A 57,860-nucleotide genomic window follows, 5' to 3' on the forward strand; every position below is an offset into this window, starting at 1 on the left:
CTGCTCTGAGGTCATACAGCAACCCTGCGATATCACAGCCTGCCCTGTGATGTCACACAGTTCCCTCTGTGATCCTTTAGCTGCTCCATGACCTCACACAACCAATTCTGGGATGTCATAGCCCAATCTGTGACTTCACAGAACACAGTCTGTGATGTCACACAGCTCCTTTCTGACATCACAGCTGCTCTGTGGCTCTCTGACACAGCCCCAGAGGTGCCCATGGCTATGACACAGGCCCCTCTGGGCCATGGCACAGCCCCTGCCAATGCTGAGCACCTGTGAGCTCTGGGTGTGCCCTGCTGGTGTCCCTGAGATGGCCTGGCAGTGCCCCAGCCCTGCTGGGCTGTGCACAGGAGCTGCTCCTGGGCAGAGCTGTCTCTCTGCAGCGCTGCCGCTTGCCAGGAGCTCCTCTGTGCCAGGAGTCCAGCCCAGCTCAGCAGCACAGCAACAGCACAGGGACTTGAATGACCCTTGTGGGGCTTTGGTGCTCAGGCCCTGAACATCAGTCCCTGAGAGGGAGTTGCAGAAACCTCTCAAGTATTCAAAGGCAGAATTGAACTCCAAAGTTCCTAATACCATAAATGGGTCCCACTGAGGGACACAACTGAGAAAGTGTCCCCATGTCCCAGTTGGAGGAGGAAAGTGGAGGCAGGGATGACACGTGGGGACAAAGAGAAGCCAAGTCTTTGTGCCCTTGGGAACAGCACTGTCTCTGCTACCTAAGGGCTGTGAGGAAACACCTTGTCCTGAGGCACTGGGCCCTCCTGGCACAGCCCCAGCAAGGCTGGGCACTGTCACCCCCTTGTCCTGCCCTCAACATCCCCACCCCACATCCCAGTGGCCTCGAGGATCTGCTGGAAGGAGTCCTGGGGAGCCTTTGGCAGGAATGGCCCTGGGGGGCTTCTTAATGCTCCCAGGGACTGCAGGTTTTTCAAAGGGCTTTGGGTTTTCCTTTCCCTGAGTCTCTGAGAGCTTTGTGCAATCATGGCCTTCAATTATGTGCTCTAATGAGTCCCTTGAGATTCTTTGTCAGTAACAAGACTCAGTGGGGCTCATTAATGCTTCAAGGTGTTCTAGGTTTATTGAAGTACTTGTTTTGATTTGGAGTCTCTGGGAGGTCTGTACATCCATGGCCTCCAATTCTCCTTCAAGGAGTCCATAAGGAACTTGTGTTGAGGATGGACCTCAGTGGAACCTATTAAAGCTTTGAGACACTTTGGGTTTTCCCTCTGACTGGCTCATGGAAAGGTTTGTGCAATCAGCTCTCAGGCCCTGAGGTTCAAGGTCTCAGCACCAAATGCACCACAGGGCTCATTAGGATCAAGCAATTCCTAACAAAACATGGCTCTGCCTTGATTTCCCTCTGGACTAATGCAGTTCATTAGGAAGTTTCTTTTCTATACTTATGGAGCAATATTTCAAAGAAATAAGATTCTAAGAAATATGGATTCCTATTTTAAACTGAGTATTTTATTGCTATTCTCTTTAGAGAAGAGGTAATTGCAGCATTGTGAGATTGATATTGATCCAGGGTGTCTCCTAAGGAGGTCTGGCCTGGTCAGAGAAGCTGTGCTTTGAGGTCTGACACAGTGTGGACAACCTTGCTCCACATTCCCAACCCTGTCATGTCTCTCCTCACTCACCTGGTACCTGCTTTGCTTGCACAAGTGGCTGCACTCAAGCAAAGAGGGGTTTTCTTCTTTTATTTCTTGAAGCAATCTCAAGATCCTAAGTTTCACCACTGAAAAAAGACAACCTCCTTAAGTGTGTGTCAAGCCCAAGCTGCCACCAAGGAGGTTCCCCTTCCCCAAGGCAGAACCCTGCAAGGAATGTTTTAGACAAATAAGAAGTTCTGCAATAAAAACAAATCCAGAGTTGCCTGAAGGCAGAATTAGAGCAAGTGCTGAAGGGCAGACAAGCTTTGAACTCCTTGCAGCTCAAAGCACCCAGGGGATTGTTGAGAGGTGTGTGAGTGAGCCAAGAGTGAGGGGAAGGGAAATGCAGAGAGGCCTGGAAGTGCTTGTGTGCAGACAGGCTGCTGGGAAGGGCACTGCAGCCCTGCCCTGGGCCAGCTGTGATGCTGGATTCTCATGCCAACCTGCACTGGGCCATTGAAAGGGGCTGTTGCCATGGCCACTTCACTGAGCCCACGGCAGCAGCCCATTGCTCAGGGCTGGTGTCACTGCCCAGAGGCACAGGGGATCCATGGCTGGGGTTTGTGCCATGGCCACCTGCCCTGTGCCGCGCTGGCTGGGCAGGCGCCGCGGAACCAGCAGCAAAGCCCAGTGCCAGGGCCAAAGGCCAGGTCAGCCTGACAGAAAGGGTCAGTGCTGGGGACTGTTTCCATGGCAACCATCGCTGGGACACCACACCTGGGTCACCTGTCGTGGCATTGCCATGGAAACCCCTTGGAGGGACTGATGCCAGGGACATTTGCACTGAGACACTGCTGGGCTCGGGTGCCATGGCAACCACCATAGGGCATCATTGGTACAGAGGTTGCCAAGGCCATGCCTCACCTGGGAGGGACCCTGAGGCTCTCTCCTCCTCAGTGCTCCAGCTCAGGTGTGTGATCTCTGCCCACTCTGTGGACAGCCCTGGCAAACTGCACACAGACCTGAGCTCCTCAGAGCTGGATCCCTCTGTGGTTGGTGCCTCTGACAGGGATGGCTCTGCCCCTGCCCCCTGCCCCCTGCCCACCGAGATCTTCCAGCTGGCTGGGCAAGGGGCTTGGGGGCACTGGTGCATAACTGGGTATGGAGTTGAGGCCTTTTCCCCGCTGTGAGGGGCTCTGATGGGCAGAGCTGGGACTTGGCCTGTGGCTGGCCATGGATGAAGTTTCCTGTGCTCTGCCCAGGCCTGGCAGGGCCTCACAGGAGGCCTCTCTTCTCCACTTCTTCAGCTTGGGTGTCATTCATGTTCCCCTTGACAGTCTTCCTCCAGGATGACACAGGCGTTTTCCTCAGTCTCTGGTTCTGTCAGCACAGTCCCTGTTGCTGCCCCTGCCCCTGCCCCCTGCCCACCCAGAGCTTCCAGCTGGCCGGGCTCCGGGCTGGGGGGGCAGCAGGGGCTGTGCGGGGCAGCTGCCCGGCTCTGCGGCCCCAGTGCGGGGGCTGCTGCTGCCGTCCCTGTCCCCGTGCCCTGATGCGGGGGCCGCCGTGTCCCCGGCTGCTGGCCGCGTCGCCGGATCACAGCCGCCATCCCGCTCAGGATGGCACGGGAGCCGCGCCGCAGCGAGCGCAGCAGAGCCTGGCCGCGGCCCCTGGGGCTGTGCGGGGCTGCCCGGCTCTCTGCTGCTGCCGCCCGCACCACAGAGGCAGCAGAAGCTGCTGTCTTTGCCACCTCTTGTGCCTTGGCAGTGGGATGCACGTGGTGCTCCTCATCCTCAGGAGCTCTGCCCAGAGCAGCAGCTTCTGGCTGGGTGTCCCCATGAGCTGCCTGGGCACGAGGTGAGCTGGGCAGGTCAGCGTTTGCCTCTTCTGCCAGCAGCTCAAAGGGGTCAAACATGAGCGCTGGGTAGAAGGGCTTGACCCATATATGGTAGACACTGATTTTGTTCCTGTTCTCCTGTGACGACTCCTGGTCACTGCTCTCTTCCCCACTGGACACTGACTGATCTGCATTTAGGGAAGAAAGCTCTAGGAGTCGTCCTGAGCCACTGCAATGTTCCAGTGGTTTGGGGTCATGTGAACAGGTCACTGGGATGCCTTCCTCCACACTACCTTCCTCCTTCTTCCCCCCACTGCATATCCTGAGCATGAAGTGACATGGTCTGGGATATCCCTGGGGTCACAATGATGCCTTAATAATTTTGGGGTTTTTTTCTCTTCATGTGTCTGTAACTTGGTGTAGTTCTGTGCTCTTACAGAATGCTGAAAACCTCTGTTCCAACACATTTAACCAAAACAAAGCTCTTGGGACAGAGATTCAAGGACATATTCATTACCCTAGGGCCAGAAAATATCTAAACAACAGTGGAAAGGGGAGAGCAGGGCCTGGGGTAGTCAATATCATCACCTGAAGGTGTGATTAGAGAATTAGGAACCAATATGCTAATAAGACAAAACTTATAAAATGTAAAGAGCTCGTGACCTGGTGTCCATTTTGGGTATAGTCCCCAAGGGAGACATTGCTTGCCTGAATGTACCTTGAAGGCCTTGAATAAATTTGTCTGCTTTTTATACACCCAATTGTTTTGGCCTCTGTTTCAGGTAGCCTGTTCCAGGCATCAGAGTCACCCAGAGATAAAGGACTGAATGTCTGCTGTGACCCATGAGAGCTCTGCAGCCCCTGGGGACACAACAGGGACAGGGAAAGGAGTGTGGGCAGTGCCTCCTCTGAGCCTCAGGGAACTTCCAGAGGAGGATCCAGGGCAGCCCCAAGGCCATCTGGCAGGCCTGGAACAAGGCAGGCAGCTCTGAGCAGCCTCCATGGCCCCAGCAGAGCTTGTGTGGGAGGGCTGAGTGCAGGGAGCACCATCAGCTGCCTGTGTGTCCCAGCTGGAGCAGCAGAGCCCAGCAGAGGCAGCCCATGGCCCCGGGCAGCACAGCCCCCGTGCTCTGCAGAGCAGCACCCCCAGCTCTGTGGGGCTGTGGAGAGCAGGGCAGGGGCTGCAGCAATGGCTGCTCAGGCCAGCACAGCTGTGATCCCCTGGGAAAGGCTCTGTGGGCAGCTGGGATGTGCCAGGAGAAGAGCAGGAGCCCTTGTGTGTGTGCACAGGAGTCCTGGCAAGAGCTGGGGCAGCAGGAGCTGCCTGAGGAGCCCTGGGGCAAACTTTCTGCTGCTGTCCTGGGCAGTGGGGCTGTCCTGGGGCTGCAGGAGATGCCAGAGCTGAGGATCTCCTGAGCATTCCAGACACAGAGTCACTGTCCCTGACCTCCATTGCTTCCCATTCTTGCTGCAGGGCCAGATAGGACTGGGCTGCTCTGCTGGGCTGGGACAGAGGTAGGGAGAGGCTGGACTGGGCAGTGCCAGGAAGAAGAAAACAATGGACCCTTGGTTATTCAAGTCCCTGCAGTGTCAGAATGGTTCCATGGAGCCCCAGAGTGTCACAATGATCTCCCTTATTCCATGGGCCCCCAGAGTGTCACAGTGTCCCTTGGTTGGTTAGGGCCCCATGATGTCACAATGGCCCCTTGGCTCCATGAGGCCTTGCAATGTCACAATGGTCTCCTTATCTTCATGGGGCCCCACAGTGTCACAATGGCACCTTGGTTCCTTTAAGCCCCACAGTGTCACCATGGTCCCCTGGGTTACACGAGGCCCTGCAGTGTCACAATGCCCCTTTGGTTCTATGGGGCCCTCAGTGTCTGTTTTGCTGGTGGGCAGTGTCAGTACCAAAGACAGAGGCACCAACTGAGGGAACAGTGTAATTTATTATAACACACAACTGCAAAGAAGAACAAAAGGATATGCTCCGCCCTACAGAATCATTTGCAAAGAATCATTAGCAAAGGATTACAAAAGGATAAGATCAACAATGCACTCAGTCATCTCTACCAAAGATTGCCTATAATGATTTAGAAGGATCCATCACCAGTTAGCCTCAGACTTTACCATCACCCAGCCCCACACATCAGCTGGGGAAGCTGTCACAGCCAAGGACTGCAGAGCCACTCTGGACACTGGGAATTCCTGCAGCTGTGTCCAGCCACAGGTGAGGCTTCCAACCTCGCTGGGAGAGAGCCCAGCTTGGATAGTGCTGAACAAACAAACTGACAGCACTTCCAGTGCAGGAACATCTGGATTCATTCTCCTCTTGGATTCCCCAAAGCCTGGCCAGGGCTCAAGGGGGAACCAAGGGAGTTGACTTTGATCCTACACTGTCAAACAAGGCAAGATGTGGCCTTGTCCAGTTTCTAAATACAGAAAGGTAAAACCAAGTTTCACCAGTGAACAGATACATAGATCATATTACTAATAATGTTTCATTAATGACCAGATACAAATACAACTTGTGGTTGGAAGGTTCATCTAGAGATAGCTTTGGCTCAGGGCCTGTTGCTCAGGCCTTAGTTCTTCAATCAGTCCCTTGACCTACAGATGAACGTCAATCTTCATAATAATTGTTTTAATAACAGAACCTTAGATTTAAGTATTTGGCATAATGGCATTGTCTCTTGATCTTCAATTCAGTGCTGTTCAAGTTCATTACTCAGAGCTATGATTAACATTCCTTTAAAAACATGCCTAATTAGTTGCTATTCTCTATGTTATTTATGAATTCTCCTTTTTTTCTTGAGACTGTGTCTCTTTTCAGACAAGTCTCAGTGCTCCATTTTTCAGCACAAAGTGTCACAACAACTCTAACATGGAATCATAACACACCAAGTGCACACACTGCAATGATCACAGTCACTGCCACAAATGCATTTCACAGCAGCCTCCAATTTGGCAGCCATCAAGCCAATCCTACCAGGGAGAATTTTCCTCTTTCTGCCACTCTTCTACTGCTCTTTCTATCAAGGTCATTCCTGACTGTTGGACTCAAACCCATCACTGATACAAGTGCAACATTCCTGTCCTAGAATAGCACAGGTTCCTCCCTGGACAGAAAGCAGATAATCCAAGGCCATGTAGTTCTGTAGAGCTCCAATTCGTGTTTGTTGGAGCTCATAGGATGTGCTATTCAATATTTTACCATTACAATTTGCTACTTCTTCTAATAATCATATTAGCTCATTAATATAAACTCCATAGGACAAGGCAATGTACATGGGACACAGGGTGAACCAGAATCTTTGGCCTTCTGAAATCAAAGGCACTCTTTGGGTGGAAAATGTTCCCTTGGCCCCAGCTCTTCCCTGTGGTTGTTGCCAAAGTAGCCAGAAGGGTGGCACTGCAGCTGAGAGTGGTGTAACACTGACCCTGAGCAGCTCCAGCACCCCAAGCTCTATTGACATTGTGAGTGATGTTCAAGCACAGAAATCCTTTCATAGGGTTTGGCTTCTCCAGAAGGGAAACCTTACTAAATCCTGTGAAATTGGTAATTTTATTCCTTTGTACCACAGTACAGTTTTCTTTAATTATCCCTTCACTGGCTCTGTTACAAGTCAGAGCCCATTGAGAGAGTTCTGCCACCCTGTAGTGTGGGCCCTCCAAGGGAATCCTGTTCCTCCAAGCATTAGTTGAGAACATACCCAGCAATTAGTTGAATTTAATATTTTGCCTACTTTGATCTTTATATTTTCATAAGAATTTTCATGACTAATCCCTTGGTGAAACTCTAGAGGAGTTTCTGGCAAACAAAGATTCTGGTTGACTATCAAGATACAACTTACAGCCATAAGCAGTACTTTAGTGACAAGGTTATTCATTCTTTTTCCTCAATCTCATTCAGGTGAGGAACAGTAATTCCATTGTCAAGCAGTACAGATTTGAGGTGAATCTCTTTTTTTCACAACTGTTTTTAAAACTGTATTATCAGTTATTGCCCTATCCTGTCATGGGGTTGCATAATCAAATCTTGTTCACTATTGTTAACCAGAATTTAATTTCTTCTTGATTATTTGTATCGATTTCTCCTCCCATGACATGAACACTTTGCAAGGCCAAGCTGCAGTGAGCAGTTATCAAACCAAAGTGTCCTGGAGGAATCTGAATTCCTGTTTCGGTATTGGTAACTCTCATTTGCTTCTGATTTATCCTCATTAAATCTAATGCATAAAGGTCCAGCCATGCAGCTTCTGGGGTGGACCTGTAAGGGGTTCTCCATCAGGACAGGTTCCCATCTCCTCATATTTTCATCTGCTCTTTTAACAAACCCTCCATCCATTCCACAAATCCTACAGCTTGTGGATAGTGTGGTATATGATAAACCCAGCAGCCTTAATCACTTTATTTCTTGCAGTAACAGACAAAGCATTCCATATCACAGTATCAGCAAACCCTATAAAAATAGCCAATTTCATCCCATCCTCCTTTACTCATCATACACAAACTCACCAATTTTCCCACTGATGTTCAGGTCCTGGCCAAACATTTTCTGTAGGGTATTTAGTATTACATCCCTGAGCATCAAAAGCTAACAAATTAATATTGTCAGCATTATTTCACATTATTATTAATTTGTGTGTATATATATATATATATACACACATACATACATATTTTAATTATATATTTACATATAATTATATATATTTATTTATTATATTATTATATAATTTCACTTGCACAAAGAAATCTGAGCTCGAGATTAAAAACTTCTGTTGCTCCATGTGGGAGCATTCCAAACACAATTGTTCCCTCTGTTGGTGCTTTATACAATATACTGTTAACAAAATTTATCCTCATCTTCCCAAACCCACAAGTTCTTTTCCTTTTTCCATATGCAATTTTGGATGCATTTTAATACATCCAGCAGATCAGCTTCTTTTAGCTGACTTCCCCATTGCTCACACAGTGCTCTGATCTCAGCCCACTCCAGAGCCAGCCAACTATAGGGAAGGTCTTCCCAACCAGGAATCTTGGATGGGACCAATTCCTTACATTTATATTTAAAAAGTGACATTTTGCTGTGATCTGGACAGACTATGCCAATTTTGTTTTGCCAGTGGGCAGGGCCAGCACCAAAGACACAGACACCAACTGAAGGAATCAGTGCAATTTCCTATAGTTCAGAGCAGCAAAGAACCACAACAGGAGAAGCTCAGCAATGCACCCAATCATTCCAACCAAAGATTGCCTGTAGTGACTAAGAAAGATCCATCACCAGTTACCCTCAGACTTCACCATCACCCAGCCCCACACATCAGCTGGGGAAGCTGTCACAGCCAAGGACTGCAGAGCCACTCTGGACACTGGCAATTCCTGCAGCTGTGTCCAGCCACAGGTGAGGCTTCCAACCTCACTGGGAGAGGGCCCAGCTTGGAGAGTGCTGAACAAACAAACTGACAGCACTTCCAGTGCAGGAACATCTGGATTCATTCTCCTCTTGGATTCTCCCAAAGCCTGGCCAGGGCTCAAGGAGGAACCAAGGGAGTTGACTTTGACCATACAGCCCCAAACCAGGCCAGATGTTGGATTTCATGGCCTTGTTTAGCTTCTAAATACAGAAAAATCAATACATGATTCACTAATGAGTGAATACATCTACCACAATGCTAATGATCATGCATATTTTGTTCATGAGAGGATACAAAGATAACATTTTGTTGGAAGGTTCATCGAGAGGTCACTTTGGCTCAGGCCTGTTGTTCAGGCCTCAGTCAGGCCTCTTGTTCAGGCCTTGGCACTTCAGGGATGTGGTTTAGTGCTGGGCTGACAGTGCTGGGTGAGCGGTTGGGCTTGATAAGCGCAGATGTCTTTTCCAACAGAAAAGTGTCTAGAATTCCAGGATTTCATCTGCTCCATTCAGCCTGGTACAAGTTAGCAGCATCATTTTGCTCAGAAAGTTCCCTCTTGGTCAGCTCTTGAGGCCTAAGGCTTCAGGCCCTCTAGCTCCTGGTTATAAGCTGCTCATGATGAACAAGATGACTATGAGAGAAGAATACAGTTCATCCAGTTCCTTCTGGGACACTGAGAGGGGAGGGTGTGAAAACAGGAGCATTGTTTGGTGTTGCCTCCTCTGTGCCCTTCAGGCCTTTCAGTGCTCTGAAACAGCCAAGAGCTTTCTTCAAGAGTGCAAGGAAGCAGCTGTTCCTTCTGCCAGGTCTGGCTCTCTCCAGTCTCTGCACTTGACTGCTTTTGTCCCTCTTGCTGTGCCCTCTGTTCCCCCTCTGCTCGCTGGCTGCTGCCCAGGACTGTGGAACTGGCCCAGATCAAGTGCTCGAGAGCCTCATTTCTCTGCCCTTGGAGCTGCCTGGGCACAGCAGCCTTTTCCATCTGCAAGCTCCATATGGACAGGGAGTGCCCAGCTCCGTTCCTTGCACAACCTCCAGGAGCCCAGGGCCTGCCATCTCAAGTCCCTGCTGGCACTGAGGGCTCCCAGGTGCCTCAGGCTGCTGTGACACCACTGCAAACAGGAGGCAAGAGTGGCAGGGGCTGTGCTCAAAGTCAGCTCCATTTGCTGCTGCTGCTGCTGCTGCTGGGGTCATTTGTCCAGCCCTGCCCCAGACTCAGGGATCAGCTCCAGGCCCTGCTGCTGCTCCCTCAGGATCAGTCACAGTTTGGTTGTTGCTCTCAATGCCAGCAGAAGCAGTGGCTGAAGCAGCAGGTGCTGACAGTGCCCCAAGCCCTGGGGCCAGAGGGAAGGGAGCTGCTTCACATCAGGACCAGGAGCAAAGGACATTTCTTTTTTAGGACATGTTTTCTGTTTTAAGAAAAGAAAAAAGAGAAAAGAAAAAAGCCTAGATGAAATACGAAAGATAAAAACAAAACTCAGGTGTGTAGTGTAAAATCTTCTGTAACTTTGGATTAAGAGGTAACTGATCTTTTGTAAAAGTGAGCTCAGTTATTTACTTTGTCAATGTGCTGATAGCATGGATCTATCTTACTGACCTCAGTAGCCTTTTTTTAATAGATTCTGGGCTTTGTTTCCAATATTAAGTTATTTTAAATTGTGGTAGAAGCAGTAAGAAATTGATTGTGCTCTGCCAGCTCCGAGCAGGACTGGGAATCTAGATTCTGTTGATCCCCATCTCATTAGCAAGATGCCCTTCCTTCTCACCCTGTGAATGAGCTGTGCATTCCCTTTGAAATTGTCAGAGGTTTCTTAAAGGTGCAGAGTCCCACTTACCGCTTTTTGCTCTGGTTTGGAAGTGGAGAAGGGCAATTCTTCATTCACCAAATCCAGACTGCGCTGCCTTAGGAACAACAGCCCACTCACCAGGTTTGGCTCACTCGTGGCACTTCTAGAGGAGGAAGAAAGTGCAATTGCACAATTCCAACCCAAAAGGAATGAAGAGTGGGACAGACAAAACATCCTGTGGACATCCACAGAGCTCAGCTGGAAGGACAGAAACCAGAAACTGCCCATCAGCTGAAGGCTCCTGTCCCCTTGTCCCAACTGCCCGCAGTGCCCAGGCCATGCTGGCTGAGCTCAGAGCTGTGCCCAAACCTCCCCATCACTGCTGCCTCTGGGAGGAGAGCAGGAGGGCAGGACATGTGCCCAGCCTCCAGCCAGCCATGGCAGATCCACCTCCTCAGCAGCTGCCCAGAGCAGGATGCTCCTGTGCTCGCTGCCATCTCCCCAGAGCCCTCATCCCACCCCTGCCGAGAAGATGGGGATCCACCTCATGGCATCTGCTGCTGGAAGAAAAGCTGCTCCCAAACGATGTCCTCACCTTTCTCCAAGGCCACATCTGAGCCATTCTGCAGCTGGTCCCAGCACTGCTCCATCCAGACCAGACACCAGTGAGAGCTCTTCCTTTAAAAACCAAAGAGCAAAATAATGAGATTACAAACCAAAGGTGGAAACAAGAAAAAAGTTACAACATTATCACTGTCAGGAGCTCAAGGAAGGACTGACCCCTCCATGCCACGGAAAAACCCACTCACAGCTGGGGTAAACCAGGGCTTTCTTCCTTCCCCCTTCATAGCTCCCCCAAAATAATGGTAATCCAGGGCAAACAAGGGCAGTGGAGCAGCCCAAGCCCTTCCTCCCCTGCCTAACAAACCTGCTGCTGCACAGCTTATGGAGTCCCACCTCTGCTCCCCCCATGGGGGTTTGTTTTGGTCAGGGTGGCTGCCCCCAGCCCCAGCCCAGGGCACAGTGGGTGCTGGGGACTGTTGGCAGGGCCAGGAGCCAACTCCCATTTCATTACCACCCCAGACCATCCCCACAAGCCCTACCAAAGAGAAGAAGGTGCCAGAATTTAAGTCAATCATCTTCAGCTTTCATGTCACCAGGACAAGGAAGAGGTTGTCATCCTTGAAGTCCTCTTTGGTGTCTCCAGGTGCAGCTCCACCTGGTGCAGCATCTCCAGGGGCTCCTGCTTCTTCCCTGGGGGCCACACCAGGCTGTCAGTGTTCTGCCCAGGGCCCCAGACAACAATGAACCAGGACAAGCAAAACCAGGGTGGATGGTGGCCACCAGTGCTTGCCAGACCAGATCTCCAACTCAGCTCCAGCACAAGAGCTGTGAGTTCCCTGATGATCCCTGCTCAGAGCTACAGGCAGGTCAAAAAAACACCTGGTTTGCTTTACTTCTGGTTGCCAAAAGATGTGTGGAGCTGTTACCTGCCAGGCCCCTGGACCAAACTGTGCACATGCATCTCTTCCATCTTCTAGGGCAGACGAACACCCTGCATCCAAGGGTCGTTGAAGAGGTCCTCCAGCGATGGCCTGTCCATGGGTTGCATGGACAGACACCTCTTAATAACATCTTGGCACTCTGAGGAGAGAAACCAGAAACTGCCAGTCAGTTGGAGAAGGCTCCTGTCCACTTTTCCCTCCCAGTTCCCATGCCCAGGCCATCCTGGGTGTGCTAGAACTGTGCCTAAACTTCCCCAGGCATTCTCTGTTTTGGAAACAGGAGAGCAGGAGAGCAGGACATGTGCCACCTCCTCAGCAGCTGCCAGAGCAGGATGCTCATGAGCCTGCTGCTCTCTCCCAGCACTGGTATTCCCCCTGTGCCACAGAGATGAGGATCCACCTTGAGAGAGCCGTCGTGGGAACAAGATCCGCCCCCAGATGATCTCCTGGCCCCTCCTGAATGGGTGCTTCCCGACGACCAGCTGGTACAGCAGGAGGCCCAGGGTCCAGATCGTTGCTGCCCCACCGTTGTAGAATTTGAGGTGGATCCACTCTGGTGGGCTGTAGGACAGGGTTCCTGTGGAATACAGATAGAGTTCATCAGGGGATGCTGCTGCTCCCAGAGCCTCACCCCACATCCCTGGGCATGTAGGGGCTGCACCAGTGGCACACAGGGTGACCTGCTGCCCTCTCACCAGCACCTGTGACTCGTGTACAAACTTGGGGTTGCAAAAGAAGCCACTGGTGTTGGAATAAGGCAGCAGAAGCCCTGGGGAGGTCCAACCACGACACGCAAAATAAAACCATTCCCAGAGGTGGGAAAACCACTCTCATCCCTCTCTGCATTGCCCCCAAAAAACAATTACAAGCCAAGGCAAACAAGGGGAGTGGAGCAGTCCAAGACCTTCCTCACCTGCCTACCAAACTGTCTGGGGCATGGGGTCTGACACCCCTCACTGCTACACTCATTGGGGTTTTGTCAGACTGACTGCCCCAGCCCCAGCCCAGCCAAGGGCAGAGTGGGTGGTGAAGGTGGTCAACAGGGCTGCAAGCTGCCCCCTTCGACCCCCACCCAAAAGTAACTTGCCTGAAGAGTTAATCCCATGCCTGGCAACTATAGGAGAAGCCCCAGTGCTACACCCAGGCTGGACCATGAGATGCCCAGGAGCATCCCCTGGGAAGGCTCACCTGCAAATTGGGTGTAGGCTGTGTCTTGGAGGAAGGTGCCACAGCCAAAGTCGATGAGTTTCAGCTGCCCAGTGGCCAGGTCGAGCAGGATGTTCTCGGGCTTGATGTCCCTGTGCAGCACCCCGCAGCTGGTGCAGTGCCGCACGGCCTCCAGCACCTGCCGGAACATCCCCCGTGCCTCCTCCTCCGGCAGGAACCTCCGCTCCGCCAGGAAATCCCAGAGGTCCTGACAGCGCTCCGGACGCTCCAGCACCAACAGGTAGTCGCTGGGGAGCTCAACCCACTCCAGGAGCTGGATGACACCAGCACAGCCAGTGGACACCTTGTGCAGCAGCACGATCTCCAGGGGCGCACGGGTGCCATCGGGCTGCGGGAGGAACACGATGCCATCAGTGGGGCTGAGGCCATGCCATGGCTCTGGGACCCCTCACCCAGCCCGGGATGCTCTGCGCCCCCCGCTCACCCCACGCCCGCTCTACCTCCCTCGAGGCGTCCTGGCAGCTCCCACCCTGCCGGGCCCCGGCTTATCCCCGCCCGGCACGGCCCGGGTTCTGCCGCTGGCCCCGCTCACTCACCAACTCGCCCCAATGATGGATGCGGTCCCTCGAGACACATTTGATGGCCACCTGCGAGCAAGAGAGAGCAGCGGGCTCAGCTCGCCGCCCCCCTGCCGAGCCCCACCCTCCTCCTCCTTCTCCTCCTCCTCCTCCTCCTCCTCCAGCCCCGCCACTCACCGGGGCGCCGTCCGCTAGCCGCGTCCCCGCGTAGACGCTGCCGAACCCGCCTGTGCCCAGCAGCGCACCCAGCCGGTACCGCTCCTGCAGGGCCTCCTGCGCCTTCCCTGCGGGCGACACGCGGCCGTCACCGCTCGGCCCGGGGCCACACACGGCCCCCGACCGCCTCTGCACCACCCCGGGCCGGGCATCCCCCTCTGAACGGGGCACGGGCGGCTCGGGGCCGGCGGCCGGACTGCCGAGCGGCGGAGCTCGGGCCGGGGAAGGCGCAGCGCGGGCGGCAGGAGCGGCCGCGCCGTGTGTGTCGTCCTCGGGCCCCGGGAGGAGCCGGTAACGGGGCCGGAGCTGGGGCCGGGGCCGGGGCCGGGGCCGAAGCTGGGGCCAGGGTCGGGGCTGGGGCCGAAGCTGGGGCCAGGGTCGAGGCCGGGGCCGCGGTCGGGGTCGGCACTGGACCCTGCGTCGGGGCCGGGGCCAGGCTCGGGACAGACGAAGCCAAAGGGTGGCGATGCCGCCCCAGACCCAGCCACTGATGCCCGCCCAGCAGCGCCACAGCCAGGACCGGCAGAGCCGGGCAGAGGCGAGAGCGCGGCGGGACGCCCAGGGGCGGGGAGGGGGCAGCCCCGCCCGGGGCCGGGGGCGAGCCTGGGGCATGGCCCGGGCTGGAAGGGGGAGAGGGAGGGCGAGAAAGGAGGGGACACAGGGAAAGGGACACTGGGAGAGGCTGTGGGACAGGGGGAGAGGGAGAGGAGGAGCAGGACAAAGGGAAGGAGAGGGTCCTCAAAACTCTTCAGTCGCTGCTGCCGCCGCTGCCGCCGCTGCCGCCGCTGCCGCTGCTGCAACTGAAGCTCCGGGGCCGTTAGTCCGAGTCTCCGTTAGTCCGAGTGGCCGTTTGTCCGAGTGGCCGTTTGTCCGTTCCCCGCTCACCCCCGCGCGCCCCACGGCCGAGCCCCGCGCGCCCCCGGGGGCAGCCCCTGAGTCTGTCCAAACACGGGAACTTTGCCGTGTTCAGCCCACATCCAGAGGCTTGACTGCTGCACAGTGGCACAGCAATCCCCTTGGCTGCTCTGTGCATTGTCCCTGCTGAGGGTCAAACACTAGCAGAGCACATTCCCTGTCTCTAGAATTCATACCTGACCCAAGCACTGCACTTGTGTCTCCAGCATTGCTTTCCAAGCAGAACGGGGAAAGACAAACTGTGTGTAACTCATGGTATTTCAGAGAGTCTAAAACATGCTAAGTCATAGATCTTCGAGGTGAGATCCATTTGCACTTAATGGGATGGAGAAGTAGTGCAACATGGAAAAGGGGAGCATAGAAATAAATAGAGGAAAACATCTTGAATTGTTTCTTTACCTTTTCTTTTCACTTCTTGAAAGCTGTTTCAGTTTTCCAGGAATCTTCTCCACAGTCCTGTTTGCTCTTTTCAAGAACCTTTCCTGGAGGGAATGAATTGCAGGGATTATTGGGCTGCACTGGCCCTGGCCGGGTGCCTGGTGCCACCAAAGCCGCTCTGTCACTCTCCTCACAGGTGCAGGACACAGAACCCAGGAGGAAAGGCTTGTGGGCTGGGATAAGGGCAGGGAGAGGTCACTCACTGGTCACTGTTAGGGGCACAACAGACACAAGTTAGGGAAATTAATGGAATTGATTTCTAAGCAAATCACAGTATGAGGAGAATTAAAACAAGCCCTAACAAAACAGCTTCCCCACCCCTTCCTCCTTCCCAGGCTCCCAGCCTCCACCTGCAGTCCCTCCTCTGCTTTCTCTGCAATTGGAAATTTGTCACCAGCCACAAACTTTGCTTTAGCCTCATCTCAGGATCCCTTCCTGGAGAGGAAGAACTTTCTCCAACAGAGATTTAGAGTGCAGCAGCCTTTAAAGCTCAGGGTGTTTCTCCTGCAGCTCCTTGTAGATCTCCTCTTCCTGTGCTGGGTCTCCTGTGCCACAGAACTCTGCCAGCTGCAGCTTTGCAAACATCAGCTCAAGGTCTGGATGTTCCTGAACAATTTGCTCGAGGTCCTTGGGGGCTGCATCCAATGCATTCTTCTTGTCTTCCCCCTTTGCATGGAGCCAGTGGATCTGCTGGCCCCTGGCCAGGGCCTGGCAGAGCAGGTGGAACCTGGGTCCTGCTGCAGGAGCTGGGGGAGCTCCAGGACTCGCTCTGGCCGCTGGGGCAGCCACAACACAAGCCGTTCCCAGCCAGGAGCCGAGGGCTCCGTGTGGCTCTGCAGGACCTTGTCCCTGGGGCTCGTCTGGATCAGCGCGGGCAGCTGGGCTGCACTTGGCTTCGTTTGTGTCCCTGCTTCCCCTGGGACAGCAGCTGCCCAGCGCCGAGGGGACAGCAATGGCACCGGGGCAGTTTGGGGTGAGGTTCAGTGTCTGTGCCTGGCAGAAATCCCAAATCCTTGCCGAAGGAGCAGAGAGTGCTGACAGAGCACAGGATGCTCTGCTGAGCACGGGATGGACCCAGGGTGGACAGCTCCGGACTGGTGCTGCCAGTGCCGCGCGGGGCGGGGCCGCTTTGGGGACCCCCCAGGGCAGAGCGCTTTGGGCTGCTTTGGGGCTCTGGGCACCTGCAAAACCGGCGCTGGGCACGGCAAGAGCGTGTGGGTGCAGCTGGGGCCCTACTGGTGGCACTGGTGGCGCTGGGAGTCCCCCGGCCACAGGTGAGGAGCTCTGGGGTGAGCTGGGGGAGGATCAGGGGGATGGGGCTGGTAGATGGGAGAAGGGGTGCTAAAAGGTGAGGTGAGACCCCCCTAACCGAGTGGGAGGGGAGTGGAACCCTGTAAAAATCCTTGTTTACCAAATATGTTAAAAGCCACTAAGAATGAAGAGGGATGGATGAATTAGCTTTTGTAATGAGGGAAATAAAGGAAAAAACCCGCAACAAAACCCACTGGGGGACTGAGTCCAGGATATCTAATCTCTGAATTTCTCTGCTTGGTGTGGGATAGAATGAAATTGCAAAATCGGTAACAGTGAATTGTTCAATTTATTTAAAAACAATCCCATAAACAGGAAAAGGCCACCTCCTGGAACAGTTAAACTGGGAAATTCACCTGGAAGTTACTGGAAATCGATTTCTCCAAATTACCCAGACAAATTTGGAATCAGTGTCTTTTGGTATTGGTGAACAAATTTTCTGGATGGCCAGAGGTCTTTCCCTGTGGCACCAATAAATCCAGGGAAGTGGTAAATATTATGCTTAATCAATCATACCAAGATTTGGTGGCAACTTGGGTTGTCTTCAGAGAGAAGCCTCCATTTTATAGCAGATGTGGTGCAACAGCTGAGCAAAACCCTGGGTATAAAAAGGGACTGACACAGCCCTTGATGACCACAGGTGAGTGGGAAAAGGGAAAGGATAAATCAGAATTTGAAACAACAAATTAGGAAAATATGCCAGGAAACCTCTTCAAAACAGCCACAGACCCTTCCTCTGGCTCTTCTGTGAGTCAGAATTCAGCCAGGGACAAAACCAGTGAATTGCTGTTGGGGCAGCTGTACCAAACACCATCAGTTCCTGGAGAAATCCATCCAAAGGGAGAAACAGATTTAAATCTATACCTGGTTTCTTTAGGAAAGGTGGTTTATAACCCTGTCAGGACCAGTTGCTGTGGATGTCCCTGTTGATCCATTCCAGTCTGGGGATTTTGTGTATGTAAAGAGTTGGAGCTCTGAACCCTTGAAGGAAGAGTGCAAAGGAGCTTTCCAAGTTCTCCTGGTAACCTACACTGCCCTCAGGGTGGAAGGAATTGAACCCTGGGTTCATCACACGCAGGTAAAACCAGCAACCACACATTAAATACAGCAGAGAGAAAACTGACTGATACCCTGGACCCTGCAGGTTACATATATATATATATATACACTACTGTTTTAGGTATCAAATATGAGTTTCTAAGAGGATACTGTTTATTGGATCTAGATGAAGATGATGACTAATTGCATATTTATAATAACAATAGAAATTATGTTGTTAACCTCTGGGGAGGGGAATGTGATCTTAAAGTTAGTGCAAGATTTTTGCAGATTATAGAATGTAACACCTATAACAGCTTGTTTGCCAACACATTTTCTCTGCAGAAAATCCAATTCCGTGGGGAGCTTTAGTCAGCACTTTGACAAAAATCTGGGAACAGGTGTGGGAAAGAAATAGCACCCAGGGCAAATGGAAAGGGATGGAAGGAGAATATTCCTTACAAAGGAATTCTTACAGATCAGAACGATACTGTTGAGAATTGTAATATCTCAAAACTGGACCTGGAAATCACCTCAGGAAATATCTATTGGCTGACAGATTGCACTGATACCCCTTGGGGATGTCAAATTCCAGAAGTATGGAATAGCCCTCAGACAGGACAGTGGGAATATATCCAGCCAGTTCAGTGGTGTCTGGACTGGGAAGGGAGCCCAGGCCTCCCAGAGGACCCCTTCCAGGTGGGTATAAAATACCCTGATTTAATAAGGCCAAGGCCAAAGGATCCCAGGGCAAAGGAAAAGTGGAATTGCATTTGGATAGACACTTGAACTGTTTGGAATCCTGAGGTACAGTGGCTCATGGCTGTGGCCCAGGCTCTGAGGCTGGGATGTGTCTGTAGAAATTATTCTGCCTTTCTTAATGACACCTGTTAGGTCTCACCTAACAAACAGTTCAGCTTGGCAAGACACAGACTGTCAGCAGGACATGGTAAAATCATTAGTTCACTCAGGATGGGTGGGAAGTGATGGAATTTGGGGCACACATTTGCCCTTGGGGGAATCAAGAGCACAATGGACACTTGGGCTATTAAGATTATGTCCCTTGTGGAAGGAATCACCCCTGGGAACCCAGCTGTGAGGAAAGGTTAAAGGGGATGAAACTTGGAAACATCCCAGCATGGGAACTGCAGTGGGATGGATTTTAGAATCCATCTTTACTCCTCAAAGATCTGCCTTTAGGAACAGACCAAACACACAGCATTGGACTGCAAATGGGAACTTTAGTGAATGCAACTCATTTGGGGTTTACTGAAATAAATGAACAATTGCAAGCCACAACTAAAATGACCTTACAGAACAAACTGTCATTAGATCTTTTGCTGTTACATGGAGTATGAGGATACTTGAATTGAAACAACAAACTTGTGTGCACCTTCTAAATGTGATGCTGAATTGGATGATCAGGCAGAGAGGATAAAATTGGTTGCTGCATCCAGCAGGGAATTAAGGGGAGGATTAGAAAGTAACTGGTTAAATAAAATATTTAAAGGACTTGGATTTTCTCTGACTGCTTGGTTGGCCTTACTTTTGTAAAATATGATTGGGATCACAGTAATAATTGTGATTATGACACTTGTTTTAAGCTGTGTGAAGAACACAGCTGTGAATGCAACTGAGGAACTCACGGGAGGTGAGTAAAAGAGCAGAGTGAGGCTTATGAAGGCTTGAAGGGAAGAGGAGCTTCCCAAGCCTCAAAGAGGGGGAATGTTGCCAGATGAAAAATCATTTGCACCTGCTGGGTTCATACAATGCTTATTCTCCAGAACCCCCTGGCCCCTGGAACCACACAGTGCTTATTCTGTAGGAAGCAATCAGCCCAGGTGTGCCAACTTCTACCAGCTCACCAGGTGGTCAGGTAGGACTTTGGGGTCACCAACCACCAGGGACCACCAAAGAGAGCCCCAGGACAGAAGAACAGATGTGCAAAGAGTGGGGGGAAGTATGGTAATGATTTTGGGGGAAAGATGATCATATGTAAGTTTATTCTGGGACAATCACTGAATAGGTCTGTAAAATACAGGATAGAAAAAGGAACTTTCCCGTGCTCAGCATGCACAGCTTTGGAAGGAGCTCTTCCCTGTGCATCTGGCCAAATAAAGAATGCTGCTGCTTAATGCTGCACTGGTGTTAAGAAGGTTTTTATTTTACTGAATTTTTGGGAACACCTCTGTGGCTGTCATAGAACCACAGAGCAGCTGTGATGTCAGAAAGGTGCTGTGTGACATCACAGAATGCATTGTGTGAGGTCATCAAGCAGCTATGACATCATAGAGGGAATGAGTGACATCACAGAGCAGGCTGTGACACAGAGGAGGCTGTGTGACATCACAGAGAGGTGTGACATCACAGGATGGTGATGGGATATGGTAGAGTGGGCTGTGATATCACAGAGCTGCCTGTGGGACATCACAGAGTGGGCTGTGACACTACGGGGTGGTGGTGTGACATCACAGAGCAGGGTTGTGACATCACATATAGGGCTGTGACATCACAGGGCAGTTCTGTGACATCACAGAAAGGCTGTGGGACATCACAGAATGGGTAGTGACACGCAGAGTGGGTTGTGACATCAAAGGGGGGACTGTGTGACATCACAGGGCAGCTGTTAAATCACAGACTTACTCTGTGACATCATAGCGGAGGCAGTGACATCACAGAGTGAGCTGTGACATCACAGCGCAGGTGTATGAAATTACAGGGAGGTGTGACATCATAGAGTTGCCTGTGACATCACAGGGTGGCTGTGTGATGCAACAGGGGACTGGGTGAGGTCACTGTGAGGTCACTCCACCCCACCCACCTTCACAGTTCCCCCAGAGAAGTCCAACACTGCTGATCTGACCCCAAGCACTGTCCCACCTGCAGGATCTGCTTCCCATCAGCCTCTTCCTCCTGCAGCCCCAAGCCCAGGTTGGTGCTAAACAAAGGGCACTGGCTCAGGGTCATCCCCCAGTGGGGGCTGTGCACCCCCTCTGCCCCCTCCCCAAATTCCCTCCTGGGGGAGCAGGAGCTGGGTCAGGAGCCCTGTGGGGAGGGAAAAGGGGGTGACACTGGGATGGGGAGGGGTCACCCACGCTCTGGGGGACACACATGATCCCTGGGGACACCCCTCACCTTCTCCCACAGCACCAGGAGGATGAACCCCAGCATGGAGCCCCTGAACCCTGGCAGCATCTTGGGGAGCAGCGTCTGGGGGCAGCTTTGGGGGTCTGGGGGATCACAATGGCCTCAAAGCCCCTCCCAGCTCCATAGTCACTCACAGGCCTCTTAAACCACCCCACAGCTCCTTCTAGGATCCTCCCAAACCACTCCCTGCAATATAAATGGTCCCAAGAGACACCATAACCCCTTTCCTATCTCCACCTAAACCCACCCAAATTCTCTCCAAGCCACAGAGCCAGGCCAGGACCCCAAAACTCCCTCACAGACTCCACCAAGACCCTTCCAAGCACCACAAATGCCCCCAAGAGCCACAAAAGCCCCTCCCAATCCCCTCAGGAGCCCCTAAACCCCCTCCCAGCCCCCATGACACTGACCAGGAGAGGTTGGTGGACAGGAACAACCACAGCTGGGGGCAGCTTGGGCACTTCAGCAGCAATTTGAGCACCTTGGGGAGCACACCCCAAATGGGGACACCCAGGCCAGGCACTGGGACAAAAAACCGGAATTAATGGAGAACAGATGGGCTCAGGTGGACACGTTTTGCTGGCACAACTATGAGATCATGGCCATGTACCCCAGCCTGGGCAGCCCCAGAACACCCAAATCCTCATTAATTTTCCCCTGAATCTCAAAGTCACCCACAAATCCCAGTAAAATGGTGCAGCTTTAGATTACTTTGTTTCATTTATTTAATTTTACCCCAATTTTGGGTTGTTTTTACAGGATGAAGAAGGAAATGATTCAGGTTGGAAAAGATCTCTAAGATCATCCAGTGTTGCTTGATGCCACCAGAAGAAACAACTGGACACAGCAGGTGACATTTTTTAGGGGATATAAAGTTAATAAATCAGCCCTTCCCAAAGAATTTCCGATATCAATGTGAGTCCCGATGGATGTTCCAGCCTGTGTTTGTCCAGGTGGCTACAGGGAATCAGGAGGATGTGGAAGCCACCAGCCAGGTGTCTTCCCAGTGTGGGTCCCTGCAAGTGAGGGTCATCAGGGCTCTTCCCAACGTAGGTGCTCCAATGGGGAATGAAGTTGGAGCAGCACATGAAGCTCTTTCTGCAGTCAGGGCACTTGCAGGGCTTCCCTAACCAGTGGCTCTGTTGGTGTTTGGTCAAGTGAGAACTCCTGGAGAAACTCTTCCCACACTCAGGACACTCATAGGGTCTCTCCCCAGTGTGGATGCGCCGGTGGGTGATGAGGGTGGAGTTGTGCCTGAAGCCCTTCCTGCACTCAGGGCAGCAGAAGGGTCTCTCCCCTGTGTGAATCCGCCCGTGTAGAAGGAGGTTGGAGCTGGTCAGAAACCTCTTCCCACATTTGGAACACTCATAGGGCCTCTCCCCAGTGTGGACCATCTGGTGCTTGATCATGTGAGAGCTCCAGTTGAAGCTCTTCCCACATTCCCCACACTCATAAGGCCATTCCCCAATGTGGATTCTCTCATGGACGATCAGCTCAGACCTCCTGCCGAAACTCTTCCTACATTGCCCACACTCAAAAGGCCTCTCGCCAGTGTGGATCCTCTGGTGGTGAATCAGGCTGTAGCTTTTGCTGAAGCTCTTTCCACATTCCCCACACTCAGAGGGTCTCTCCCCGGTGTGGATGTGCTGGTGGCTGACAAGGTGGGAGTTGAGCTTGAAGCCCATCCTGCAGTCAGGGCAGTGGAAGGGTCTCTCCTCTGTGTAAATCACCTGGTGCTTGAGGAGGTTGGAGCTGGTGTGAAGCCTCTTCCCACACTCGGAACAATTCTAGGGCCTCTCCCCAGTGTGGATCCTCTTGTGACCCTGCTGCTTGCTTTTCTTCCAGGACTGATGGAGATGATGGACATCCTGTATATATGTTTTATTAGTTGTTGTTATGGCCTTTTGTAAATATGTTTCTTAGATTTTAGTTTTTAGTTAGAACCTTCCACTGTAAATACGTTCTATAGATTGTTGTTATAAAGATTCTTCTATTGTAAATATGTTCTGCAGCATGTTGTTGTTGCTGCTCTTCTGTAAATAAATTGCCATTTGTTTTCCACACCCCAGCTTTCTTTGCAAGTCCTTTGGGCACAGGTAGTGTTTGCGGGGTTGTGATTTGGGGTTGCTCCATGTTCCTGGGGCTGGAGGTCTCTGGGGCTGCTGGCACGGCCACCCCAGGGCTGGGGGTCTCTGCGCACGGGGAGCTTTCACTCACGCTGCTCCCGGCAGAGGGCACTGCTCGTGTTCCTGGGCTGAGGCAGAGCAGTGTCCCCATGAGCATGTCTGTCACCATCAGGGAGGCGACTCTGACAGGAGCAGCCTCTGCAGCGATGCCACCAAACAGGTAAAAAACCTTCTGCCAGCCTTCCTCCTTGAGCCTTCGGGAATCCTGGGCTGAGAGCTGGCATCAGGCGGCAGGGATGCAAAATCCCTGTCATGCTCTGAAGGCCACGACAGCCTTGGGAATTGCTGGAGCCAGGCTGTGGGGAGCAGCTTTTGGAGCTGCAGGGGCTGATGGTTAAGGCTTGGAGCCTCCAAGGGCTCTGGGTTTTGCTCCTCCCGTGCATTACATTTCTGTGCCATTGTTCAAGAGACGAAAGCCACGCCAGGTGATCCTGGCGCTGCCCGATTTCCTGCTGCAGCCACTGGAGCCTGAGCCCGACTCGGGTGAGCCCTGGATGGGGCAGTGCAGGCCGTGCTGGGCAGGGGCCGTGGGTGCCCGGAGGTGGCTGTACGGTTGGCACTGGCTGCCGGCACAGAGTCCCGGCGGGGTGCGATGCTGGCAGCGGCTGCGGGGCTGGGGCTGCGGGGCTGGGGCTGCGGGGCTGGGGCTCCCACAGGAGCCCGAGGGCCAACAGGTGCCCGAGCTCAGCCCCTGCCCGGGCAGCGTCCCCTCCAAGCCCGGCGCTCCCCGAGCACGGCCGGGGCAGGCACGGAGCTGCCCGGACACCCGCTGCCCACGGCAGCCGCAGCAGGGCCGGCAGCACCTTGGGGCAAAGGGGGCTCGGCCGGCGCTGGAGGCTCCGGGAGCCGAGCTGCTCCGGCTGCCGGCAACTGCAGAGCTGCCAGGCTTTGGCAATCGCCAAGGCCAGTGCCTTGCCCGGCTGGTGGAGCAGAGCCATGCCTGATGTGCCCTGCTCTTCCCAGGAGCTGCTGAGTCTCCAGGCCAGGAGGAGAAAAGGGTGTGAATGCCTTTAGAAAGGATGAGAGAAGTGGAAAGAAGCAGTCAGGTTGTGGAGAGAAATGAGAGGGGTCTGTAGGAACATCAAACCGTGCAGGTTTGTTACCGAACCAAGCTCGGCCTGCACTTGTGAACTCTAGGAAAAAAGGTGCAGGCTTGAGAGATTGACGGGGATTAATTTCTGGGCCCAGGGTGGGCTCAGAGCTAATTTTAGTGATCAGACAGCACATGATGCGGGGTGGGGGACACACATCAAAGGGGGGATATGGAGTAGGTGGTTTGGGAAGTCTGTCCCTTCCTAGTACCTCAGCCAATGGGGAAAGGCAGAGGGCAACATATGATCGGCACTTTCAGATTAAAAAGAGGCGGCACCCTCCAGACACTTGAGAGAGACCCCGCAGGGGAATGGCCGAGCAAACTCTTTCCCTTGATTCTAATCAAGGGGATTTTTGCAGGACTCTTTCTGCTCCCTCGCAGGCGCTGGCCTTTGGCGGTGTGATTTCCCACACACAGGTGTCCCCAGGGGAGGTCGCTGGTCAGTGCCAGGGCAGGGAGATGCTCCAGGGTGCTCAGCAGGGTCTGGGCTGCTCCGGGCTACAGCGAAAACGGAGATGTTTTCCTCCCCCTGTCGCCGTGGATTTGCGCTCCCCCTGCCGCAGTCGATCGGGGGACACGGCTGCTCTCTGCCCTCGAGTCCCATAGAGCCAAGGCTGTGGCTCTGCTGGGCCTCCTCACTTGGGGACACCCGGGGAATAGATTTCAGAACACTTCCGTGTAGTTGCAGGTAGTACTTTTCCCAGCAAAAGGACTTGAAATGGCAGTGTGGGTAATTGAGAGGCTGATTTCTGTATTAGGAAGAGGCAAATTTGGATGGAAGTAAATCCACACCTCACCCGATCATTGCTACGTTTTTGTGTCTACATACAAAGCAAGTCCTAACTCACTCTGCCCTCTCAACAAGTGGAAGGAATCGAAAGAACTCTGTGTCAGTACCACCAATGCAACAGTGTAACTAGAAAAACGATTTGCAGTCAGCACAAGGAAACATTTGTGTATCCATTGGAGTAACAGAATGACACTGAGCAGTTTCCCAGCACGTTGAAGATTGAACTGTGAGGCTGCGGCAAAAGCAGTGGGACGGGAGCTGGCGCGTGACCTGTGTTACGAACCTTTGAAGCCTCGGATGGCTGGTGAGGAGACAGGGCTGTGATGTTTGTGTGCAGCCAAGAGAACGAGAGCTGGACACCAGCCTCACATGTGCATCCCAGCAGGAGCCAGCCCTGGGCAGTGGCAGCCCAGAACCCCCTGTGTGCCAGGGTCATCCCACAGCGTGGGCAGCAGGGCGGCGAGGACATCCTGCCTGTCTCCTCCCCTCTCAGGACAGCCCAGCTGCAGGGCTGCCTCCAGCTCTGGGCTCCCCAACAGCAGGAGGACAGGCAACTGATGGAGCAAGTGCAGAATAGCCCACGAAGTTGCTGAGGGCACTGGAGCACCTGCCGTGTGAAGACAGGCTGGGAAAGTTGGAGCTGTTGAGCCTGGACAAGAGAAGGTTGTGTGGAGACTTCCCAGCACCTTTGCAGGGTGTGAACGGACTGCAGGGAAGCGGGAGAGCAACTCTTTGTTGGGAGCTGTAGTGACACGACAAGGGCATGGCTTCAAACTGAGAGTAGGAATGGATTGGATGTTAGGAAAATATTATTTCTTGTGAGTGTAGTGGGCAATGACACAGGCTGTACAGGCAGAGAGGCTGTGGATGCCCCAGCCCTGGAAACATGCAAGGCCAGCTTAGACGTGGTCCTGAGCATCCCTGTCCGGTGGGAGGTTGCTCAGGTTGGAGAGAGATCATGTGGAGAGTTCTGTCAAAGCCAAATCGTTCGAGGATTTGGACATTTTACGATCCTGAGCCCCCAGTGCAGAGTGGCCTTGGAGATCATGTGACATGCCAGCTCCCAGAATTGTGATGTCACAGCCCATGTTGCAGGTGGAGCCTCCAGCTCCTGCTGTTGAGCACAGCACAACCATTGTCCCTGGAGCCAGCGAGGAGGCCAGCGTGCACCCTGCTCCCTGCGCCCTACAGCCTGCACCCTATTCAGCTGCTCCCAATGGATCCATCGGTCCTGAGTTCATCCTGCTGCCTGGGCCTCACCACCGATCCCAGCAAGATGTGCTCTCCTGTCCCAATGGGGGTACAGTGGCATTCCATGGAGCTGGGCACCCCCAGCTGCCCGGGCGGGCTGGGGCCCTGTGGGGATGCAGTGGGACAGGGACCCCACCGTGAGCTTGTGCTACCTGATGCAGCCTGCCAGAGACGCTGAGGAGGATATGGAGGTGGACAACGTTATTGGTGTGGAGGAGATGATGGACATTGATGTGTTGGAGGTTGAGGAAGAAATGGAAGAAGAGATGGAGGAGATGGAAGTGGATGGGACGGAGGAAGAAGAGGCCATGGAAGTAGATGAGATGGAGGAAGAAGAGGCCATGGAGGTGGATGAGGTGGATGAGGAGGAGCCCATGGTCCTGGGATGAGGATGGAGCCCCAGCAGCAGGACAGGCAGGTGCTCCCCATGCCCTGCCCACAGGCACGGCGGGTCCCTTGCCGCCAGGCTGGGGCTGGGCTGGGTGGCCCTGCTCAGGGACACGGGGACCCGGGGCATCCCTGCATTCTGGTGGCACAAGCACCACCCCCGGCCTGCCCTGCGCTTGCTTTGGGCCACGCCAGCCCCGTGCCAGTGCCTGAGGCACGGCTCCCAGCCCCAGCCAGGCTCAGTGCTGGCGGCACAGTCCTGCCCTGCCAGCGTGTGCCAGCCTGGGGGCACAGGGAGCAGCCCTCAGGGCCGGGCTGGAGTGACCCTGCTGCTTCCTTTTCTTCCAGGACTGATGGAGATGATGGACACAGCTACCTGTATATATGTTCTGTTTGTTCCCGTTGTTCCCTTTTGTAAATATGTTTGTTAGATTTTACTTTTTACTTAGAGTGTTCCACTGTAAATACGTTCTATAGATTGTTGTTGTTATAAAGATTCTTCTGTTGTAAATACCTTCTGCAGCTTGTCGTTTTTGCTGCTCTTCTGTAAATAAATTGTCATTTGTTTTCCACACCCTAGCTTTCTTTGTAATTCTTCTGGGCACTGTCGGGTCTCTGGGACCTGTTGACTCAGTTCGGAATCGGGGTGACCGGACTGCGAGGCCTTCCCCAGGCAGCAGCAGCTCGCCCTTGGGGTGGCGGGTGGAAGGATAGAAAAAGCTGTGCTCTTACGGGAGCTGCGGAGGTCGGAGATCAGACACTGAAAGCAAGAAACTTAGGAAATTCTGAGCTGGATCGAAGAAGGGTTTATTGAGGGTCGGGCAGAGAGGTCAGGACGGCAGGTAGGGAGGAGCTCAAAATGGCGCTGCTCTGTGCTGTGCAGCAGCTTTTAAGGTAATGGAAAAGGGGAGGGGAAACGAGAGATAGCCAATGGGGTACAGAGAACTCATGACTGACACAGAGTTGGTCCAATGGGGGTGCAGAGGGGGAGGGTACAAAATCCAAAAGAACCAATGTCTAACAACTTAGCTGGAGAACAAAGGAGAAACTTCTAGAACAAAACCTTATATAGAATAGGGGAAGGGAGAGAAGCGGGGCCAATTGTCAAGCGTGCTGGTGCATATTAACTAATCTGGTGGCAAAGGTCCATGGGAGTATTTTCTCAGGTCGCCGTGACCACGAAGCTTACTCAAATCCATGACTCCTCAGGGGCTTTGCAATGGCACCTTAACCCGAGGTGCTCAACTGCGCCAGGGCCACTGCAACAGGGCACAAGCTGCATATGCAGGGTTGTGATTTGGGGTTGCTCCAGGTTCCTGGGGCTGGAGGTCTCTGGGGGTTCTGGCACGGCCACCCCAGGGCTGGGGGTCCCTGTGCATGGGGATGTTCCACTGATGCCACTGCTGGCACTGGGCACTGCTCGTGTTCCTGGGCTGAGGCAGAGCAGTGTCCCCAAGAGCAAAGCTGTCACCAGCAGAGACTGGGCCCTGGCAGGAGCAGCCTCTGCAGCGATGCCACCAAACAGCGATGCCAGCCTTCCTCCTTGAGCCTTCAGGAGTCCTGGGCTGAGAGCTGGCATCAGGCTGCAGGCATGCAAAATCCCTGTCATGCCCTGAAGGCCACGACAGCCTTGGGAATTGCTGGAGCCAGGCTGCGGGGAGCAGCTTTTGGAGCTGCAGGGACTGATGGTTAAGGCTTGGAGCCTCCAAGGGCTCTGGGCTTTGCTCCTCCCGTGCATTACATTTCTGTGCCATTGTTCAAGAGACGAAAGCCACGCCAGGTGATCCTGGCGCTGCCCGATTTCCTGCTGCTGGCAGCAGCCACTGGAGCCTGAGCCCGACTCGGGTGAGCCCTGGATGGGGCAGTGCAGGCCGTGCTGGGCAGGGGCCGTGGGTGCCCGGAGGTGGCTGTACGGTCGGCGCTGGCTGCCGGCACAGAGTCCCGGCGGGGAGCGATGCTGGCAGCGGCAGGGCTGCGGGGCTGGGGCTGCGGGGCTGGGGCTCCCACAGGAGCCCGAGGGCCAACAGGTGCCCGAGCTCAGCCCCTGCCCAGGCAGCGTCCCCTCCAAGCCCGGCGCTCCCCGAGCACGGCCGGGGCAGGCACGGAGCTGCCCGGACACCCGCTGCCCACGGCAGCCGCAGCAGGGCCGGCAGCACCTTGGGGCAAAGGGGGCTCGGCCGGCGCTGGAGGCTCCGGGAGCCGAGCTGCTCCAGCTGCGAGCTACTGCAGAGCTGCCAGGCTTTGGCAATCCCCAAGGCCAGTGCCTCGCCTGGCTGGTGGAGCAGAGCCATGCCTGATGTGCCCTGCTCTTCCCAGGAGCTGCTGAGTCTCCTGGCTGGGAGGAGAAAAAGGTGTGAATGTCTTTAGAAACGATGAGAGAAGAAGAGAGAACCAGTATTTACCTTGTAAATACATGATGGAGTCCATTTTTGTTGCTTCAGCAGAATAAGTCCAATCACATTTGAAAAAGATTTGGAGCCTGGCTCCCACTTCTTTCCACAGGGCTAGAGCAGACGAGAGGCAGCCTGCATTAAGGCACTAGTTATTATTGCTCTGAGTACAGAACACTCAAAACCCCAACATCTTCCATCGACGGTTACAAGTGGGTGGGCAGTTTCAGCTACCAAAGTGCAGCTAGCGGGACTGTCTGCAACACTGGTCATAGCAGAGGTAAAAATAGCTATGCTAGAGGCTCATCAATAAATATAACAGTGAACAGCCACCACCTTTAGAAAGGAGCCAGGCTTTAGAGGACTCTGGTTTCCCATGAACAGGCAGGCTGGAAAAGGTTCTCCACATTCCTGAGCAGCTCCAGCCTCGTCCTACAGAGCTGTTGCACACAGAATCTGCCTCTCCCTGGGAGCCCAGCATGGGCACTCTCCACTGATCAGATAAAGGGGACTTCATCACTAGCATGAGGAGGAAATTCAAGAGCCTCTATCCAAGCAACTCTGGCACTTTACAGCAGAGGAACATATTTTTCTATCAGCTCAGCGTTGTAGCTCATGGAGCCTTCCACAGCAGCCAGCCTTTGGCTCCCACACATTGCCTGTCACCCTCACCAGGCTGTCCCTGCTCTTGTGCAACACACTTCCCTCCCTGATGCCCCCAAGTGCATAAAGGAGAAGCTCTGTACTCCAAGCAGCACAAAGCAGCAGCAGCAGCTCCCAGCAGAGATGCACGTGGCCACCTTTTCTCCCCCAACAAAAACTGCCTGAGCTGCCTGAAACATGCTTCCAGGCTGGGGAGGACCACAGGGACCTCGGAGTCCACTTGGCCACATCATGCTCCCCTGATGCACTAGGAACTCCTTCCCCTGCCAGAGGAGCATGAACCATCAGCTGGGGGGGCATGGAGAGGACACCTGGCCCCACAGCACTTGCCCAGCCCTGCCACATGCTCACAGCACCAGACTCTGCTCTCGCTGCTCTGGGCTTTGCTGATCTGGAGCTGCTCTCCAGCTACTGACATGCTTCTCCAGCTGAGAAACGAGCTCAAGCTGCCATTGGGCATTCTGCAAAACCTGCTCTTAGACATCAAAACCTCTTTTTCTTCTCCAGCCCAAGGAAGGAGTATCAAGCCAACCCTCAGTACTTTGGGATGGGCCAGGGGAGTCCTCACTGCGCAGGTAAGGGGGAGCATCCTGCCTAAGCCCCCTTTCCATCCCCTCCCACCAGGGAGAAAAGCAAAGAGAAAAGCAAGCCAAGGGCCAGGTTCCCTATGCCCTGGCCAGGGTTGCCTGAGAGTGGCTGACCAGGAAGAGCTTCCCCAGAAAAGAGGGAGCCAGGACTGCCCATAACAAAACTAGGACAAGGAAGAAGTCTGACCTTCTGGAAAATGGTGCTATGTTGGACTATTTCTGACTAGTCACTTGAAGCTACGGACGGTTTTTTATTTCAGCTCTCAGCTCTTCATGTTTAAAAAGTGAAAGGAACTTGGTAGAAAACTGGGCATTTTCTTAAGTTGCTTGCAGAGTAAGGAAATGGTGCCCACGGGGTTGTCCTTGCATGGGCAGCTTTCTGAGGCAGTTGATAAGCGATCCTGTTAAAAGACTGTGTCCTATTGTTTTTAAAACCTTGTTGATTTGTTCAGATTTTAAAAGCTGAAAAAGTGTTTGTACTGGAAAGGAAAAAAATAAAGTATGTCTTGCTGAGGTTTCCAGCATCAAAATGACTCGTGTGGCTTCCAGAAGTGGCAGACTAGGAGATGACTTACACTCACACCTAGGGCTCAGGGAAGGAGAAGGTAGTGGCCAGAGTGGAAAAGAAGGAGCCCAGCAGTGCTTCTGCCTGTTTTGCTTGACTTTCTAAGCTCCCGTGGAGACAGAACTGGGGATGCTCAGGCTGCAGAAGAGAAGGCCAAGGGAAAGCCTCACTGCAGCCATGCAGGACTTTCAACTGCAAGGGAGTCAATTTAGCTTGTCTCTAAGGAAACTGGTATTTTACACGGGGGGTGCTGAGGCACTGGCCCAGGCTGTGCATGGAGGCTGTGCATGCCTCATCCCTGGGAACATCCAAGGCCAGCTGGGACAGCACTCTGAGCAACCTGCTCTGGTGGGAGCTTGCTCAGGTCGGAACAAGATGATCTTCAGGGTCCATCCCAAGGAAAACCGTTCAGGGATTCAATCATTCTGTGGTTGCCATGGTCCACAGGGGTGTGGTCCTGGATCTGCTGTCATGTCACAGTTGGTGTTCCAGCTGGGACTGCCATCGCCCAGCCAAGGGCACAACACAACCAGTCACCCTTGTGTGACCCACGTCCTTCGCCCTGCTCTGAGAGCACCCCTGTCACCCTGCTTCTCACCCGTTCCCAAATACTGCCGTCAGTCCTGAACGCTCCCTGCTGCCTGGATTTTGCCATCCATCCCTGCAGGATGCTCCCATTTGTCCCAATGGAGGTACAGTACTATTCCATGGAGGTGGACAACCCCTGAGAGCCCGGGCAGGCTGGAGCTCTGTGGGGATGCTGTGGGACAGGGACCCCACTCTGAGGATTTGCTCCCTGTGCAGGCTGTCAGAGACACCGAAGAAGAGATGGAAGTGGATAGAAAGATGGATGAAGAGGAGAGCATGGATATAGATGAGGAAGATAACAGAGTGGAAGAGATGGAGGTTGACGAGGAGGAGATAGAGGAAGCGATGGAGGTGGACGAGGAGGAGACGGAAGAACAAATGGAGGTGGAAATGGAAGACAGTGTTGAAGAGATGGAAGTTGACGAGAAAGATGAGGAGGAGGACATGGTCTTGGGATGAAGACCGACACCGGCAGCAGGACAGGCACGTGCTCCCCATGCCCTGCCCACAGGCACAGTGGCTCCCCTGCCGCCAGGCTGGGGCTGGGCTGGGTGGCCCTGCTCAGGGACACGGGGACCCGGGGCCTCCCTGCATTCTGGTGGCACAAGCACCACCCCCGGCCTGCCCTGCGCTTGCTTTGGGCCACGCCAGCCCCGTCCCAGCAGCTGGGCCCAGCTCCCAGCCCCAGCCGGGCTCAGTGCTGGCAGCACAGTCCTGCTCTGCCAGCGTGTGCCAGCCTGGGGGCACAGGGAACAAACCCTCAGGGCCTGACTGCAGTGACCGTGCCGCTTGCTTTTCTTCCAGGACTGACGGCGATCTGAGGCGTGGATGACACCCACCTGTACATACGTTTTTAAAAGAGTTCTTCTGTTGTTTTATCTACGAAGATTTTAGCTAGTGTTTTCTTCTGTAAATACGTTTTCTACATTGTGTTAGATAGGTTTGATGTAAATACGTTCTATAGATTGTTGTTGTTATAAAGATTCTTACCTTGTAAATACATGATGTGGCCCATTTTTGTTGCTTCAGCAGAATAAGTCCAATCACTTTTAAAAAGACTTGGAGCCTGGCTCCCACTTCTATCCACAGGGCTAGAGCAGACGAGAGTCAGCCTGCATTAAGGCATTAGTTATTATTACTCTGAGTACAGAACACTCAAAACCCCAACATCTTCCATTGACGTCTACAAGTGGGTGGGCAGTTTCAGCTGCCAAAGTGCAGCTAGCGGGACTGTCTGCAACACTGGTCATAGCAGAGGTAAAAATAGCTATGCTAGAGGCTCATCAATAAACATAACAGCGAACTTCCACCACCTTTAGAAAGGAGCCAGGCTTTAGAAGACTCTGGTTTGCCATGAACGTGCAGGCTGGAAAAGGTTCTCCACATTGCTGAGCAGCTCCAGCCTTGTCTTACAGAGCTATTGCACACAGAATCTGCCTCTCCCTGTTCATGTCTAAAAAGTGAAAGGATGTTCCATGAGATAGACCGCCAGAGTCTGAGACAGGGACAGGGGGGACAGGGCCCTGGGGGCTGGGAGAGGGGGACAGGGACCTCCCAGCAGTGTCCCCGTGTCCCCCAGGGTGAGAGCCTGGCCCAGGGCTCCTTCATCCTCTTACGAATGAGGGCTTGAGAGCACTTAAAAAATCCCCAGCAAGGGATCAGCAAAAATCAGGTTTAATATTAAGTGACAACATGAGAAAGTTCCTTGGCAAGAGTCACTCTGCTCTTGGCTGGACAGTTCAGGCCCACCAGGGGAAAAAAGCAACAATGAAACCAAGGAAATTCAGGCAATCAAACCAGAAATGACCTGAGAACCGGCACTGTGTGTGTGTGTGGGTGCCTCTGAAAAAAGACAGTGAGGGAAGAGATGAATATGGCCTAAAAGCTTGAGAGCCCTCAAACTCAACAGAACTTCACTTATACTGCAACCTAAACTTATATCTTAAAATTAATAACTTATTAGAAGAACAGCTCTTAACTGTATTTAACCTAACTTATAACCAATGATGTAACAATTTAACAGAGGAAGAGTATTTCACTTAGCTGATAGCTTATATTAAAGATGGAATTACAGTAATGCAATTCACAAAGCACTGTCACAGCAAACTCTAACCCATCCAACTTCAAGTTATCCAGATTTTGAGAAGCGGAAGTCAAGAGAAACTCGAGAGAGGGAGAGATTGAGATCCACAGTCAGGGCCTTGGATCCAGCTCCATCTCAGCTGCTGTGAGCTCCGGGGCCGTGGGACGTGTCAGTGTCACAACTGTGTCACAGCCTTTACCTGCTCTGCTCCCTCTCACAGGTGGGGGTTTTGGGGTGCCAGGGGCTTGGCATCCACTTTGGGGCTGGACCAGAGGCTGCAGTGGCTGGGCTGGGGCAGTGACCAAATGCCCCACCAGTGCAGAACTTCCCCTGCAACCCCAAACACACACTCCAGATGTTTGGGGCCATCCAGCATTTCTCTGCTCTCCAGCACCGAGGCAATGGACTCTGGCTACAGCTCTGAGCTCGTGCCCATGGCAAGCACCCCTGGCATTGGGGCTCCATGGAGCTGCTCACAGGAACACCCCAAGAATTCAGGAGTACAAAACTGCCTCCAAAATGTGGGATACCCCAAAAGCCCTTCAGGAAGGTGGAATACTCAAACATCCACTGAGGAACGGGTTCTCCCTCCCTTCATCACCCCCAACCTTCCTTCAGCTGTCTCATTCCAGACCCTGCCCCACTCTCCCAATCCCCACAAAAACACATCCCACCCCTCTTGGAAATCAATATGCTCTTCTCAAGCCCTATTTTTCCTATTCCACCCCTCCCAATCCCCATCCCACCCATCCTGCCCCACTCAATGCCAAACTCACCCCTCCTGATTTGCATCCCACTTCACCCAATCCCCTTCCAACCCCATTCCACCCTGAGGGGCTGAGGAATCAAGTAATTTTGGGCTGGCACTGAGTGGTTTTCAGGGGCATTGAGTGGTTTTGAGGTGACAGATCGATCCCTCATATATTTTGGAGTGCAAAGCAATGGAGAAAACTACACCAAATACCACTAAAACCCCCAGATCCTCCCAAATATCCAAAAGATCCAAAAACTCTTTCTGCTTCTCTGTTCTTAACCTCAAACTGTAATTATTGTGTTAGGAAATTGCATAACCTTTGAGAGTGTTTTATGTATAGTCACAGCTTAAACATTAGAAGCAAAATCCCTGCTTCAATTCTGTATTGCACTGAAATGTCTTGCTCAGGTTTGGTATTTAATTTCCTGCTCCCAAGCCAATGCTGAACACAATAACCTAAGTGTTGGATGTGAAGCCTACTGAGAGTACTGTGTAGATTGGCAGAACCTGGAATTGGATTTTAACCATTTCTAGTTTTTCTAGGAGACTAAAGAACTAAGCTGCCTTACCTACTCTTGCCTTTCCCTGTCTCTATAGAACTCTGTATTTTACTCCTCTGAGTGTTTAGAGAGTTGAACAAAACCAGAAAAAGCCCAACAAAAATTGGAGAGCTCCTGTCTCTTGGCCCATCCTGATCATCCATACAGTTGGATGGAAGAGTTCCAGCTTCTGCTGACACTGTACAAAATTCTGAGACAGAAAAGCTGCCAAGAAGGGACATTGTGCCCAACTGTGTGTATCTTCTGTAAACAAAACACAGATCCCTCCCAAAAAAGCACAGAGGTGCATGGAGGTGCATGGAGGGAAGGCTTCAGCAGTGGGAGGGCTGAGGGTCAGCTGTACCCAAGGGCTCAGCAACACAGGCACTTTCCCATGTTTACTCTATCATATAAAGGGAAGGCAAGGTCAGGCAAGGGAAGGCTTGAGGCAAAGCTCTGCCAGCTCATGGTTTCTTCACCTCTGCCACCTTCGTACTCAACTCCTCAATTTCCTTCTGTGATATTTCCTTCTGGATGTCAAACTCACTGTCTTTAGCTTCATCAAGGAACTTGTTCCTGTTCCACCATGACAAGATATCTGGAAGCCCAGAGAGACACAAGTCACAAGGGTTTCTTGATAAAAGTTGGAATTCATGAGGGTTATTATTTTTCCATCAGCTCTCAAGTAAGGTTCACACAGTTGACACTTTCTTCCCTTTCCCTCTCCCCTAAAAAGCAGTTTCAAGTACTGACCCTCCTCTCCAAGTTCACCATTCTATTAAACAAGATTAATAAAAGGAAAATGAGGGGGTTTCATTCCTTTTTGGACTCATATACCTATCAGACCAACCCATTTTCAGTCTCCACCCTGCCATGACAGCCTGCTTGTTGCACTGTTACTAACGCTTCAGTACGCATGGGATGGAGAAAGTTTCTGCAGTAGGGAACCCACTGCACATGGATTCTCCAGAATGGCCAGTAATGAAGTCTGACAAATAGTCACAAAGAGATATTGCCTGCAACAGGAAGAGCAAACCTGGCTTACCCTCCCAGACCTGTAGTTCCCCCTCGGACACGGAGGGCCAGATGACACAGCTGCTGGCCTCAAAAAGTGGATTGTGGAATTTGCTTAGCTCTTTGGATGTGTTCACCCAAGTCCATGGGGAGAGTCTTTTGATGCAGCTCCAGGTTAGCCCTAAGAAAGCCACAGGAGCAAGTTAGTTGTCTACACTTTGATCTGCAAAGACTCCTGTTATCAGGACCACACACACTAGGCAGCCACAAGTTTTTCCCCTTCAGTAGCTCTCAGCATCATGACACAGGGTGTAAACCTAAAGCAGTTTACTCAACCTGGCTGATCCCAATCAGTGTTGAATAAAAGATGGGGAACACCTGTAAGTTGGTGGAAGTTGGCTGCCTGCTGTCCAGGTGAAGAGTGGGTCACCTCCTCACAGTGCTTTGAGTGCCAGGTTTGGAAAGGGATCAAGCTCCTGTGTTAAGGGAGAGCTGAGAGGTCAGGGAAGGATGGAAATGGAATTTGTGAGCACATAAAAGCAGTGTTATTGCTGGAATGGTCACGTCTGACAGGTCCCTCTGGTGGCAGGAAGGAACTGAGAACACAGAACAAGTAGTTCTGTTTCCCTGGGGGAATCCCATCTCTGTGGCAACCACAGACCTTTCCCGAGAAAAATTTCTCTCTTCTTCTTCCTGTGTTTTATAAACAAAGATAAAGTTTGCATGTTTGTTTAAACAGTCTCTCAAGATATGGACAGTTCAAGCCGGCCAATTGCCCTGGGGGGGAGGTTTTCAACCGACCAATCTGAGTGACCTTTGAAAGTCTATATAAGTTGAAATTGATTAATAAAAATAGACATTTTCTGCCACACTGAAGACCGGTCTCCTTCTCTCTGCTAGCGGTTCAACAGCGAGACACCTCCAGGAGTTCCACATTACAATCTGTTCCTTAGATTCCACCAAATTTCATTTGCCTGCACTAGCAGATTGAACTGCCAGCCTGGCAGGAGATTCACCACTTCTGTGAATGCTTCAGACAGCACCAGCTTAACATGACTTCAAACCCTCTCTGTGCTCCCAGGCGCTCAGATGAGACAGGCAGGTTATCACACGTAACATTCAATACTCCTCCAAATTTTATCTTACTGGTTTCAAGTCTAACTTGGTTTTGCAGAGGACTAATTGAGCAGCCCTGCAGAAGGCGACAGAGTCTCTTCTAAGCCCTGTTTACTTAAGAGAGGTTTACAGGAAGCTTTAACTTGCCTTCCTCCTCTGGAGCATCACTTCTCTTTTCCCCTGCTTGTTCAGTGGCCTTCAGTTAAGCAGGAGACCATCAGACATGGCCTTAATGGAGTCAGGAGTCCTGAGGGCAGAACTCATGTGCCATGGTTTAGCTGAGGTGGTGTTAGGCCATGGGTTGGACTCGGTGATCTTGAAGGTCTCTTCCAACCCCGTGATTCTGTGATTCTGTAACTGCCAAGCTCAAAACAGGAATCCAAACCTCTCTGGCAGCTGTGGGAGGCTCCAGTCCTAATCCTGTTTGCTATTCCCAGCAGCCTCATTCAGGGCTGTACCTGGGGCTGTCAGAGCCACCGGGCTACAGAGTCACATTCCTCCCGGACAGATGAGGCCCAGACTTGCCAACTGTGTGCTCTGCTCGCCTTGACCTTCTCCTCCAGGCTTCCCACAGCTAGGACTCATGTCAAACTCCAGCTGTTGATCCCTTTATGGAAGAGTTTCTGTATAAGAGACTAAAACCGGTGGTGGGTGGAGATTTTTGGCCAGGTTGGACAGAGCTTGAGGCAACCTGATCTAGTGGAAGGTGTCCCTGCCCATGGCAGGGACTTTGGAACTAGATCATCTTCAAGGATCCTTCCAACACAAACCATTCCATGACTCCATGACCTTTTTGTCACATTCAGCCCAACATTTAAAGGATTCAAATCAACCATCCTTACCAACCTTTCATTTTCATGGTTTCCTATGAATGTACCAAGCTGGGATGCATAAGTGTGTTCAAACAGTGTGATGAGCAGATTCTCGTTGAATTCAAAAGCACTTGGGAACTGATAAAAGATTTGCTGGATGCAATCCAAAAAGAGGAGAAGCACTAGTGTCGCTGTTGAGCCGCTAGCAGAGAAAAAGACCCGGATTCTCAGCATGGCAAGAAAAGAGAGCTTTATTATTTTGATTCCAACTTATATAGACTTTTCAGAGGTCACCCAGATTGGTCAGTCAGAAACCTCCCCCTAGGCCTGATTGGCCAGGCCTGAACTGTCCAAATCTCGAGACACTGTTTTAATAACATCCAAACTTTATCTTTGTTTATAAAACACAGGAGAAAATTCTCATGGGAAAGACCTGTGCTAGCCACACACCAGGGCTCCCCATTTCTCCATGCTGCTTGAATAGGCTGATCAGGCACAACACTGCTGGAAAGAGTGACCAGGCTGTGTGAGAATCAGAGAAAGCATCACATCACAAAGCAATGGGACATGAGTGCATGTGGCAGAAAAGACTTCAGAGCTAGTTGTGTCCCTGCAGCCATGCTAGTACTGCTCAGGCATCCAGGAGGAAGCTGTTAGAAACCATTATCCCTCTGTACTGGGCACTGCCATTATCCCTCTGTTTAAGGCACCACAAACCCAGGATTGTTTTGGGCCCATCCTGACAAGAAGGACTCTGAGGGGCTGGAGCAGGTGCAGAGAAGGGAAGGGAGCTGGGGAAGGGCCTGGGGCACCAGGAGCTGCTGAGGGAGCTGGGGGAGCTCAGCCTGGAGAAGAGGAGGCTCAGGCAGGACCTTCTGGCTCTGCACAGCTCCCTGAAAGGAGGGTGCAGCCAAGTGGGGCTCAGGCTCTGCTCTCTGGGAACAAGGGACAGGACAAGAGGAAACGGCCTCAAGTTGTGCCAGGACTTCTTTAGACTTAGTATTAGGGAAAAATTTCTCCACTGCAAGGGTTGTCAAGCACGGGCACTGGCTGCCCATGGACTTGGTGGAATTGCCATGCTTGGAGGCATTCAAAGAATGTGTGGATGTGGCACATGGGGACATGGTTGCGAGGTGGACTTGTCAGTGTCAGGTTTGTGGCCTCCGACTTGATGGCAGCATGAATGTGGGGCAGGACACAGCCCAGATGCTGGCAGCTGGGAGCTGACTCAAGCCATACAGATGAGCCTTCCACACAGGCTAGCACTGGTGCTGGCAGCTGAGCCAGCAGCAACATGCCCTGTTCCCCTATTGCAGAACCCTGCCAGGTTCAAGCTGGGGCAGGGCAGGAGGAGTCTGTGGTTCTCCCAGCTGCTGAGCACAAGGTGAAAAAACAGAAAGGGTGTTTCCCATCAATCCCTCCAAAGACACTTCGTAACAGAGGAGAGAGAGGGGCAAAGGCACATTTTTGGCACTGATCTAGGCAGCACCAAGAGTGGACCTCTCAAACCCAGGTGTGCAACATGGAAAATGCCTCAAGTCTTCCAGTGGGAGAAAAAGCTACAAACAAAACACAACACAATCGCCAAACCCAAGCATTAACGTTTGAATTTTCTGCTCCAGAGATACAAGGGCAGAAAGCTGGAGCCTAAGCTGCGTTGCATTAGCACCTTCTTGAGCTTGTCTTGTCCTCTGTCATCCTTCAGGCCACTGTGAACCTGACCTGCTTTAACAGGGAATTCAGGGTTTGCCCAACCTGGGGCCTTGCTGAAGGCAAAGGCCAAGGAAGGGCTCTCACTTGTGCTGCCAGTGCCATGGAAGGCCCCAGAGCAAGAGGGCATTTCTTGGGTGCAGGGATCCCATCTTCACAGTCTGGCCTTGCAGGTTAGTAAAATCCACACCAACATCCTGGGACATTCCTGCACTGACTTCCATTCCAAAGCTTTCAATTTTGTACCAGGAAAATTCACATTTTTCCTTCTGCTTTGAAAGACATGGATTCCCTTGGTTGATGCATGTGGCAGAAAGCTTCTCCTCACATGGAAATGCTTCCTGGCAGCCTGAATCTCTGCTACCCACTGACAACCCATTTCTCTCCTCTGAGAGGAGCTGCCTTTGCAGCCCAAGCCTCCCAACACCATGCAGATGATCCCCTGATCTCATACCGCAGGAAAAAGAGGGGAGGATGTGGGACTCAGCAAGGAAAGGGAATCCCTGCACAGCAGCCCTCTGACAAAAGCAGCAGCTTCCTCCTCTCAGTGGTCTCCCTGGCACAGCAGGTGCTAAAGACCACGGTGGCTACAAAGATAATTTTCACCCTATGTCTCCCTGGCCTGGCTGTGGTGTGCTGTGGCACCTTGAAATCACAGAGAAAGTGTCACCATGAGGGCAGCTGTAAAAAGCCACAGCAGGTAATGCTGCCCCAGGACAGCCTGGGCAAGCAGCGAGTGCATGTGTGGAGGCGAGGCTGGGCTGGATGAGGGCCTGGACAGAAACACTGCCTCGAATGCTCGTGCCTTTCTATTAGGGATGTTTCCATAGGAGCACAGGAGTAGGCAATTTCAAAGTGTTGCAAGCCAAGCAAAAGAGGTGGAAGGATGGCTTGGCTGCCAGGGAATCTCCTTCAGCAACTTAGGTGGCAAACAGAAGTGTATGTGCTCTGGAAAGGGATCTGGGCCTTTTGCTGGACGGTAAGGTCAGTAGGAGTCAACAAAGTGGCCTGGCAGCCAGAAGGGCCAGGCCTGTCCCAGGCTGCATCAGGCCCAGTGGAGCTCGCCAGTGCAAAGAAGGGATTGGGCCAAGTGCCCTCAGGACTGCTGTGGCCTCACCTTGAGCACTGTGTGCAGCTTTGGCAGCCACACTGCAAGAAGCATAGAGCAATGTTAGCCGCTGTCCAAAGGGGGCAAGAAAGATGAGGAAAGGACTGGCAGGCTGCTCTTATGAGGCACAGCTGAGCATGCTGGGCTTGTTCAGCTGAGAGGAGAGCAGCCTGAGGGGTCACCTCACTGCTGTCTACAGCTGCCCCACGAGGGGAAGCACACCGGGAGGTGTTGATTTTCCTCTGGGATCTGGGGAAAGGATGCAAAGCAATGGCTTAAAGCTGCACCGAGGAAAGCTCAGGTTGGTGATTAGGGAAAGGTGCTTTCTTCACTGTGGGGATGGCCCAGCAGTGGAACAAACTCCTCCCAGAAAAGGCTACTGGTCCCAAGCCTGTTAGTCCTAAAGGAGCAATTGGACACTGCTCTTAGATCTGAGATAGCATGGTGGTGAAGGGAGTTCAATGTAAATGACAGTGAGTAAGGCAGGAGTGTTGATCTGCCTGAGGGTAGGAAGGCTCTACTCAGGGCTATGGAAAGGTGTCATGAGTGGGTCAAGTCCACCTGTATGAGACAGAAGAAGGCAAAATGCTGAGTCCTGCCCTTTGGTCACACCCACCCCGTGCAGTGTTACAGGCTGGGGCAAGAGGGGCTGGAAAGCTGAGAAAGAAATGGCCCTGGGGGTACTGGTTGATGGACGGCAGTGTGCCCGAGTGGCCAAGAATCCAATGGCATTGTGACTTGTGTGAGAACCAGTGGGGCCAGTGGGACTAGAGCAGTGATCGTCCCCTGCCATGGGGCACTGGTGAGGCTGTTCCTCCAATCCTGCCTTCAGTTTTGGGCTCCTCACAACAAGAAAATCATGGATGTGCTTGAGTGTGTGCACAGAAGGGCAACTGAGCTGGGGAATGGTGTGGAGCACAAGTCTGATGAAGAAGGGCTTAGGCATGTGGGGGTGTTTAGCACAGAGAAAAAGTGCCTCAGGGAGGGCCTTATGGTTCTCTCCAGCTCCCTGAAAGGAGGTTGTAGCCATGCGGGGGTCAGTGTATTCTCCCAGGAAACCAACCATACGACCAGAGGAAATTACCTCAAGTTACTCCACGGGAGGTTTAGATTGGATCTCTATTCCTTCACCAAAAATGATATCAAGGTTGTGAACAGACTGCCCTATGAAATAGCACAGTTACCACCCTCAGAAAGATTTAAAAGAAGGAAGTTCTTTGAAGAACATTTACTCAAAGGCAGCCTTAAGCAATGAACAAGAGCCACTCTGAGTGGCTGAGCTGGGCTGGGGACAAAGAGTGGGGCTGGCCTGGCTGTGATGCGCTGTGGCACCTGTGACATCACAGGGGATGTGTCACAATGGGGGCAGATATAAAAGGCCCCAGCAGACAATGCTGCCCCGGCTGAGCCTGGGCAAGTGGTGAGTGCACACTGGAGGTGGAGGGGAGGCAGGGCTGGGGCAGAAACACTGCACCTGGGGGTGGCTTCTCCCCATGCATGCAGGGACAGCCCCTCACAGGGGAGCCTTGGGCAGGGCACGGTGCTGCTGCTGCTGCTGTTGCTGCTGGGGCAGCAGGACAGGCCTTGCTTCCTGCCAGCTCTCTGGGGCCCTTTCCTTCCTGCCCCCACATCCCTGTGATTCCTGCCCCTGCTGCCCCCTCTGCCAGCTGCCTCCCTCCCAGCCCCACTCAAGGCCTTCTCTCCATCCTCCTGCAGACCATGGAGTCCTGGATATTCCTGGTCCTTGCTTTGCATAGCCTTCTTCAGTACCCACAGCCCATGGATGGTAGTATGGATGTGAAGACACTGCGACTGCACGTGGAGTTGCGTGCAAAGCGCCTGGAAGAGGAGAGGATTCGGCTGGAGCAAGAGTTGGAGCAGCTCAGACTCCTGGAGCAGAGTGGCTGGGCCTGGGGAGACCTGCTGGGGTCTGCCTTGCAGTACTGGCAGCTCTGGCCATTTCCTGTCATCTTGGTCTCTCTCTTGGTCTTGTGGTTTACCTGGAGGGAAAGGAGCCTGAGGAGACAGGAGCATGAAGAACAAAATGATGGTACAAATGCATTCAGAATTGCAGATGCAAATGTAGTACACGATGTTATTCACGTGTTCATAGGATGGAGGCTAATGTGGCGCATCCAGTGGCCTGTACAGGACCTGGAGACAGGCTGCATGTGGACAACTGACCTGATGGACAGATTCATCAATTTCTCTGGACGCGTCTTGTCAAACAGTTTCTACCCGGTGCTGCAACGAGCCATCCAGGTGGGCAATGCCTTTGAAGGCTGGACTGCCCGAGAGGAGGATGTTGTGTATCGCTTTCTTGTACCCATGACTCCTCCCCAAGGGCACTCCTTCCACCTGGAGTTGGCCAATGCAATGTGGAGGCCCGGCAGGAGCTTCCATGTCCGCGTGGAGCTGGAGTGCACCTGCACAAGGGAGCAGCAGGCTGACAACATGCTGTGCTTCCTGCACCACCCCGAGGAGGAGCTGAGGAGGAATCAGGATCCCAGCCTCCTTCGCACCCTGTGCACCGGCTCCTACCTTGATGTGCAGAAAACAGGCCTCTGGTTCTACCAACTGCTGAGAGACATCTGGCCAGCTTTGCCTCAGTCACACAACTGGCGTCTAGTGCTGCTGCCCTCCAGACGCTCCTGCCAATTCAAGGTGACCAACGGCAGAAAAAGCTTCAGGATTGAGATGGTCTTTGGGGTGCAGCGAGGCGACTCAGACGTCTTTGTTAGCAGCGAGTCTAGAAAGCCCCTCACCCCAAGAACAAGGTGGCTCGAGACCTTCGCCGTGGCAGAGATGAAGTTCTTCAGGCACATTGCCAGGCAGGCTCCCCCTTACAGCTTGCACCTCAAGTACCTGCAGTTCTTCACCTGTCTTCGGCAGGGCCTAGGCTTTTCCAGCTACACCATGAAGACCATTGTCATGCACCTCCTGAACGCTGTACCGGTGTCACAGTGGCAAATGAGACATTTCCTGAGGCGAATTGTGGATATCAGCAACAGCCTGCGCTTAAGCCTGGAAGACAAACATCTGGACCACTTTATTGTGGGCAACCAGAGGCTTCCTGAGGAGATCACTTTGCCCCCAGATGTCCAAATGGCTGAGACACTCAATCTCTTCCATCGTATGGCCGTGGATCCTGTTGCTCATTCCCAGGTGATAAGTCAGTACCTGGATCTGCAACATCGTCTCCTGGAAATCCTTAAGCCTTGACACCTTGGAAGAGGTTCTGCTGCACAGAGATGTGCTTGAGATGCTCACAGCTGGCGGCAGAGAAGCAGCTCATTGTACAAATCTCCTCCTTAAAGGAGAGGAGGATGCATGCAAAGACTCTGGCAAAGGTCCCACAGCCTCTCCTGCTGCCTCAGCAGCTAGGGGACCACGGGAGTGTTTATTCTACCTCCTGGTATCAATTCATTTCCCAAAACGAGTCACCCAGATCCGCATTAAGCCCCACTTGCATACAAACTTTCCCACTCCTAAGCATGCAGATGAAGAGAGCACATGCCTTACACGCATGGCCAAAGCCACCAAACCCCACCTGTAACATGCAATTGTTCTAGCCCTGTGGGAAGGACCTAAAGTTAGAGTATGAAGGAAGTGGGAAAGTGGGGCAGAAAAAGACAAAAAACCAGGGAAGAAATGACCAAGAGGAAAAACTAGCTCTGCTGGCCTGGGATCAGACAATGGACTGTGTCTCTTCCTGTCCCCAGAAGGGACACCTTTAGGTCAGCATTGTACCAACTGTGTTGGAGCTGACCTGAAATCTTGTATATAGAAGTATCTTGACTTTTATTTCCATGATAAATCTATCTAATTAATACATATTATATATTACATGGTTCATTAGTTGTCATATATAATATTAAAAGACAAGAAAACAAAACCATACACTAGATAATATCAAAAGTAAGAAATCTGTCATTAGTATATAATGAGAAAAAATAATTATAAATATTTGAAGATTTTTTATTATGAATATATATTAATTCTGTATTGCTATGACGGTTTTAAATTATGATTAAACAATAACAATAGAGCACATATTTAGTGTTGTCACTATCTGTTGTGACACTTAGTAACACTCTTAGTGCATTTAGGTCTGGAAAGATCTTCATAAAGTAGATCTATTTATTACATAGATAATATATATATTATATAATCCCTCTATAATACTATTTTTATATACAAGTAAAACCATATATAGTGTCACTATCTGTTGGGAGGCATTGCTTCAATAAACTACAATAATAAAAAATCTGGATAGTTCAAGCTTTTATTAATCTCAGCCAGACCTCTAGCATTGGTAAATCTCACGAGTTGTCAATCTGGGCTCATCAACAGTCTCCTTGAACTCAATCAAACTTGCAGTGCTGAACTGGTTCTAATCACAATCTGAGCCCAGCTGCCCCAAGCCCTGTGATCACAGAATCACAGAACGCCTTGGCTTGGAAGGGTCCTTAAAAATCCTCTTGTTCCAAGGCTGCTGCCGTGGGCAGGGACACCTTCCACTCTGCCAGGCTGCTCCAAGGCCCATGCAGCCTGGCCTGGAGCACTGCCAGGAATCCAGGGGCAGCCACAGCTTCTGTGGGCAGCGTGGGCCAGGGCCTCAGCAGCCTCAGAGCCCACAGTTTGTGCCACACCTGCGGCCTCAGCCCGCCCTGTGTCAGTGGGAGGCCACTGGCCCTGCTGCTGTCCCTGCAGGCCCTTGCAAACAGCCCCTGCTCCTGCAGGTCTCTGGTGGTGCAGGGACTGACAGGCCACAGGAAGGTGCCCCGGAGAAGCCCTTGGAGAGCACTGGGGGCCAGCAGTGCCACCATCAGGGCAGCAAGCAGGGCCTGGCGCGGCCATCGGGGCGGGAGGGCACAGGGCGGGCGCTGAGGCCCTGCCAGCTGGAGCAGGGAGCTCTGCTGGGCGGCCTTCCTCCTTGTTCCCCCACTTTATACACTGAGCCTGATGTCCTGGGCTCTGGAATATCCCTGGGGTCACTTTTGGTCACCTGTGTCTCCTCCCAAGCTCCCATGCAATGCTGGGCTTACAGGTGGACAAAGGGCACCTCCAGGAAGGAGGGTTCAGGGAGTCCCTGGGGCTGAGGAAAGGAGGCTTTGGGGACTGGGAGAGGCAGCAATGGGGCTCCAGGGGCTGCCAGGGTCAGGAAACAGGGAGGGTCTGGGGGCTGTGAGAAGGGGCAGATCCTGGAGCTGCAGGTTGGGAGACACGACAGTGCCTGAGGGAGCACAGGGGGAAAAGGGAATCCCTGGGAATTCCCAGGATCCCCTTTGGGACCACGCTGGGACCCCCTGGCACCCTCTGGGAATGGAATGGGATCCCCCTGGACCTTAGTAGGAGCCAAGATGAGCTCAGGTACTCCCAGTATGACCCTGGTCACTTCCCCTCACTCCTTCTAGGATCTCTGTTGCTCCCAGTATGAACCCAGTTATTCCCAGTCATTCCCTATTATGATGCAATTTGTCCCCAGTACAATCCCAGTTGCTCCCAGTTGCTCCCAGCTCCTCCCACTTCTGCCCAGTGTGTTCCCAGTTCTCCCAGTTGCCCCTAGTATAGTCCCAGTCATTCTCAGTTACTCCTAGTATGATCCCAGCGTGTCTCCAGTTGCTCCCAGTTGACCCAGCTGCGGTTCTAGTTGCTCCCGTTCACTGGCACTATGGTTCCAGTCAATCCCAGTATGATCCCAGTCACCCTCAGTGTGATCCCAGTCTCCCCCAGCATGGGTCCAGCTGCTCCCACTCTGATACAGGATCCCAGTTGCCCCCAGCATAGTTCCAGTTGTTCCCTGTTCCTCCCAGTCTGATCCCAGTTACACCCAGTGTCCCCTAGTATCATCCCAGTCCCACCCAGCATGGTCCCAGTCATGCCCAGTTATCCCCAGTGTAGACACAGTCACTCCCATTCGCTCCCAGTTGCTCCCAGTGTGGTCCCAGTTCCGCCCAGCATGGTCCTGGTTGTTCCCAATGTGGTTCCAGTCAGCTCAGTAGGGTTACAGACACTCCCAGTATATCCCAGTTGCCCTCAGCATGCTCCTTGTCATGCCCAGTCACTCCCAGCAACCCCAGTAAGGTTCCAGGTGCCCCAGTACAGCCCAGTCATTGCCAGTATAATCCCAGTATGATCCCAGTACAGCCCAGTCATTGCCAGTACGATCCCAGTATGATCCCAGTACGATCCCAGTACAGCCCAGTCATTGCCAGTACGATCCCAGTATGATCCCAGTACGATCCCAGTACAGCCCAGTCACTCCAGTGCTGCACTGCTGGGATCCCCCACCCCTCTCTGCGTTCCCCCCTCCCGCATCTCCAGGCTCCCCACAGGAGCCCCAAGGGCTGCAACTCCCTGCCCAGACTCCCCAGCAAGGCCACTTTGGATCTGCAGCCCCCAGTTTTCCCTGTTTCCCTCTCCTTTTCCCCAGGCCGGGCTCCCCCTGTCCCCAGCGCTGGGCTGGGAGCAGCCGAGAGCCCCGCGCTGCCCATGCCGAGCTGTCCCGGCTGCATCCCCGCTCCTCCCGCGGCCTGCGAGCGACTCGGGAACGGCGGAGGAGGAGCAGGGAGGAGGAGGAGCGGGAGAAGGGATTGGGGGAAGGAGGAGAAGGAGGTGGAATTAGGGCGGAGAAGGAGGAGGAGAGACAGAGCGGGAGGAGAGGGGGGAAGAGGAAGAGGAGGGCCAAAGGAGGATCGGTCAGGAGCCACGCGGTTTGGGTCTCCCTGAATTCGCAGCCCCCCTGGACCATCGCCGCCCCCATCCCGCAGGTGAGCGGGGAGGGGGAGCTCGCCCCAAATATCCGGGGGGTCCCTGCGTTTGGGGTTTTTTGGGGATGTTTGGAGTTTTCGGGACTCCAAAGCCGAGCCGCAGATGCCCCTCGGGGGGACATGGGGGGTTCCCCGGGAGGTGTTTTTGGGGGTCCCGGTGGCGGTGCGGGCAGAGCCCCGATGGGGGGCAGGGGGATGCGGGTCCCCCCGCGGTGGGGGTTGGGCTCTGCCCGGGCCCTCCAAGCTCTGCCCGGGGCCACCGGGTGACCGGCGGGGGAGTGGGGGACAGCGGCTTTTGGGGAGCTCCGGGAGCCGCGGCTTGTCTAAGCAGAAGCGCAGGGAGAGGAGAGCGCCAGCAGCCCGGAGGGGGGAATCCGCGAGGGGCAATGCCTGGGATTGCTGGGAGCCCTGGTGAGGGAGTCTGGTGGCTTGGGAGCAGGATGGCAGGGAAAGGGGCTCAGGGCTCCCGGGTCCTGCAAGTGGCTACTCCCACTATGAGCCCAGTTGCCCCCCCCAGCCCCCCCCAGCCCCCGCCCCATGTGGTTCCAGTTTCCTCCTCACTCCCAGTATGAGCCCAGTCTTTCCCAGTCTGACCCTTGTCACTTCCCCTCACTCCCTCTAGGATCCCTGTTGCTCCCAGTATGAACCCAGTCACTCCCAGTCATTCCCTATTATGAGATGCAATTTGTGCCCAGTACAATCCCAGTTGCTCCCAGTTCCTCCCTCTTCTGCCCAGTGTGTTCCCAGTTCTCCCAGTTGCTGCTAGCATAGTCACAGTCACTCCCAGTACAATCCCAGTATGAGTCCAGGATGATGCCAGTCTCTCCCAGCAGGGCCCCAGTCACTCCCACTTGCCCCCAGTATGGTCCGAATTCCCCCCAGCATATTCCCAGTCTTTCCCAGCATGGCCCCAGTCACCACTGGCATGGACTCAGTATATCCCAGTATATCCCAGTTGCCCTGTACATTCTCGTAGTCATTCCCAGGCACTCCCAGTTACCTCAGCATGGTTCAGTTGCCCCCAGGATTATCCCAGTCACTGCCAGTAGATCCCAGTTGTCACCAGCATGCACTCTGTCATTCCCAGTTGCTCCCAGTGTATCCCCAGTTGGCTCCCAGCATGGGCCTAGTAGCTCCCAGTAAGCCCCAGTCAGAATCCATTGACACTGACTGTAATCCCAGTATGATCCCAGTTCCTCCCAGTATGATGCCAGTGGCCCCCAGTGTGATCCCAGTTGCTCCCTGTCAATGCCAGCATGAGCCCAGTAGCTTCCAGTATGATCCCCGTGTCTCCCTGTCTCTCCCAGTATATCCCAGTTGCCCTCAGCATGCTGCCAGTCATTCCCACTTCCTGCCAGTTGCTTTCAGCATCATTCCAGTTGCCCACAGCCACTCCCAGTCAATCCCAGTATAATTCCAGTCTCTCCCAGCATGAGCAAAGCTGCCCCACTGTGATCCCAGTATGATCCCAGTTGCCCCCAGCATAGTTCCAATTGTTCCCATTTCCTCCCAGGATGATCCCACTTGCCCCCATTGGCTCCTACTATAGTCCCAGTCCTGCCCAGGGTGGCCCCAGACACTCTCAATTGCTCCCAGTTGCCCCCAGCATGGTCCCAACTGTTCCCAGTGTGGTTCCAGTCAGCCCAGTATGGTTACAGACATTGCCAGTATATCCCAGTTGCCCTCAGCATGCTCCTAGTCATTGCCAGGCACTCCCAGCTGCCCCAGTAAGGTTCTAGTTCTCTCAGAATGATCCCAGTCTCTCTCAGTTACTCCCAGTTGCCTCCAGCATGACCCCAGTTTCAGTCAGTTGCCCAAAGTGTGGTCCCAATTGCTCCCAGTATGATCCCAGTTACTCCCAATGTGTCCCCAGTTTCCTCCCCACATGGTCCCAGTAAGCCCCAGTCAGGTTATGCAAATGCCCCTTGGGGGCACATTGGGGAGTCCCCAGGAGGTGTTTTTGGGGGTTCCCATGGTGGTGATGGCAGAGCCCCGGTGGGGGGTGGGGGATGTGGATCCCCAGCGTGGTGCCTGGGGTCACGTGGGGACCATGTGGGACCCAGTGGGGGGTGGGGGACACTGGTTTTGGGGACTCCTGGGAGAGCCATGGGAGGGGAGAATGGAGAGGGGCAATGGCAGAGCTGGGGAACCCCTGGCAGCGTGGTGAGAGAACAGGGGAGAGGGGATCCCTGGGACCTCCAAACCCATTGACTCCCCTAAGCAGGACCCCAGAGAGAGGAGACCCCCAGAAGCCCAAAGTGGGGAAGTTGGAGAGGAGGAACCCCTGGGATTGCTGGGACCTCAATCAGTCTGGGGAGAGTGGGGATGCTGGAGAGGGGAACCCCCAGTAGACATGGGACCCCTGCAGCCCTGACAGGGGGAAACCCAGAACCCCAGAGTGGAGAGGCCAGAGAGGGAGAACTGCTGGGAGAGTCTGTTTTGAGGCTGAATCCTGGTGGTCTGGAGGTTTTTATGAAGCCCAAAGCCCTGGTGACTTCTAGAGATGAATTGGACAGGGTGACCTTCAAAGCCAAGGTAGTCACTCGTTGTTTTTCCCTAAACCAGGATTTCCCATTCCCAAACCTCGGCTGGATGGAGGAGGAAGCTGCGAGGAAGAGGAAGATGCCCCAGGACCCCCAGGCAGGTGAGGAGGAAGTCACTGCCCCTTTCCCCCTCTCTTCTCCTCCATCTCCCAGCCCAGCATCACCCCTGGCTGCAGGACAGCCCTGCTGCTGTTGGGGGATGGACTGGGGGGATCTCCTTCCAGTTCCCTCTGGCATGGAGGCAAATCCCAAATCCTCTCCTTGTCCTTCCTCCCCCAGGCAGTGGGCTAAGGGTGGAGACCAGGGAGGACAAATTCTTGCAGCAGAACCTCGTGGAAGAGGCTGTTTTGAGCAGCTCCATGAGCCAGGAATTGAAGAGGGAGGAAAAGGCCCAGAGATGCTGCATGAGGAGGGGCTGCAAACCCAGCCCAGGGTGCTCTGAGGAGCAAAGACCCACCCTGTGCCAGGAAGGCAATCAGAGCCTTAATCAGAGTTCAGAACTGCAGGTTCCTGAGCAGCTTCATGATGGGGAGAAGTCCCACAAGTGCTTGGAGTGTGGGAAGAGCTTCAGGTGGAGATCCAACCTGATCATCCACCAGAGGATCCACACTGGGGAGAGACCCTATGAGTGTGAGGAATGTGGGAAGAGCTTCAGCCAGCGCTCCCACCTGATCTGCCACCAGAGGATCCACACTGGGGAGTTGCCCTACGAGTGTTCTAAGTGTGGGAAGAGGTTTCCAACCAGCTCAGAACTCCTCCAGCACCAGGTGATTCACACAGACGAGAGGCCTTTCCGCTGCCCTGAGTGCAGGAAGGGCTTCAAGCACAACTCCCACCTCATCAGGCACCAGCGCATCCACACCGGGGAGAGACCCTATGAGTGTCCCAAGTGTCGGAAGATGTTTCTGACCAGCAGCAATCTCCTTCAGCACCAGATGATTCACACAGACGAGAGGCCCTTCCGCTGCCCTGAGTGCAGGAAGGGCTACAAACAGAACTCCACCCTCATCGGGCACCAGCGCATCCACACCGGGGAGAGACCCTATGAGTGTCCCAAATGTGGGAAGAGCTTCTCCAGGAGTTCTCACTTGACCAAACATCAACGGAGCCACCGGTAAGGAAAGCCATGCAAGTGCCCCGAGTGCAGGAAGAGCTTCATGTGCTGCTCCAACTTCATCCCCCATCAGAGGACCCACACTGGGAAGAGCCCAGGTGACCCTCACTCCCAGTGACCAACACTGCGAAGACACCTGGCTGGTGGCTTCCACGTTGTCCTGATTCCCTGTGGCCACCTGAACAAATGCCGGGGCAGGAACATCCATCGGGATTCAGATTGAGATTGGAAATTCATTGGGAAGAGCTGATTTATTAAATTTACACCCTAAAAAATCTCACCTGCTGTGTAATAAACTGTGTAAGAAACTGTGACACCAGTTTCTTCTGGTGTCATCAAGCAATGCTGGGTGATCTTGGAGGTCTTTTCCAATCTAAATAATTTCCTACTTCATCCTTCATCCTTTCAGAAGAACCAAAATTGAGGTAAAATAAAGGAAATTAAACAAAGAGGCCTTATTAAAAGGCCCTTCAGTCCCTCCTTTACACTACCAGGGGGGCAGCACAGGGCTAATTAGGGGTTAATTAATTAATTGGGATTTAATTAGGTCTGGCTGAGCAGCACAGCATGGTCCTGCAGTCCCTCCTTTACACCACCAGGGGGCAGCATGGGGTCAGTTAGGGGCACAGTCAATTCAGGGCAGGGTAACTAGGAGTGGTTAATTAATTAGGGATTTATTAATGAATGAGGGGTTAATTTGGTCTGGCTGAGCAGCACGCTGTGGCCCTGCAGTCCCTCCTTCACATCAACAGAGGGCAGCACGGGGTTAATTAGGGGTGGCTGAGCAGCTCTGCACAGCCCTACCGTCCCTCCTTTACACCACCAGGGGGCAGCACAGGGTTAATTAATTATTTAGGGATTAATTAGGTCTGGCTGAGCAGCACGGCGCAGCCCTGCAGTCCCTCCTTTACACCACCAGAGGGCAGCACGAATCCCCCCGCTCTCCTCCGCGGCTCCAGGCGGAGCAGCTGAGCGTTGCTGAGGCTCAGCGAGCGCAGAGACCAAAGCTGCGGCCGAGGACTCCTGCCCTGCAGAGCCAGCACCAAACAGCGGCGGGAATTCCCGGAAAAGGGCTGGGAATCATCGGGGGGGAGTCAGGAATCTCCGCATTACCTGGAAAAAGGGCGGGAATTTCCAGAAAAGGGTTGGGAATCATCGGGAACGGGTCGAGAATCTCCGGATTGCCTGGAAAAGGGTTGGGAATCATTGGAGGTGATTCGGAAGTCCCCAGAGGTGATTTGGGAATCTTTAGATAGTCGGGAATTGCCGGAAAAGAGTCAGGAGTCATCGGAGACGATTCGGGAATCCTCGGAGGAGATTCAGGAATCATCGGTGCTGATTCGGGAATTTCCGGATTGCCCGGAATCCCCTGAGCAGATTCGGCAATCTCCAGAAGAGAGTCGGGAATCCCCGGAGGTCATTCAGGAATCGCAGGAAAAGAGTCAGGAATCTCCGGAGCCGAGTCGTGAATCATCGGCGCTGATTCGGGAATCTCCAGATTGCCCTGAATCCCCAACTCGGAAGCCCCCAGACCCAAAATTGGATTATCCCTCCCCAAATTTATCCCCAAATTGGGATTTTTCCTCCCCAAATTGGGATTCTTCCTCCCCAAAAACGATCTCCCCCTCCCCCAAAATCTCTCCTCCCTCCTCCTGAGGGACTTGGAAGAGATTTGGGATTTCCGGATCCCTCTGGAATTTTGGTCCAATTGAGACTTCTGGAGAAATACCCAAAATCAGCCCTGAAAATGGGGAGAGGGCATCAGGAGAAACCCCAAAATCTGCCCAAAGTTACCCCAAAATCTGCCTGAAAATCTGCCTGAAATTCAACCCCAAAATTCCCCCAAATTCAACCCCAAATTCCCCTGAATTTCCCCAAAATTCCCCAGAAATTTCTCCCTGAATTCCCCCCAAATTCAATCCCCCCCCAAATCCCCCCGGAATTCCTGCAAATTTGCCCCGAAGTTCCCCCGGAATTCCCCTAAGTCCTCCTGAAATTACCCAAAAATCTGCCCCAAATTGCCCCCAAAACTACCCCAAATTTCTCCCCAAATTCCCCTGAATTTCCCCAAAATCCACCCTGAATTCCCCCTGAAATTCCCCCGAATTCTCCCTGAAACTTTCTCCAAAATCTGTCTGAAATTGACCCCAAATTCCATCCCAAATCCACCCCAAATGCCCCAAAATCCCCCAAATCCACTACAAATCCACCCAAAATTCCCCTAAATTACCCCAAAATTCTCCCCAAATTACCCCAAATCCATCCAAAATCCACCAAAATCCACCCCAAATCCCCAAATTCCTTCCAAAATCCACCCCAAATTCCTACTAAATCCCCCAAAATCCTTCCCAAATTACCCCCAAAATTCACCCCAAATCCATTCACAATAATTCCCCCAAATTACACCCAAAATTCCCCCAAATTCCCCAATAGCTTTAAGAGGTGTGGTTGGAAGAGAATTTGGGGATTTTTGGGGGGGAGTTTGAGATTTTGGGGATTTTTAAGAGGGAATTTTGGGGGTTTTGGGCGGAGGATTTTCAGGAAGATTTTTGGGGAAATTTGGGGAGAATTTGGGAGTTTTTTGGGGAGGATTTCTGGGGTATTTTTGGGAGGATTTGTGGGCTTTTCTGGTGGATTTTAGGGTGGATTTTGGGGGAATTTGTGGGTTTTTGGAGGAGGATTTTTGGGGTAATTTGGAGGGTTTTGGGGCATTTCAGATTGGATTTGAGGTTTATTTGTGGGGGATTTTTGGGGGCTTTTTTGGGAGTTTTTTCTTTGGTTTTTTTGGTTTTTGGGGGGGTTTTCAGAGTGGATTTTTTGGGGGGTTTTGAGAGTTTTTTTGGTTTGGGTTTCATTTTGTTTGTTTATTGGGGATTTTTTTTGTTGATTTTTTATGGGGATTTTTGTTTGTCTTTTGGGAGCGTTTTAGGGTTTTCCAGCTCAGGTGTTTTTGGGATTTTTGAAGGTATTTTGGGGGATTTCAGGACTTTTATTCACCATTCATCAGAGCCCAATGAGCTTTGTGTCCCTGGAGGAGCCCAGGGCTCTGATTTCTGTCACCATCATAGCTGGGTGGAGTTAAGAGAAAAACAACGAAATCTAAAAAAAAAAAAAAAAAAGAGTGGCGAAAAAACCCCAAAAATTGAGAGTTTGATCCCGAAATTGGAGAGAGAAAACCCAAAAATGGAGAGTTTGATTCCAAAAATGGAGAAAAAACACAAAAATTGGGAATTTAAGCCCAAAAATGGAGAGAAACTGAAAAAAATTGAGAGAAAAACCCCAAAATATGAGATTTTGAGATCAAAATTGGAGAAAACCACAAGAATTAAGAGTTTGAGCCCAAAAATAGAAAGAAAAAAAATGGAGAGAAAAACCCCCAAAAATGAGAATTTGAGATCAAAAATGGAGAGAAAAACCCCAACATGAAGAGAAAACCCCCAAAATGGAGAGTTTGACCTCAAAAATGGAGAGTTTGAGTCCAAAAATGTGGAGGATTTCCTCAGGAAAAATGGCCATGAGGAGTTGAACCTAATGCACAACCAAGAGCTGATAGACTTGCTGGAAAATATATCAGGTTAAAAATTTTGTATAACTTTAGTCAAAGGTTTTGTTCGTCTTTGTCCCAAAAAAAAAAGAATTTTAGGTTTCTTTCCAAGGCATTGTTCTACCAGGTGAGGTCTGATGGACTCAGCATATCAACAGACTGGGAGGAACCCAAAGATAAAGGTAAAAGATAAAGATGATAAAGATAAGGTAAAGATAAAGATAAGATAAAGATAAAGATAAAGTAACCCAAAGATAAAGGCAATCAGCAGAGCATCAGCAGGACATCAGTGGATATCTACAACCCCAGACCACCTCCAGCAGGGGTGAAGACATCCTGGCCCGGAAAGGAAACTGAGGAATGAAGAATCTAATTAACATCAGAGGCAGGGAGATTCAGATCCAATGAGAAAACTGAATACTGGGCGTTTGCTCAACTACAGACCAATCAACACTGACCCAATGCTTTTCTATGTATTTTTACTGTATAAAATATCTGAAAATCAGGTAAAAGCCATGTATCATGGAATGATTCTCTCTGCACAGCTGGGCTATGTGTGGATGAGATGATTTCTGTGGAACGTCCTGGCCAGAACAACATCCTGGTCAGATAATAAAGTAACGTCTTGACTCTCTAACATTAAAAATGTTTTGGAGGGTTTTTGTTTTTCCCGCAGATTGGGTGACAATATGAAAACTTCTACATGTGGCGCCCAAGGTGGGGCAGCAGTGATGGCTTAGATGTGTGAGACTCCACAGCAGCAGAGTGTCTGACAGCGGGAGCAGGAGAGGCGACAGGGACGAGAAAATCTCGGAGCCTGGAAGGTTGAGTCGGCCGCTCAACCCTCTGTGTGGTAAATGAGTGGATAGCGAATGTTGGCTTTTGCAGATATGAATTTAGCATTTAGAAGTGATAAGGTACTGTGTAAAGTAGCACTAGGATAAAATATAGTATAAAATAGAATATCTCTGTTCCCAAGAGTGACTTTGGAGGGAGAGCAGAGCCTTCCTGCAGTGCCCTCAGGAGATGCCCTTTGCTGCTGGAACTGCTGTGGTGGAGGCCAGCTGTGTCCCAGCAGTGCCCATGGCCTGTCCCTGCCTGTGCTCACAGCACAGCCATGCAGCAGGACTGTGACCAAGCTGCCAGAGCACTCAGGCCTTACACCCACAGAAGGGCTGGGAAGGGCAGTGTGGAGTTGGGAAGAGCAGAATTGGAAAGAGCAAGCATACTGCTCCCTGGCTGTGCTGCTGTGCTGGGACTCTTTTCTCTCTGTCTCTGCACGTTGGCCCTGCCATCTGCTTTCCTATGGCATCAGATGAAGGATATTGGACAAACAAGTCAATGCAAGGCCCTTTATTTTCTTTAAATACATAGCACAGTCCCTCATTTGCACAGTCTCTGAGTACAATTTAATAGGTAAACAATCAATTAAAAAACAGGATTGAATAATAAAATTTAGTTGCACACCCATTTTGAAGAATAAGAAAATAAAACAGTTATGGTAATAAAAATTACCATAACTACTGCCAATAACCTGTGAAGGCAGGCTGGGCCTGTAATAACTTGCATTAAGAGTGATGTGCAGAAGGATAAAGGAAGTTTTTCACTTGTAATAAGCATCAAGTTTTCGGTTTCCACAGGGTATTCCTGAGCTCCTGGTTCCTCAGGCTGTAAATGAGAGGGTTCAATACTGGAGGCACCACTGAGTACAGAACTGACAGTGCCAGATCCAGGGATGGGGAGGAGAGGGAGGGAGGCTTCAGGTAGGCAAATGTGCCAGTGCTGAGAAACAGGGAGACCACAGCCAGGTGAGGGAGGCATGTGGAAAAGGCTTTGTGCTGTCCCTGCTCAGAGGGGATCCTCAGCACAGCTCTGAAGATCTGCACATAGGAGAAAACAATGAACACAAAACAACCAAGTGCTAAGGAGGTAGTGAAAACCTACCTCCTAGTGAAAGACCTCCAATTCCCTGAGTTTAGAGTGTGTACAGGAGAGCTTGAGGATGTGTGGGATTTCACAGAAGAACTGGCCCAGTGCATTGCCCTGGCACAGGGGCAGGGAAAATGTATTGGCTGTGTGCAGCAGAGCAATGAGAAAGCCACTGGCCCAGGCAGCTGCTGCCATGTGGGCACAAGTTCTGCTGCCCAGGAGGGTCCCATAGTGCAGGGGTTTGCAGATGGACACAGAGCAGTCATAGCTCATGATGGTGAGGAGACAATACTCTGCTGTGATGAAGAAAAGAAAGAAGAAAACCTGTGCAGCACATCCTGTGTAGGAGATGTCCCTGGTGTCCCAGAGGGAATTGTGCATGGCTTTGGGGACAGTGGAGCAGATGGAGCCCAGGTCAGTGAGGGCCAGGTTGAGCAGGAAGAAGAACATGGGGTGTGCAGGTGGTGGCCACAGGCTACGGCGCTGATGATGAGGCTGTTGGCCAGGAGGGCAGCCAGGGAGATGCCCAGCAAGAGGCAGAAGTGCAGGAGCTGCAGCTGCTGCATGTCTGTGAATGCCAGGAGGAGGAAGTGGCTGATGGAGCTGCTGTTGGACATTTTCTGCCTCTGGCCATGGGGACCTGTTGATGGAGAAAAGGACAGTGACAAGTCAGGAGAGGCTGCTTTGAGCCAAAGCTGTGCCATTCCCTGCAGACTGTCCTGCTGGGACTCATCCACCCTCGTTCCTTCTCTGGGAAAACCTTCATCCAGGTCCCTGCCTGAGCTCTACTGGTGCTGTCTGAGTGTGCCATGAGCAGCCAGGCCTGTGTGTGGGGCTCTCCAGGAGCCATCCCTGCCCTGCTGCCCTGGGTTTGTGGCCATTGGCAGAGGGACAAGGCTGGGTATTCAGGATTTGTCAGTGGAATCACTCCTAAAGGAGAAATATTTGGTAGCATTTTTACTCCCAGTTTTACAGGATATGGAAGGCAGGAAAGAGATGAAGGAATTGGTTTCCTCCCCCTACGCCATTCCTGGACCTCTGAGGTCAGAAATCCCCAGCACTTCTGCTGCACTCAGAGTTTGCCACTGAGAGATGTGAGAGGCAAAGGGATTCCCTGTGGCTCAGGGCAAGGTGAGGGGCTGGATGGGCTTGTTCCCAACTGCCCTGAGTTTGCACCTTTGGCTGCAATCAGAGCACAATCCCATTCCTGTGTCACCTTGATAAGAAACCAGACCCTGCAGACAGCAGAGGGATCAATGTATGTCTCACCCTCTCCAAAGGTCTCTCAGCAAGGTCTCAGCACTCCCTTCTGTCCAGGACACTCAGGGTGCCCTTGGCAAACCCAACAGCATTATACTTTGGTGTTGGGCCAG

General features: G+C 52.5%; 2 protein-coding genes, 1 long non-coding RNA gene and 1 pseudogene across 3 annotated transcripts; 2 read left to right on the forward strand and 2 right to left on the reverse strand.

The window, feature by feature from the left end:
- Nucleotides 1-12,119: 12,119 nt before the first annotated feature.
- Nucleotides 12,120-22,633, reverse strand: LOC146420609 (serine/threonine-protein kinase pim-1-like; annotated as a pseudogene).
- Nucleotides 22,634-42,155: 19,522 nt separating this feature from the next.
- LOC146420610 (inositol 1,4,5-trisphosphate receptor-interacting protein-like 1) lies at nucleotides 42,156-43,814 on the forward strand. The gene has a single exon (XM_085048089.1). It carries the CDS (start codon nucleotides 42,304-42,306, stop codon nucleotides 43,804-43,806), a length of 1,503 nt encoding a protein of 500 aa, XP_084904215.1. The 5' UTR covers nucleotides 42,156-42,303; the 3' UTR covers nucleotides 43,807-43,814.
- Nucleotides 43,815-46,807: 2,993 nt separating this feature from the next.
- LOC146420611 (uncharacterized) lies at nucleotides 46,808-51,297 on the forward strand. The gene is made up of 3 exons (XM_085048090.1): nucleotides 46,808-47,357; nucleotides 49,923-50,001; nucleotides 50,180-51,297. Exons 1-3 carry the CDS (start codon nucleotides 46,815-46,817, stop codon nucleotides 51,016-51,018), a joined length of 1,461 nt encoding a protein of 486 aa, XP_084904216.1. The 5' UTR covers nucleotides 46,808-46,814; the 3' UTR covers nucleotides 51,019-51,297.
- Nucleotides 51,298-51,873: 576 nt separating this feature from the next.
- Nucleotides 51,874-54,082, reverse strand: LOC146420612 (uncharacterized). Its single transcript, XR_014849095.1, has 2 exons — nucleotides 54,012-54,082; nucleotides 51,874-52,755 (listed from the first exon to the last, which is right to left on the reverse strand). It is a non-coding gene; the product is annotated as an uncharacterized LOC146420612 (long non-coding RNA).
- Between the last annotated feature and the right edge of the window lie 3,778 nt (nucleotides 54,083-57,860).

This window comes from Lichenostomus cassidix, unplaced genomic scaffold (genome assembly GCF_008360975.1).
Source record: "Lichenostomus cassidix isolate B80296 unplaced genomic scaffold, HeHo_3.0 HiC_scaffold_713, whole genome shotgun sequence".
Taxonomy (NCBI): Eukaryota; Metazoa; Chordata; class Aves; order Passeriformes; family Meliphagidae; genus Lichenostomus; species Lichenostomus cassidix.

What these genes read in the sequence shown, in the direction of transcription:
- LOC146420611 (XM_085048090.1), top strand. Translation starts at nt 46,815, where the DNA reads ATGATCCCAGTACGATCCCAGTACAGCCCAGTCACTCCAGTGCTGCAC. An exon ending in TCGCCGCCCCCATCCCGCAG is followed by an intron (nt 47,358 to 49,922) that starts GTGAGCGGGGAG and finishes TCCCTAAACCAG; the next exon opens with GATTTCCCATTCCCAAACCT. An exon ending in GCCCCAGGACCCCCAGGCAG is followed by an intron (nt 50,002 to 50,179) that starts GTGAGGAGGAAG and finishes TTCCTCCCCCAG; the next exon opens with GCAGTGGGCTAAGGGTGGAG.
- LOC146420610 (XM_085048089.1), top strand. Translation starts at nt 42,304, where the DNA reads ATGGAGTCCTGGATATTCCTGGTCCTTGCTTTGCATAGCCTTCTTCAG.